Source organism: Sceloporus occidentalis, unplaced genomic scaffold, assembly GCF_023333645.1.
Source record: "Sceloporus occidentalis isolate IW3139 unplaced genomic scaffold, rSceOcc1.0.p SCAF_50, whole genome shotgun sequence".
Classification (NCBI taxonomy): domain Eukaryota; kingdom Metazoa; phylum Chordata; class Lepidosauria; order Squamata; family Phrynosomatidae; genus Sceloporus; species Sceloporus occidentalis.
This window is the reverse complement of record NW_028317030.1, coordinates 4806083-4861451: the sequence shown is the minus strand read 5'-3', so window position 1 is coordinate 4861451 and position 55369 is coordinate 4806083. Positions and strand designations below refer to the sequence as shown.

The window sequence follows — 55369 nt, the reverse complement described above, 5'->3', positions numbered from 1 at the left end:
TATGTAGTAGGGACAACAATTGACATCCCTGCATTCCTGCTCACTTTCGTTTCTTATGTATTTATTGTTTCCTCTATTTTGAAAATACAATCTTCAGAAGGTCGACAAAAAGCATTTTCTACCTGCACCTCCCATCTGACCTGTGTTACTCTCTTCTATGTAACGTTAATTGCTTTGTACATGAGACCCACATCAAGCCTTTCTCTAAAAAATAACAAATTTTTTGCTCTAATATATGTTGTGTTGATCCCAATGCTTAATCCTGTTATATACACACTGAAAAACCACGACGTTAAAGAAGCTTTGAAGAAACTGATGAATAAAAAGGTGTTCTTAAGGGCACATTAGTGTTTAAAATGCTCATGTCAAATAAGTCAACTCCAGTTGACTTAATTATTGATTAATAAAGATACGTACAGTTATTTTTTACTTTATACTTTGGTACAAAGAACAGTTTAAAATTACTCATTCCATGTTACAGAGACTTTTAGATACACAACCATAAATATACATGAACCTATTAAGGGGAAGTAGAGTTTATGAGTAGGATATACTTATGAATAAATACCAAAATAAATACTTTTTAATTGGAAGCAAATCCAGAGTGCCTTTCTTCTTTTTTGTATTACTAAACATGTGAAGCTGGTAATGTGAGATGGAGCAGTACCCGGTGAGTACACTGTAGACCAAACATGGGGCTTTTTTTAAAGTAGAGCTTAGTTGAGTGCATTTCTTTAGAGTCTTTTTGAATAGAATGGTATCTACATTGTAGCTGATATTACATGTTGTATTTTGTAATTGAGTTCCATTATTTCACCAAATTAAGTGATTTAAATTTTTTTTTTCATTTTGTGCCTGGTGTTATCTGTTATAAGAATAATTTACTAATACACATTACCAATAAGTAATACACAGTAGACTTGTGCATTCGGATTCATAAGAATTACATATTTACCTATTTTTGGTAAATTTGGCGATTTGTACTAAGCCACGAACACAAGGCCAGACTCCCCCATGAATCGGACAAAAATGAAGCAAAAAGTTCCCAGTTTTTGTCTGAAATATGTGGACCCACATTCACTCACACACTCTCATTCTCCTTCATGCTCTTTCATATTCTCTGCTGACCATTTCCACTTCTGCCTACCACTTCTGCTTCCGCATATTATTCTTCTTCTATCTTTTATCTTCTCCCTTCTCCTCCTGTTGGGAACTTTGGGGGAGAGGACATCACGGAACTTAGGGCAAAATGACAGAGCTTTTCATTACATCCTCTCCCCATATTGGAGGATCAGGGAGATAACGTCAGTGGAAGCACCACCATTTTGGCAATCACATGCTATTTTAGGGCAAAGATGATACAGACAAGCTGTTTTGGGGCAAAGGTATCACGACTGTTTCTGGGCCCAGGCAAATTGTTGCGCCAGGCCCTGTGGTTTCTAGTTACGGCCCTAGAAAGTGGGCTAATGAGGGAAGATCTTTCTTTCTCCACAGCCAGTGCCTTTGGCAGAGCTGCAGAGAAAGTGCCCTCTGGGATGTTGTGTCCTGTGCAGTTTCACAGGTTGCACACCTCAAAGGCTGGCCTTGTTCCAGACCATGGTTACTTTAACTGGCAGCTGCAGCAGGATTAAGCAGAGAACAAAATGCCACCAAGAACAGCAACAGAGCTGTAAGTAGACATCTTGGCACATGGGGCAAGGCCAGATCTAATGTTACACGTGCTTCTAGAAGCAGAGAGAAGCATATAGAAGTACAAGTGCCACCAAGTAGTCAAGTGATCCTTGAGTACAGCAAGCAGCATTGTTAACTGCCATTGAACTTGTCTTTCTGGGTGTAGTGTTGAGATGCTAACACCTTCCAAGCATGTATGATAGCCAGTTTGAAATTTTTATATAAATTAACAAACAGTGCATCATACACCCTAATTTTTTTTAAAAATCGGACCCTAGGCAATTATTATTATTTCCTTGGCACCCCCTACACGCTGTCTAGAATGGAATTAGTCCCTCTGGTCCCACACCAAAAAAAATATTTGCCACACTGACTGCAGATTAGGGGAAGCCTGTGAGAGTCCATGCATCTTTCGGACCCTACCATGGCTTTGAGAGGTCTTCTCCCCTGTAATTATCCCCAGAGTCCCTGTGTCCTCTCATTCAATAAATCACACCTCCCTTTCCCTTCTTCCCTGTAGTTCAGGTATAGTATCAAATAAACAGCACATGTAAACAGCACTTGCGTGTATAGATCATTGAATATGACATACAAATCCTATATTTGCATGTATACAATAATAATGTATGGAAATATAGCATTGCAGGTATTGTCCAACAGAATAACACACAAACCCAGGTATGCAGGTATAGATCAACTGAAGGTATAGATCAAACAAACAACACACAGAAACAGCACTAGATCAACTAAATAAGATATACAAACCCTGCATTTGCAGCTATACATAAATAATGTATGGAAACATAGCATAGCAGATATAGATCAACCAAATAACACACAACCCTTTCTTTGCAGATATAGATCAACTGAAAATTACATATAAACTTAGCATTAAAGGTATAGATAAAAACAAACCCTAAATTACAGGCATAGATCACAGGTTGCACACCCCAAAGGCCAGCCCTGGTGTCCACATAGAATTTGACCAGCACCGAGATTACACACACAGATTAGCCCACCCTGAGCCATCTTTGTCCCCGAACAGACCAGCATGAGACGTCTTTGTCCCCAAATAGCCCAGTGTAAGACATCTTTGTCCCCAAACACCCTGCCTGTGCCATCTTTGTCCCATAAACACCCTGCTTGAGGAATCTTTGCCTTTCCCCAAATCACTTTTACATCTATGATACACGCAAAATATGTGTACAGTCACTTACCCATTTACACAATTCATTCACACAATTATTCATTCTACACTCATTCACACAAACCATTTACACATGTTCATTAATGCATTCTCACAATGTTTCTCAAGCAATTCATCCACACATTAATTCATTCATTCTCTCACTCATTCACACAATTCATCCACACATTCATTCATTCTTTATCTCACTCATTCACACAATTCATCCACACACCAATTTATTAATTATCTTACTCATTCACACAATGTATCCACACATTAACTCATTCATTCTCTCACCTATACACACAATTCAGCTACACATTACTTCATTGATTATCTTACTCATTCTAACTCTTTATTTTACTATTCTTACTACCTCCCTTCTCATGATCTCTTCCCCTTCTCCCTATCTACCCATTCTCCCCCTTCTTACTATCTACTCCCTCTATCTACCCTTTTCAATGCCGTGGGGCGTGCATCTTCACTGCTTAGTGTCAGGATATGATGTCATATTCCGGTGCTGATCATGAAGCTGACCAAGGCCTCCCGCTGGCACCAACGCAGTCAGGGCAGCGCCAAGGCAGGTGGCGGTAGGGAGCAGAGGAGACAAAGGGAGCCGAGCAGTTGCTGAAAATGTTTTTATGTGTGACCATATAGCGCCCCTCTCTCTCTTCCGTTCTCTGCCACCTGGGTGCTGTGCACCCGCCTCAGCACAGCCCTGGCCTTGGTGATGGGATGGATGCATGGCGCCCCTGCATGGCGGCTACATAGCTCGCACACCCCAAATGCATGCCCTGAGTAGTGGGGCATCACATTCTCTTTACGTCTGTATCTTCGGTATGTTTTTAAAGCTGTATACAGCATTGTGCAGTATTTGAAAATTTATAGAAGTTTCCAGGTTGTAGTATTTCTTGTTCCATCTCCAACTCTCACACCCAGTTTTCATTGTTAAGCTTTCCATTCCCTGGGGTGTTTGGTTTCTCCATCATACAATATAAAAGAGCCTCAGGTTACTGTCACTTCTCACAATTTTACCTGCAACACAGCAGTGAGACAAGGTAGGAGCAAATCATTTGTCTTTCATCAGTCAATCTTGGCTTTTTGGCTTTAAGTTTTTTCTCCGCTGTGAGCAGTTATCATTTGGTTTTGGTATAGACGGATGTCTGTTTTTCATGACAGTATTACATATGGGATGAACAGTTTAAAAGGATTGCAACAAATGTGTAAACCACGGTAAACATGGATATATTTATTCAGATTTAATTTTCTATTATTAACTTGCTACAATTATTGCTGACATTTCTCATATAGATATGGCGTATGTATTAAAGTACAGGGGTGCACCTGGTAGTGGCACACATTTAAAAAATCCCAGTAGAGTTGAGTGAAAGATCTTAGGATCTACCGTATTTGATTAATTTTGTGAAATTATATATTTTTGCCATGCGTTTAACTTTTGAAACTATCGTATTTTTTGTAGGTTTTTTGCAATCAGTTATCGATGCATTCATTTAATTTAGATTTTCTCTGTTTTATTGTCTATTGTTTATCTCTATGTTTCATTATCTGTCCTATCTCAATGTAAACGTTAAAACTAGACTTGTGCATTCGGATTCATACAAACTTGTTTTTAACGAAAATTGCCTATTTCGTTCATTTGCAAACTCTCTGAAAAAGAGAACAGAGAGAAGAGAAGAGAGACAAAACTGACTAAAAGGAATTGCAAAAGGACTGAAATTTCATAAGGATTCATCCAGTCGTTGCCACATGTAGCCACCACCATTACAAGCCGTTTTGACACCATTATAAGCCGTTTTGGGTCTCCTTGATGAGGTAAAGGGAGAAAGACTGCATGTAAGAGGGTACATATCAATGACAATGAGAGTTGGAGTGTGAGAGTTAGCAAAGCCTGAGACTGATGGTCATTGCTCACCTACCATACTGCAAGTTAATTCATAAAGTTTATTTTAGTGCAGAAAGTTTGCTGTTGTGGGGTGGATTGGAGAAGCTGTAGTGACCACTGTAGTGTATGCATACAATTAATAGATAATTTAGTTGTTTTCTAAATAATGTTCTGTTTATTAGTTAAGTTTATTTAATTAAGACAGTTGCGTATTTACACTACTGTACTAGCCAAAGCTCTAATTTGTGAAGAGTTAAATTTTTGTATTATCTTTCTATCATATTATATATTATTCTTCGCATTGATAAATAAATATTGGTGACAAATCTAGGCATTATGCTATATCATATATAATATTGTGAAAAATTAGTCCTGCTGCAAGAGGCTGCATGTGCCTATGATGTGCCAGTGTCTGCGTGTCCAGTGCCCTACTATACTGCTGCTGCTCCTTTCTCATCTTCCTTTATTCTTATTTTTTCTAATATGGGGGGGGAGTCAGTCTTGTGGCTGAATGTGTCTGTCTGTCGTGCCTGGCCTGCCCTGTGCCTCAATGCCCTTCTTTACCTTGGGGGATGTTTTTTTTTAATATGGATGGGGGATCAGTCTTGCGTAGAGATGGGAACGCCTGGAAAATAAATGGAAAAGTTGTAAAAAGAAAAAAGTATGCACCATGGAATTTGTTATTTTACAATGATAAATACTATGTTTATGACATGGTATTAAAACTATATAGCACAAAGACCATAAAGAAAGACTTCTGAGACTTTATGTAAATTCTGAAATCATTGCACGTTCACCTGAAGACAAGCACATCCTGGAATACAATTCAAATAGTGAGAATGCAAATCTCAAATAAGAGCAATACGCATTTCTGTCTCTAGAGGCGCTGCAATGAAAAAGGCTTCCATTTATTTTTAAACATGGCCGAGCCGCATTATGTCGGTATGCAGAAGTTGATTCGGCAAAGATTAAATTAACATTTTGTCCGAATTGGTTTTACTTGCTGTTCACAGGTCTATTTCATTTATCTTCTTTTTACTATAGAGCTGAAGCTTTGCAGATAATACACCTTGTGTTGTGTATATTTATTTTAATACAAATGCTATTCTACCCACAGAAAACATTGTATCCAAATGAAATCACAATATACGCAGAATGTGACAGAATTTTCAATCCAAGGCTTGACCGATATCCCTGAATACCAAATACCAATATTTTTATTATTTCTGCTCAGCTATGTTGTTGTTTTATTGGCGAACATGGCTATTATTGTGGTTATTTTAAATGATTCTCAACTTCACACTCCTATGTACATTTTATTGTTAAACCTTTCACTAACAGACATTGGTAACACTTCGGGTATTCTTCCAAAGGTTTTAAATACCCTCCTAACTCAGATGAAGACAGTTTACTTAGTGGAATGTATAACTCAGATGTATATTTTCCTTTCACAAACACTTACTGAAGTTCTCATTCTTTCAGCCATGGCTTATGACCGATATGTGGCAATTTGTCACCCCCTCCATTACTTTATCTTTATGAGTTTAAGACACACTGTTGCCTTTGCAGTTGCTTCATGGACCATTGGTTTCTTGGATCCAATAGGACATGCTGTCCTTATATCCAAACTGTCCTTCTGTAAATCGCATCTTATTGATCATTTTTTTTGTGACGTTACACCATTGCTGAAGATCTCCTGCAGTGACACCTTCAAGATAGAAATGTTAACTTATGTAGTAGGGACAACAATCGACATCCCTGCATTCCTGCTCACTTTCGTTTCTTATGTATTTATTGTTTCCTCTATTTTGAAAATACAATCTTCAGAAGGTCGACAAAAAGCATTTTCTACCTGCACCTCCCATCTGACCTGTGTTACTCTCTTCTATGTAACGTTAATTGCTTTGTACATGAGACCCACATCAAGCCTTTCTCTAAAAAATAACAAATTTTTTTCTCTAATATATGTTGTCTTGATCCCAATGCTTAATCCTGTTATATACACACTGAAAAACCACGACGTTAAAAAAGCTTTGAAGAAATTTATGAATATAGCGGTGTTCTTAAGGGCACATCAGTGTTTAAAATGCTCATATGTGAAATAAGTCAACCCTCCAATTGTCTTAATTATTGATTAATAAAGATATATACAGTTATTTTTTACTTTATACTTTGGTACAAAGAACAGTTTAAAATTACTCATTCCATGTTATAGAGACTTTTAGATACACAACCATAAATATACATGAACCTATTATGGGGAAGTAGAGTTTATGAGTAGGATATACTTATGAGTAAATGCCAAAATAAATACTTTTTAATTGGAAGCAAATCAAGAGTGCCTTTCTTCTTTTTTTGTATTACTGACCATGTGAAGCTGGTAACATGAGATGGAGCAGTACCCGGTGAGTACACTGTAGACCAAACATGGGGCTTTTTTTGAGGTAGAGCTTAGTTGAGTGCATTTCAGAATGTATTTTTGTAGAATGGTATCTACGTTGTAGTTGATATTACATGCTGTATTTTGTAATTGAGTTCCATTATATCACTGAATTAATGGGTCAGACTCCCCCATGAATTGGACGAAAATGAAGCAAAAAGTTCCCAATTATTGTCTGAAATATGTGGGCCCACATTCACTCACACAAACTCACACTGTCATTCTCCTTCATGCTCTCTCATATTCTCTGCTGACCATTTCTGCTTCTGCCTACCACTTCTGCTTCCGCATGTTCTTCTTCTTCTATCTTTTATCTTCTCCCTTTTCTTCATTCAACTATCTACAATCTTAAATCTTCTATCTTTTTCCGCATCTCCACAGATGTAAACCAGTAGCGTCTCCATATGTGTGTGTGTGTGTGAGATATGTGGTAGACATGCATTTTTAACTACAAAATATGTACTTATCTCTTTGAAGTCAAGACTGATTGAAATATGATTTCAAAATAACAGCTAAACCGGTAGTTGTTTTTCATTCTTTAATATTAGACCCTGCTGTCGATATATATTAATATTGGCCTCTGCTGCCAATATATAGAAATATATATATTAGACACTGTTGCCAATATATTTAATATAAAAAAAATTGCGTAGAGCTCTACACGCAGCCCGGACTAAGCACCGGGGACTCAGAAGCACCGGTAAGTTGGGGGGGGGGCATAACACAGGAGGATCCAGGTGATTAGTCCGGGAAGCGTGTAGAGCTCTACGCGATTGAATCGCGTAGAGCTCTACACGCAGCCCGGAGTAAGCACCGGGGACTCAGAAGCACCGGTAAGTTGGGGGGGGGTTAACACAGGAGGATCCAGGTCCCCTGCATCGCTGCGGGGGATCTGGATCTTAGTCTCATAATCAGACCTATTTGAGGTCTGATTATAAGACGACCCTAATTATAAGACAAGGGGTATTTTTCAGAGCATTTGCTCTGGAAAAAACCTCGTCTTTTAATCGAGCAAATACGGTACATCTCTAATACACACACATACGCTTTTACAGTCACTCACTAATTCACACAATCATTCTCACAATTAATTCAAGCAATTCATTCACACATTAATTCATTAATTCTCTCACTCATTCACACAATTTATCCACACATTAATTCATATTCTCACTCATTCACGCAATTCATCCACACATTAATTTATTCATTATCTCACTTATTGACACAGACAGACATTATCATTCCGGCGCCCATCATGAAGCAGTGGCACCACGACCAAGGTCTCGCGCTTCCACCACCGCATTCAGGGCAGTGCCGAGGCAGGTGGCGGTAGGGAGCAGAGGACACAAAGGGGACCGAGCAGTTGCTGAAAATGTTTTCATGAGTGACCATATGGTGCCCCTCCCTCTCTTCTGCTCCCTGCCGCCTGGGTGCTGTGCACCCACCTCAGCACGGCCCTGGTTTTGGTGATGGGATGGCCGCCCCTGCTGCATTGGCGCCCTGTGAGGCCGCACAGCTCGCATACCCCAAAGGATGGCCCTGATTAGTAGGGCATCACATGTATGTTTTTAAAGCTGTATACAATATTGTGCAGTGTTTAAAAAATTCTAGGAGATTCCAGGTTGTATTATTTCTTGTTTCATCTCCAACTCTCACACCCAGTTTTCATTGTTAAGATATCCATTCCCTGGGGTGTTTGGTTTCTCTGTCACACAATATAAGAGAGCCTCAGGTTACTTTCACTTCTCACACTTTTACCTGCAACACAGCAGTGAGACAAGGTAGGAGCAAATCATTCATCTTTCATCAGTCAATCTTGATATAAAAGTAAGGCTTTTTTGGCTTTAAGTTGTTTTTCTCCACTGTGAGCAGTTATCATTTGGTTTTGGTATAGACGGATGTCAATGACACTATTACATATGGGATGAACAGTTTAAAAGGATCACAACAAATGTGTTAACCATGTAAACATGGATATATTTATTCAGAGGCAGTCCTTGGGCTACTTTACTAGTCATCAATCACACTATTTTGACCAAAATCCCTGTGCCCCTCTTACCTGTCCTAGTGTCCCTTTCAGAGCTCGGAACGCCTGCTGAGTATATCACAACAGTGTTGTACAGCCCTAAAAAGTTCAACATTTTTTAAATAAAACAGCAGGGCAACAAAGCAAGGCAAAACAGAAAATGTGCTCATAAATAAAATTGTGTAAATACATAATAATTGGTATATAAAAATTCTTATGTGAAGTAAAAAAAAATAGGTCTAAGACAAGCCCTAATATATTGTATATATTCTTTAATGTAAAAATCACCACTATATTTGCTAGCTCAATGTACAGTTAAAATAAACAATAATCAAAGACAATATACATTTCAAAAATCCTAGTAGAGCTAAGTGAACGATCTACTGTATTTGATTTAATTTTGTGAAATTATATATTTTTGCCATGCTTTTAATTTTTTAAACTATCTTATTTTTCGTTTAGTAGGTTTTTTGCAATCAGTTATCGATCCATTCATTTGATTTATATTTTCTCTGTTTTATTGTCTATTGTTTTTCTCTATGTTTTATGATCTGTCATATCTCAATGTTAATAAGATATGACTTAATGTTGAAACTAGACTTGTGCATTTGGATTCGTACTAACTTGTTTTTAACTAAAATTGCCTATTTCGTTAATTTGCAAAATCTCTGAATAAGAGAACAGGGAGAAGAGAAAAGAGACAAAACTGACAAAAAGGAATTGCAAAAAGAAATTTCGTTAGGATTCATCCAGTCGTTGCCACATGTAGCCACCACCATTACACGCTGTTTTGACACCATTATAAGCAGTTTTGGGGCTCCTTGATGAGGTAAAGGGAGAAAGACTGCGTGTAGGAGGGTACATATCAATGACAATGAGAGTTGGAGTGTGACAGTTAGCAAAGCCTGAGACTGATGGTCATTGCTCACCTACCATACTGCAAGTTAATTTATAAAGTTTATTTTAGTGCAGAAAGTTTGCTGTTGTGGGGTGGATTGGAGAAGCTGTAGTGACCACTGTAGTGTATGCATACAATTAATAGATAATTTAGTTGTTTTCTAAATAATGTTCTGTTTATTAGTTAAGTTTATTTAATTAAGACAGTTGCCTATTTACACTACTGTACTAGCCAAAGCTCTAATTTGTGAAGAGTTACATTTTTTTATTATCTTTCTATCATATCATATATTATTCTTCTCATTGATAAATAAATATTGGTGACAAATCTAGGCATTATGCTATATCATATATAATATTGTGAAAAGTTAGTCCTGCTGCAATGTGCCTATGATGTGCCAGTGTCTGCGTGCCCGGTGCCCTACTATACTGCTGCTGCTCCTTTCTCACCTTCTTTACTCTTGGAGTCAATTCTTTTTTTTTTCTAATATGGGGGGAGTCAGTCTTGTGGCTGAATGTGACTGTCTGACAGTGCCTGGCCTTCCCTGTGCCTCAATGCCCTTCTTTACTCTGGGGGTTCTTTTTTTTTTTTTTAATATGGATGGAGGATCAGTCTTGCGTAGAGATGGCAACGCCTGGAAAATAAATGGAAAAATTGTAAAAAAAAAAAAAAAAAGTATGCACCATGGAATTTGTTATTTTACAATGATAAATAATATGTTTATGACATGGTAAACTAATGACATGGTTAAAACTATATAGCACAAAGACCTTCAAGAAAGACTTCTGAGACTTTATGTAAATTCTGAAATCATTGCACGTTCACCTGAAGACAAGCACATCCTGGAATACAATTCAAATAGAGAGAATGCAAATCTCAAATAAGAGCAATACGCATTTCTGTCTCTAGGGGCGCTGCAATGAAAAAGGCTTCCATTTAGTTTTAGACGTGGCCGGGCTGCGATATGTCGGTATACAGAAGTTGATTTTGTCAATTGACAGGAAAGAGGTTAAATTCGTCTGAAAAATTTGTTTATCTTTCTAACCTTAATCTAAGTGATTTCTAGTAACATTTACCTATAGAGTCTGGCCAGTAAATTGTTATTTCTTCTCGTCCTCTCAGTAAAATGGTGAGACCAACATCCTGTTCTAATATATATATGAAATGTTCTTAACATATAGAGACCTTGTTCCATTTGTAACAAAAAATAAAGTTTTAAAAAGCAAATTTAGTTTATTATTTACTGAATAAGCTGTACTTTTATTTCAAGCATAATATTTTTATATACACTGCATTCCATATTCCCAGTGTAACAAAATGATTATAAATTTGTAAAACTACTGCACTCTGCATTTTTGAAAAATGTTCCGAAAATTTCCATAAAATGGGCGGGGGATGGGAGGTTCAGTATGTCTGCCAGTACCTGCCCTGCTCTGCCTCTGATGCTGCAGCTCAATATCCTTCCTTGCTCTGAAGGATATATATTTTTCCAATTTTGAGAAAAATCAGTGTCCTGTACGGTGGGGCTGGATATGTGCCAGCATCAGCCTACTCCCAGTACCCTGCTACTACTGCTGTTGCTGCCATATCACCTCCCTTACTTCAAGGGATCAATTAATCAAACAGACCCAATTTTTGGAGAAATTGATTGCTGCTGTTGCTGGTGGTCCTGCAGTGCAAAATCGAGTGTGGATCCCTTCCTTAACCTTGAGAGGGTGCTGCTGTAGGTGAAAGGTGAGTCTAGGAGTTGTCAGCGACATCCCCTTTGGAAATGCCCCAGAATGTCGTTCCTGAATGAAAACAGCCAGGAAACGAAATTCATTCCCTGAAAATGAATGCGGCAAAAATTAAATTAAAATTTTCTCCGAATTGGTTTTTCTTGCCGTCCACAGGTCTAGTTGTAACTATCTTCATTTTACTATAGAGCTTTTCAGATAATACACCTTGTGTTGTGTATATTTATTTTAATACAAATGCTATTCTACCCACAGGAAACATTGTATCAAAATGAAATCAGAATATACGCAGAATGTGACAGAATTTTCAATCCAAGGCTTGAACGATATCCCTGAATACCAAATCCCAATATTTGTATTATTTCTGCTCAGCTATGTTGCTGTTTTATTGGCGAACATGGCTATTATTGTGGTTATTTTAAATGATTCTCAACTTCACACTCCTATGTACATTTTATTGTTAAACCTTTCACTAACAGACATTGGTAACACTTCGGGTATTCTTCCAAAGGTTTTAAATACCCTCCTAACTCAGATTAAGACTGTTTACTTAGTGGAATGTATAACTCAGATGTATATTTTTTTCTCTCTAACACTTACTGAAGTTCTCATTATTTCAGCCATGGCTTATGACCGATATGTGGCAATCTGTTACCCCCTCCATTATTTTATCTTTATGAGTTTAAGACACACTGTTGCCTTTGCAGTTGCTTCATGGACCATTGGTTTCTTGGATCCCATAGGACATGCTGTCCTTATGTCCAAACTTTCCTTCTGTAAATCACATATTATTGATCATTTTTTTTGTGACGTTACACCATTGCTGAAGCTCTCTTGTAGTGACACCTTCAAGATAGACATATTAACCTATGTAGTAGGGACAACAATTGACATCCCTGCATTCCTGCTCACTTTCTTTTCTTATGTATTTATTGTTTCCTCTATTTTGAAAATACAATCTTCAGAAGGTCGAAAAAAAGCATTTTCTACCTGTACCTCCCATCTGACCTGTGTTACTCTCTTCTATGTAACGTTAATTGCTTTGTACATGAGACCCACATCAAGCCTTTCTCTAAAAAATAACAAATTTTTTTCTCTAATATATGTTGTGTTGATCCCAATGCTTAATCCTGTTATATACACACTGAAAAACCACGACGTTAAAGAAGCTTTGAAGAAACTTATGAATATAGCGGTGTTCTTAAGGGCACATTAGTGTTTATAATGAGACTTTTAGATACACACACATAAATATACATGAACTTATTAAGGGGAAGTAGAGTATATGAGTAAGATATATTTATGAGTAAATGCCAAAATAAATACTTTTTAATTGGAAGCAAATCCAGAGTGCCTTTCTTCTTTTTTTTGTATTACTAAACATGTTAAGCTGGTAACGTGAGATGGAGCAGTACCAAAGGTATCACAGCTGTTTGGGGGCCCAGGCCAATTTTTGTGCCAGGCCCTGTGATTTCTAGTTAAGCCCCTAGAAAGAGGGCTAGTGAGGGAAGATCTTTCTATCTTCACGGCCAGTGCCTTCGGCAGAGCTGCAGAGAAAGTGCCCTCTGGGATGTTGTGTCCTGTGCAGTTCCACGGGTCGCACACCTCAAAGGTTGCCCTTGTTCCAGACCATGGCTACTTTAACTGCCAGCTGCAGCAGGATTAAGCAGAGCACAAAATGGCACCAAGAACGGCACCAGAGCTATAAGTAGGCATCTTGGCACATGGGGCAAGACCAGAGGTCACATTCCAGATCTGATGTTACACGTGCATCTAGAAGCAGAGATAAGCATACAGACGTACAGGTGCCCCCAAGTGGTCAAGTGATCCTTGAGTACATCAAGCAACATTTCCTTTAAAAGGAAAGAACACCTGCCAAACATGTAGGACAGCCAGTCTACCATGATCATAAATGTGCTGTCCCTGAAATTTTCATATAAGTTATGAAAGACTTGCTTTCATGTCTGCAAACACTGCATTATACCCCCTAATATTTCGGTGTTGGGAAGGTTTTTGGGAAGAGGTGGGAGTGGGCAGGGCTCAAACATAGGTGAGTGGTGACAGAGGCATGACCACATGCTCACCTTACCTTGTGGCACTCAACTGTAGGACATCGAGTCAGAGAAGACCTCCAATGTACACTTTCATACTTTCATTATTGACTCCCTGATATGCCACTCTACCTTCCTGATATGCCTAATAGCCCCTCATATGCCACTCTTCCCCCCGACCAATGTATCACTTATTCCCTTTTTAACCCCTGCATCAGACTAGAAGAAGATGGAGGACATAGGTTGGGCTATGCCCTCTGTGGTTATTATTTTACAACCCCCACCCCACGGCACACAGAATAAAACACTGAGCATGGAGCGGGAGATGAGATGGGAGGCAAAGGTGGGGTCTACGTTCCCTCAGAGGGTTAATCAGGGCCGGACTGGCAATGATAAGGCAGACCTGACACTTTAAGGCCTTGATTCAAGCAGCCGCATGTTATATTCTTATCGTGCAGCCAGTAATATCCAGCAGGCTGCTGTACAATGTATGGGGCATTTGCCCAGTGTGACAGATGGCCAGTCCTGGCCTGGGGTCAATTGTACTTTTTAAACCCCCATCCCACTTTTTATTATATTTGGTGCATGGAGAATTTCACCAAGTGTAGCTAAGAACATTTGACAAGTTGGAATTGACTACAACTTGCCAACTTTAAAGTTCCAAGCTCTTATATCAACTTCAAAGCATGCTGAACATTAATGAATATAAAATGTATTATTTGTGAGTTATAGCATACAAGTGTATTTTATTTGTGGTATATTCCATACAGGAGAGAAAATTAACCCTGCTTGATTTTTTTTGTAAAAAGATATAATTCCTGGCTATAATTTCCCTTTTTCATATCTAGTGTAACTCATCAAAATTATATTTTTTTCCGGACTAATAAATCCATAAAAAAAAACAAAATATTTTCATACAAATAATCAAATATTTCTTTCAACTAACACCTCATGTGTGAGAAGAATCTGCTGCCAGAGTGCATGTATTGCTTTTTTAAGCATGCGAGTGGCTCCTTTTATTTGGGCCAAGAAGAATGGATGGCTTTGTCACTGGTTCACTGTCCACATTCCTGGCACCCAAAGGTTGCTTAGATGGATCTCACCCCCTACCTTAGGGACCCCTACCTTAGAGGTAGGTGCAGTAGATAGGACTTTATTGTTTTTATTATGCCTTTAGTTGCCCAACTATACTGTGAAACCTCCCTCTGGGTTTAATGGGGGTTCTCTGTTCCCCTGTTTGTTCTCTCTGTGTTTCTAAAAAATACAGTTGTATATACACTGGGAGGAGTGATGCATCTTTAATAAATGTATATTCAACTCTCATGCTCTCATCTGACACTTTGTTACAGGTGTTTTCAAGCAAAATACATATCAGTGAAAATCAGGGACAGGCACCAACATTGCTCATGTAGAAGATTTACTGGGGTCCGTGGTGGACAATTTAATGATGTTCTATGGACCTTCACAAACCTTGCCACAGACGCTGGTGTCCTCATACGGACATTTTCCTGTCACAGAAACATAATGTGCACCTACCTTCCCTCCCAAAATAAATATTTCCTGTCACAGAAACATAATGTACACCTATCTCCCCTCCCCCCCAATATTTCCTGTCACAGAAACATAATGTGCACCTACCCCCAATATTTCCTGCCACAGAAACATAATGTGCACCTACTCCCCCAATATTTCCTGTCGCAGAAACATAATGTGCACCTATCTCCCCAACCCCCCCATATTTCCTGTCACAGAAACATAATGTGCACCTACCCCCCAATATTTCCTGTCACAGAAACATAATGTGCACCTATCTCCCCAACCCCCCCATATTTCCTGTCACAGAAACATAATGTGCACCTACCCCCCAATATTTCCTGTCACGGAAACATAATGTGCACCTACCTTAGAATAGTCAATAGGGATAGGCTTCATAGGGAAAAAAACCATACACCTCTAAATTGTATGCTTACTAATGCCAGAAGTCTGACCAATAAAACTGACGAACTGGAGTTAATAATGTCTGAAGAAAACTATGACATAGTGGGTATAACAGAGACATGGTTGGATGATAGCTATGACTGGGCGGTTAACATACAGGGTTATAGTCTATTCAGGAAGGATCGGAAAAAACGAAAAGGGGGAGGAGTTTGCCTTTATGTAAAGTCCAGCCTAAAGGCCACACTGCGGGAGAATATATGTGAGGGAAATGATAATGTGGAGTCATTATGGGTAGAAATATATGGAAAGAAAAATAATAAAATACTGATCGGGGTTTGCTATAAGCCACCAAATATAATGGAAGCAGCAGAAGATCAATTATTAAAGCAAATAAACAAGGCAGCAAATAACAATGAGGTGGTTATTATGGGGGACTTTAACTATCCCGACATAAACTGGGAAACAGAGACCTGTGAATCTCATAAAGGAAACCGGTTTCTGACTATAAGTAAGGATAATTATCTGTCCCAAATGGTACAGGACCCGACCAGAGGGGGCGCCCTACTGGACTTAATATTAACCAACAGACCTGACAGAGTAACTAATGTGCAGGTCAGGGGGCATCTAGGAAATAGTGATCACAATATGATACATTATAACTTGTCCTTCAATAAGGGAACTCTTAGAGGAGCCACAAGAACCATGAACTTTAGGAAGGCAAAGTTTGATCAACTAAGAGAAGCCCTTAACACTGTAAATTGGGAAAATGTCCTCAAAAACAAGAGTACAGACACTCAATGGGAGATTTTTAAGGATATCTTAAATTCTCACTGTGAAAGGTACATACCGTATGGGAATAAAAGAGTCAGGAACAAGAGAAAACCAATGTGGATAAATAAAAATGTAAATGGGGTAATAAATGGCAAAAAAAGGCATTTAAGCTACTAAAACAGGAAGGCAGTGAGGAAGCACTAAAAAGCTATCGGGAAAAAAATAAAATATGTAAAAATCAGATAAAAGCAGCAAAAGTGGAGACAGAAAGACTCATTGCCAAAGAGAGTAAGAGAAACCCCAAAATGTTCTTTAACTATATAAATAGTAAAAAGGTTAAAAATGAAAGCGTTGGCCCCTTAAAAAGTAATGAGGGAGAAGTTATAGACGGGGATCAGGAAAAAGCTAATCTATTAAATATATTCTTCTCTGCTGTATTCACAGAGGAAAATGAAATCCCAGGTAATATACAGCAGGATGAGATAATTGCCCCAGTACATGTCGCCTGTCTAACCCAGGAAGAAGTGCAGTGCAGCCTAAAAAAAATCAAAATAGACAAATCACCAGGTCCAGATGGCATTCACCCCCGCGTTCTAAGGGAGTTAAGTAATGTAATAGACAGACCCCTATTTCTAATATTCAAGGACTCTATAGTGACAGGGTCTGTTCCCCAGGACTGGCGCATAGCAAATGTTGTGCCAATATTCAAAAAGGGGACAAAAAGTGACCCGGGGAATTATAGGCCTGTTAGTTTAACTTCTGTTGTGTGTAAACTGTTTGAGGGTTTCCTAAGAGATGCTATTTTGGAGTATCTCAATGAAAATAAGTGTATGACTCCATATCAGCATGGGTTTACAAGGGATCGGTCCTGTCAAACTAACCTGATCAGCTTTTATGAGGAGGTGAGCTCAAGACTGGATCGGGGTGAATCGCTGGATGTCGTATATCTTGATTTTTCCAAAGCATTTGATACGGTGCCACATAAAAGGCTGGTACATAAAATGAGAATGCTTGGGCTGGGGGAGAATGTGTGTATGTGGGTAAGTAACTGGCTCAGTGATAGGAAACAGAGGGTGGTTATTAATGGTACATACTCTGAGTGGGTTACTGTTGCTAGTGGGGTACCACAGGGGTCAGTTTTGGGTCCTATTCTTTTTAATATATTTATTAATGACCTTGTAGAGGGATTGTATAGTAAAGTATCAATCTTTGCAGACGATACTAAGCTCTGTAACGTGGTTAACACAATAGGACAGTGCACGATTACAAATGGATCTGCATAGGTTGGAGGCTTGGGCTGGGATGTGGCAGATGAGGTTCAACACAGATAAATGTAAGGTTATGCACATGGGGAAGAAAAATCCAGGCTGGGAATATGTATTAAATGGGAAAACACTGGGGACGACTGACATGGAAAAGGACTTAGGAGTTTTAGTTAACAGTAAATTTACCTGTAGCGACCAGTGTCAGGCAGCTGCTGCTAAGGCAAATAAAATCATGGGGTGCATCAAAAGGGGCATAGATGCCCACGACAAGGAAATAATTCTACCACTGTACAAGTCACTAGTCAGACCACACATGGAATACTGTGTACAGTACTGGGCACCAGTGTACAAGAAAGATATAGTGGAGCTGGAGAGGGTTCAAAGACGGGCAACCAGAGTAATAAGGGGAATGGGAGGACTACAGTACCCAGAAAGATTATCAGAATTAGGGTTATTTAGTTTGGAAAAAAGACGGCTTAGGGGGGATTTAATAACTATGTATAAATATATAAGGGGACAGTACAGAGATCACTCCCAGGACCTATTTATACCCAGGACTGTATCTATAACAAGGGGACATCCTCTACGGTTGGAGGAAAGAAGGTTTCTACACCAGCACAGACGGGGGTTCTTTACAGTAAGAGCGGTGAGATTATGGAACTCTCTGCCAGAGGAAGTGGTTATGGCAAACTCAATAAAAGAGTTCAAAAGGAGCCTGGACGTGTTTCTTGAAAGCAATAATATTACAAGTTATGGATATTAGATTAATAGGGACAGAACGTTGATCCAGGGATTTATTCTGATTGCCATATTTGGAGTCGGGAAGGAATTTTCCCCCTGGTATGGGGCAATTGGCATCTGCTTCATAAGGGTTTTTTTGCCTTCCTCTGGATCAACACAGTAGGGACACAATATGTATATAGGTTGAACTTGATGGACTTTGGTCTTTTTTCAACCTTATGAACTATGTTACTATGTTACCTTCCCCCCAAAAAAATATTTCCTATCACAGAAACATGTGCACCTACCCCCCAATATTTCCTGTCACAGAAACATAATGTGCACCCTTCCCCCCCAATACTTCCTGTCACAGAAACATAATGTGCACCTACCTTCCTTCCCCCCCAATATTTCCTGTCACAGAAACATAATGTGCACCTACCTTAGTTTACTTTTATCAGTGCAGGCAGGAGTAGGGACATAAGGCATCTGCGGATGCTGGCAGACTCCAGAGCGCTGGGGGAAGTGACGTCAGGAAATTAAACATCACGCCCCCCCAGCGCTCAGCCTCTGCCAATCACGTCGTCACGGCACTTAGCGCTGCGCTAAAGACAGAGCGGCAGGAGGGGGAGCGCTCTAATGGGTGCTCCTACCCAGGGCCGGACTGGGAATGAAAAGCAGCCGTGGAAACATTTGGAGACCAGCCCCATATACTTTATCTCGCGGACGAGCTCTTATACCCACACGCACCCCTTATACATACCCGAGTCACACTATTTGCCATATAAATAACTATAAAACATTATTTTTATCACATTATTTGCATTAAAATGCCAGAAAGCAAAAGTGTTAAAAGGCCCTAATAAATTAAATACATTACACATAATGGAATCAAAACATTTGGTACTGCAAACATTTTTAGATGTTCTATTAAAAATAGGCATGTTGCCGTACAAACCATAAAAATGAACTCCTGACACTACATAACCCAGACTTAGTAAATTATTTATGCCTTATTCACAAATTGTGTACAAACAGGTTGATTCTTAGATACTATGTTTGCTGTATGCATTTGCTTGTTGGCAGTCACTATGTTTGTTAAACACTTTCATTGATGTTTTCATGCACAAACCAGTTTCTCCTTAAGTTTCTTTAAAGCATTTTTAACTTCCTGATTTTTCAGAGTATAGATAAGAGGATTTAGTATCGGGACCAAGACAATGTAAAGGAGAGAAAAAAACTTATCCTGCTTTGGTGAATAACTTGAGGTGGGTCTCATATATGAAAACAAAATAGTTCCATAAAAAACAGAAATGCAGATCAGATGAGAGGAGCAGGTAGAGAACGCTTTCTGTCGACCTTCGGCTGATTTTATTTTTAGAATACTGGAAATAATAAATATATAAGAGGTTAATGTGAGAAGGAATGCAGGAACTGGAACCAGTGCCCCCTCAACAAAGGTTAGCATTTCTACAAAGAAGGTTCCACTGCAGGAGAGCTTCATCAGTGGTGGAACATCACAGAAAATGTGGTTTATTACATGGGAAGCACAAAAGGACATCTTTGATATCTGGACGGCATGTCCCACAGCGTCAATAAAACCAAAACTCCATGACGCAATGATTAACAAAGCACAGTGTTTTAAACTCATTAGTATAAAGTAGTGGAGCGGGTGACAGATCGCCACGTACCGGTCATATGCCATAGCTGCAAATAGAACTATTTCACTGAGAGTCAACGCTAAAAAAAGATACATCTGAGTTATACATCCCGCAAACGAAATGGTCATATGTTTTGTAAGGAGAATATTTAACAAATTTGGAAGAATGTTTGAAACATTAGCAATGTCAAAAAGTGAAAGGTTCATTAAAAAAATATACATAGGGGTGTGAAGATGAGGATCACACAGTATAACAACAAAAATGGTTTTATTCCCAACGATAATGATGACATAGCTGAACAAAAAAATGAAGAAAATCGTCAACTGGAGCTCAGGGACATTGGTTAATCCTTGGATTGAAAATTCTGTTACATTCTGCTTACCTCCAGATTTCATTTTCATATAGTATATTCTAAAATACAAATATATCTTTTATATATATATATATATAGAGAGAGAGAGAGAGAGAGAGAGAGAGAGAGAGAAAGAGAAAGAGAGGGAGAGAAAGAAAGAAAGAAAGAAAGAAAGATATTTGTTATATATCTATACACACCATATGGACCAAAGTATTGGGACACCTGACCAACTGAAAGCCTGGTTCCTAATATGAGTTCCAGTTCATCCGGAAGGTATTCGATTGGGTTGAGGTTAGGGCTCTGTGCGGCCAATCAATTTCTTCCACCCCAAACTCATCCAATCATGTCTTTATGGACCTTGCTTTATGTGCTGGAGTAAAAAAACAAACTTTTCCCACCAAGCTGGAAGCCGAGTATTGTCCAAAATGTCTCGGTATGCTGAAGGGGACATACCAAGTAGGCAAAAGTTCCCACAGAAACTCTCCAAAATCTTGTGGAAAGCCTTCACAGAATAGTGGAAGCCGTTATAGCTACAAAGGGGGACCAACTTCATATTAATGTCCATGTACTTAGAATGTGATGTCATCAAAGTCCCTGTTGGTGTAATGGTCACATGTCCCAATACTTTTGTCCACATATCCAGATTTCTATTTGATGCAATATTTAGGCCATTTTCATTAACATTCTAATGTAGATGTTCATACACAGCATGTTAATAGATGTGTTTGCCCTAATTCATAGTGATATCAGTGAGATACAACATTTCACTCTTCTGCATACTCCTCTCATTAGTAAATACACTGTTTTTGTTGTCAATCTGTTTCAATGACTCTTTCCGTATTTAATTTCGATTAAAAAAAAGGTAACAAGCGAAAGTTCAAGAGATTTATAATATAAAACAAGTTTTATCGTATTTGAAATATATTAAGTACTATTGTGATCAAAGAACAAAATCCTTCCTTTTTCTATTGAAAGGGTTTAAACAAATTTTGAATATTTAAAAAGCTATTCAATATTATATATATATTTAATTAGATAAGGAATATGTGAAACTAACACTTAATCATTTAATATTTTTTGCCTGATCTTGCTTAGATCTACCATTTAACCCTTTCAGTGGACATAGGTATAGAGTCCACATCCACTATTCCCGGTTAAATTAAAATTTATTATGACATTTTGCTGTCTAAAAGGAACACAGGTTTGTTGTATATTCTTATATACTTACTATATCTTTTTTATTTTTTCTTAATTAATTTGCCAACCCTGTGGCAAGCCAACACATTCTTATTCCCATTAAGTCCCATTTTTCCTTTAAATGAAGTTATTTTTTTTGGCCATGCTGTGCACACTAATTTCACATTGAACATGTTAAATAATGGATAATACATTTTTTTTTACCAAATTAGAAAACAATTGCCAAAAAACAATGATGTTAACAAAAAACGACTGGATAAATTGTAATAAGGTAATAAATGACTTTAATGATAACAATTATGTACCGTATTTATCGGCGTATAACACGCACTTTTATAACTAAAATACGAAGTGGAAACCCTACCTGCGTGTTATACGTCGATAAATCCTAGAGCTGCACGATTTGCAGCCGCGTCTCCCTCTCTTCCGGTCTGGGCGGGGGTGCTTGTTATACCCCGGTGCGTGGTATGCGCCGATAAATACGGTATTTAATATGAAACAAAAAAGTACAAAAAAAATAAAAAAAATAAATGTGATGCATACAAAAATTTAATGAGTGTTTGAATTAAAGTATTTTCTACTGTTTTTTTCAGCTTCACCAAATCTGTAATTGCTTAATAGAGAAAATAGAAAATATGCATAACAATAACCTAATTTTACAGGAATATATCAGCTTAAAACGAATATAATTTATTAACAAATTACTTTTAAACTGCTATTTTGGGTAGGGCCTATTCAGCATTGTTATGTTTAATTCCTGCCAAATAGCTATTTTCAAATTTTTCATATGATTAACAAAAAAAAGGAAGAAGAAAATGTGTGATCTGTAGGGAACTCCAGTTCCTGCGATAATATAGGTTTTTTTAGCCCCACTAAATTAAGCTAGAAATAATGTAACATAGTAACAATTTAAATATAAGTAGAATAATAATGATAGCATATACATACTAAAGCATATACAGTACGTAACCTTTTGTAAGGCCAATTCCAATGACACCGACAGATAACTTGGTCCTCTTTTATAATGTTTGAAAGGGAATGAAAAATCCCTCGGAGAATGCAAAGTTTAGCAAGTAAAAAACAAAGTGTGAGAGTTGGTGATGGTACAGCAGGTGCTGCCACCTGGGGACACCTAGTTGGATTTTGCACTTTGTACTTTACAGAGCAAGGGACTGTATTTCGATGTTTTGTAATGTGTTCAGTCTAACTTTATTTTAATAATAGTTTTTATACAAGTGCTGTATGAAGTTAAAAAATTTTAAAAAAAAGCTAGCAACCATTTCTGGCCTAGGATGGCAGGTCTAGAGGTCAATCAGGTAGACCTCTGCTCAATGGGTCGGTTGCAAAGGAGATCCCCAACCACCCTTTTAAGCTTACAGTCCATTATGAGGTTGTGAGGCAATGAGACAAAAGATGATTTGATTGTAGCCAAGGTCATGTTGAGAAATCCGCAGCCTGGAAATATCGATGGTGGGGGACATTTCTATCAGAATGTAGGTTGGTAGATGTTAAGCGGATGGGTTGGCTGCTTCTTTGAACAGGTGGATATACACTTATTTACCAAATAATTTACTAACAACAAAAAAATCTAGAACAATTAAATTGTACTTATTACTAATTATAGACTTATGCAAGATGGGGAAAAAACACTTAAAATGAATGGATTTTTTTGAGTATGGAAACACCATGTGTCTTGGATTGTCATCTGCCTATGAAAAGGCCAGATTTTTTCCACAAAGGTACTACTACCACTTTTCTGCATACATTCCCCAGTGGACTCTTACACAGATAGTGAAAAATAAATAAAACTGCTTGTTTCTCCACACTCCATGATGGTTGACAGTACTATCAAGGAAGGGCAATTGCAACCAATTAATAGAATCAAAATAGGTTTTCTAAAATATTGTGCTGTTTTCTTCTTTTAAATTGTGTTTGTATAAGCATAGAATGTGAGAAACATTACTTTAAAAGAACCTGAAAGAATATAATTGGCCTTAACAGGTTGCATGGATGTGTCAGCTATGCTTCGGTATTGTTTTCAGTATATTTTTTTAATGCAGTCTAGTTACTAAGAGGTTGATTGGTCAGTTAAATTAATAAATGTATGTGAGTGCATACCAATTTACACTTTCAAACCTGTAGGCGAGGGCATGCAATTTGAAGGATCACTCACATTTTCTCATCTGCAACTCGCAAAATTTTAAAAACCTCCCATCACAGGTTAATATCTTTCAACAATGTAAATTTAAAAAACAAGTTGAAAAAATGAAAAGTGGTCCCCCTACTGTAGACCCTTCAGCAAACAAAGTGGAATCAATTATAAAACAGTAACATTAGTGAGATATTCTTTCATAGATCAATTTATTTAGACTTATTTGAATTTTTCAACAAACATTGCCTTCTTCATAAGTTTCCTTAAAGCGTCTTTAACATCTTGGTTTTTTAAAGTGTAAATAACAGGGTTTAGCAAAGGAATCAAGACAACGTATAGAAGGGCAAAGTATCTGTCCTGTCTTGGAGAGTAGCTTGATGTAGGTCTCATATACAAAGATATAAGAGTTCCATAAAATATAGTTACGCATGTGAGGTGCGAGGTACATGTAGAAAATGCTTTACGTTGACCTTCTGCCGATTTTATTTTCAGAACAGTGGAGATAATAAACACATATGAGGTTAAGGTAAGAAAAAACGCTGGGAATGCTATAAATGTACCATCAAATACATTTAAAATATCCATTTTTGAGGTGTCACTGCAGGAGAGCTTCAGCAATGGTGTAACATCACAAAAAAAATGGTCAATGATATGTGAGCCGCAATAAAACATTTTCGATACAAGAACGGCATGTCCAATGGGATCCAGAAAGGCGACGGTCCACGAGATTACTGCAAATGCTGTTGTGTGTCTTAAATCCATCATAGTTAAATAATGAAGGGGGTGACAGATGGCCACATACCGATCGTATGCCATAGCTGCAAGCAGGAGAATTTCAGTGGATGTCAGAGATATAAAGAAATACATCTGAATGATACATTCTAGAAATAAAATAGTCTTGTGCCGTGTAAGCAGAATATTTAATAACTTTGGTAGTATGTTCGAAGCATTGGCGATATCAATGACCGAAATGTTCATCAAAAATATATACATGGGGGTGTGAAGGTAAGAATCACACAAAATAACCAAGAAAATTGTTAGATTGGACCCGATAATGATACAGTATACGAAGAGAAATAGTGAAAAGATCGGAAGCTGAAGTTCTGGAATATCAGTAAATCCTTGAATTTTAAAAACTGTCAGATTTTGCTGTTTTTCAGATGTCATTTCCTGCTTATAATAAAATGTTAGATGTTATTTATTTAGTGAACAAGGTAAACTTGGGCAAATAGCATAAGCACCTTTATTGTGAAATCATCACTGCTTTAGTTTGGATTAGCATTTATCTTCCATGCATCCAAATTATTAAATAAAAATGTATTTATAGTGATAATATTTTGCACACTTCTTTTATATGCAGAGTATTTAATAATTCTAATAAAAAGACTGTTTTAGGTTTGTATATGCAGAAATGCAACATAATTATGTGTCAGACTGCAAATAACAAACTCACACAGAATTTCATACAGAAGTAATCTCTAAAATAAGACAGACTTGGGTAACTAACTCAGTAACACTGTAACAGCTTTAATAGCCTTTTCATTTTGAAACTAAGGTGATTTCCTCCCCAATATGTTTAAGTTTTGCAAAGAACATAAACAAAATTCAAATAAGGTTGGAAAATATGTATCGCAACCCGTATATAGCCCGGGACAATTGTATGTAATTTTGTCTAGAGCTACAGCTGAAAAGGCAGTCAAGGTGAAAATTCTTCAAACCCTCACTCAGGGTTACTTGGTACCCTCAAGTAAAACAGTTTATAGCCCAAATTTTGTTTACAAAGAGATTTGTAAAAGCTATCATACTGCCCACTGTCTTCACTGTTCCGTGGTCTATATTATCTAGTACAAATACTAATATTTACTAATACTAATAATAATGGTAACATCATTGTTACCATTAGAAATGTATTTATTACCCCTTTCTAATTTTTACAGTAAGTTTTTGTTAACATCATTGATTTATGGCAATTGCTTTCTAATTTGTAAAAATAAAATAAAATTATGTACTCATTATTTAACACTTTCAGTGTGAAATTGGTGTGGACAGCCTGGCCAAGAATCTGACTTCATTTAAAGGCAGTTAGAATAACGCGGGACTTACTAAACAGAAATGTGTTGGCTTTCCACAGGGCTGGCCAACTAATTAGGAACATTATTAAAAAAATAATAATTATATATATATATATATATATATATATATATAGTGAGTTAGATTTGTTAATTAAAGAATATACAATAAATCTGTATTCCTTTCTGACAGCGATTAGTTTTTTCTTAATCTCTACTTATCTGTAATGTCATCATTTTATATAATTTAACTAGAAACAGTGGCTGTGGACTCTATACCTATGTCCACTAAAAGGGTTAAATGATAGATCTAAGCAAGATCAGGGAAAAATATTAAATGTGCTTCCTGCCTTTTGTTATAATTAGTAAATCAATCCTACCATGATCTTAGTAAGAATCGCTCTGGTTATATGTGAGTTGCTACCGAACCCATCAAAGTATTTTTGTGCTTCTTCTGTAACGTGTATATGGACTACGACTTTCAATCCATGCTAAAAAATCACAGATTGCTTTTCAGTACCGCACAATACAATAGAAAGAAAAATACATTAAATAATAAAAAAGGGTCCTCTGGTTACAAATGTTTAACCGTAGCACCTGTTAAATACTATTTATGTTATATTTTAAATATTCTGGAGAATAGCCATCCGATCTATAATAGAATGTAATGAACGAAGCTGAATTTATTAAATGTAACCAGTTCTGGTTATCTAGTTCATACCTGCTGGCTTTAAAAATGGAACCTGAGGCACAATGGTTTTTTAATCTTTCATGTTCCTTCATTAGCACTTGTGCGGCAGATCCTGTCTACCAGTGTGCTGCTGCAGGCTGTCGGCTGCCGGTAGAGCGCAGCTGCATGTACTCGTTTAACGGCCACTGGCCTTAAAGTGCCAGGGTGAATTCTACTCTTCTGTCCAGTTGTACTCATGATAGTTACTTAAAACAATCTTACTTTCAGAATGCAGAATACATACCCCATGTAATGACAGTTCTAATGATGTTGATAGAGCCACGTTGTTTCTGTGAAACCCAGCAAAATAGCAGGCAGGGGAAATGCTGCAAGAAGGAACAGTGATTTGAGGATCTTTTATACTACGTAGCAAAAGAAATTAACCCCCAGAGACTGAAAAGTTTAAAAAGTTAGACTGTGTGTAGGTGTGACCAAGAAAAGAACTGGGATTGTTCCCAAGGCCCACCTAGTCGCACATAGTGACCATCAATACACATGGTATTAGGCAGGATCAATAACTTTTTTTTATATAATCTACACATCTGATGTACAGTCACGTGACGTGATTTTTTATGCGCTATATACTAACAAACATATTTTTTTACTTTTATTAGTGAAAATTAAGATTTTTTTCTTGAGAAATACTGTATATTTAGTTTTAAAAAAATATATATCTTTTAATAAAATAAATGCATATTCTCGTAGTGGACTCGAACTCTGGGTCCCTATTGCAGAGGTGCACGTAGGCAGGTGCATGTGGTTTAACACACCCAGGCTCTCTGACTTGGCCGCCCCAAGCCCTTTTATTTATTTATTTTTTTTAAAGCGAAAGAGAGAGAAAGGGGCGCCGAGTGGTTTTCGCTTACCAAGCTGTCAGTACCCGCTCGGCGTCCCTCTCTCTCTCTCCTCTGCGGCGAGTCTTCCTGTTCGGTCTCGGTGCCGGCTTGTAATGCTGAGTGCCGGAAGATTTCCGGCGCTCAGCATTACAAGCCGGCACCAAGACCGAACAGGGAGACTCGCCGCAGGACTGCTGAAAGGTAAGTACAAGGGGGGGGGGGGGGCGGCAAGGACGGAGGGAGAGGAAGGGTAGATAAGGGGGGGGCGGCATTTTAAAATTCGCCCCAGGCAGCATTTTGCCTTGGGCCGGCCCTGCATACTGGAGTCCAAGAATGAAGTCAACTACCCATGTGCATACATGGGAACTCTCAAGTCCTGCTTCCTGGGGTCTTCTGTTTAGTTTCTTTCTTCTCCAGGTATGGAAGTAGCCCACCCACTCCCTGCTTTAGTTCTGCCTACTCTCCATCCACTTTCTCTCCCAAAATTGACATTCTAGGGCAAGCCAAGTCCCTCTCTATTTCTTTAGCAAGGATATATCTGCTAGGAAACAGAAAGCAGATGAAAAACACAAAATCCAAGAAAAAATGTTTGGTACGGGTGTCAGTAAGTAAGCTCATGAATCTACATTTTAATGAGTATAATTATAAATGTGTACATTTCGCACTTGAAGAATTAAGATTTGCGTGCATTTTTTCTGAATATAGTTCAATTTTAGATCATCTGGTATCTCCGTTTAAGCTCCTTTGGGCATTTAAATAATAATTAAAAAAAACATTAGATTTTCCATCTGTAATTTGAGAGCATTCTTTTATCTGTTAATATTAATAATTACAATAAATTGATGGTATTTTATCAGGTTAAATTAAATTAAAACTTTAGCACACAGAAGGCAAGAATACAATTCTTAATCCTTTGGGGAAGTTCTGTATCAATTACATCCATATTAAATTAAATGTGAAGAAATTTGATACACTTTTATTATATAATTAACATGGATACACATTGGTGATGCCAAGGGTCACAAGAGAACATTTCAGATATTTCTCTGCAAATAACATTTAACCATTTCAAAAATGACCTTTTTGATGGATTAATAAAACTATTGTAATCATAATAATTCTCCAAGTTTTTTCTGTGAGTTATACAAGCAGGATACAAGTTTTGAAGATGCTCTAGTTTCCTTTCTTAGGAAAAACTAAGGGCTAACAATATATATATATATATATATATATATATATATATATATATATATATATATACGGCCTGGAGGTAGAAGATATACACTGTATCTTGATTGTTTAAAGAAAAATGGCTATTTTTTAGGATAATCTGTTACATACCCCAAAGAAAAGTTTGCTCTTTGCTGCGAATCTGGTTCGTCTATGTCCTAGTGAGCGTCAGCGCGAAGCTTCCAAAACGCTGCAGAGGATTTATCCTCGTATTTATTACTTGCAACTATGTCCCCTAGACAACATAAAGTTCATGCTTCTATTTGGGTCTTGGAAGAACAAGATGTTAATTATAATGACATTTAGCATTAACTAGGTATGTAGGGAACCAATTTTTTGTTACCATGTCCTCTATTTTATAGAAACTTTATATTATCAATATTGTTTGGCTATATGCTAAGAGCCATATGGATTAACCATTTGAAAGCACCCCACATAAAGCACGTCCCTCTCCCCCCAGCCCAAGCTCCTTAGCTCATAGGAGATGCGTTTGGCCAAGTACATCTTCTCTGCCTGCGCGGAAGCGGTTTACTCTCCACCAATTGGATCCAGCGTTGGCGCAGCAAGAGGTAAAGATGGAGGTTTGGGAATATTTTTAAAAAGCACCTATCTGCAGCATAAACATTGGAGATTCCATCACACTATATGACCATAAACTGCTTCACCTGCCCCTATGTCAAAATACCCCAAATTCAGTCCGATCCAATTTTTCACGGCTATATTGCTTACCAAGGAACTCAATCAGTTGGCAAAAACTCGAATTTTCCAAAAATGAAACAGCAAAATCTTTTTTTAAATGTATTTTTAATCTGATATTAGTAATAAAAACGGTGGGAGTTCCCTCTTTAGGATGTTATTTATTTCATTTGTATTTTATTTGTATTTTAAAAAATAAGAAAAACAAACAAAAAAAACCTTGCATTTTTCAATTATCATTGTTTTTATGATAATTGCAGTTTATTGAATTATTCATCTTACATCTGACATACTGGGTTAAATAAGTTTCCATTATCTGTAATACTATTCCATCATAGTATTAGCATTTAGACACTGAAAACCCGCAAGGTATCCTAAGAAAATCACGTATAAAGCCTAGCTGTGGGTGCGTGTCATAGGCTGAACAACCATTAACCCATTGTACAGCGCTGCAGAATATAATGGCACTATATAAATTAATAATTAAAAGAAATAAACTGTTTTGGGGGGGTACCTTTTGAAATGGATAGGACCCTGTAAGATTTTTCTGTATGAAGTTTAGGTGGGAGCATAAAAACTCATAGCCTTCATGATATTACATTTTCAACTATTATAATATTATAATCGAGAAAAAAAACTGATACAAACATTTAATGGAATATGAATTCGAATATATACATTATCATCTGATTTATTCAGTTTTATATGAAAGTACAATTTAAGAGAAATTTAGGTAAAGTTCATAACATTTAAACTCGATCACCACTCTCTTGTCTCCAAGTATCCAAACTTCCATTCATTTTACCATTTAACTTTGATCTCTCACTTTGTTGGCGTAATTTTAATTTGTTGGCTGCGAACTTCTAAAAGCAAATTAGATTCGCACCAAGAGATAAACAGAGTACTGGGAATATTCAAGAGATTCCCCGTCTCAGGTGTGTTGTGTTTCACCTGGACTTAAACAGAAAAGTTTCACTTTATAAAGATGTATTAAGTTTAACTGCTTCCCGAGTGAATACCTGATTTATAGAACTTACTAATTGCTTAACTTCCATTCAACTTTAAAAATGATCTATTCCTTAACTTTATTTATTTTTAAAACATAACTTGCAATATAAATTATTACTAATTAATAGACTTGGGCACCAGGGGGCTCTTCGTGTTCGTCTTCGTGCTCGTCTTCGGGGGGAAAAAAATCTTCGTATTCCGCGAATATTCGCCCGTTCCTGTCTTCTCTTCGGGCGAATATTCGTTTTTTTCTTCGTTTTTTCCGGTTAAGGGGTTAATACGGGGTTAACGCAGCTCTGGCGCCAGTACTTTAAATGTGTGTATCAGCAACTCCATTGGTCGCCAGCAGGGGGCCTCCTGCTGTCGACCAATGATCACAGTACCATATATAGCTAATATATTCTCGGGCAGAATATTCTGCTACTCAGTGTAAAACCAACAGAGGGCAGCATTCTGTCCGATGATATATTAGCCATATGTGGCAGTGTGTTAATTTTCATTTATTAATTATTTAAATAAAATATATTTCCATGATCCGCTGGTCTCCCCACTGCAACAGTTAAATGTCCGCACTCACGGACATTAATTTTGTCGAATTTACAAACTCTTTTTTTCTATTTATTTTGGGGTTTTTTTGTATTAAACTGTTAGACGAAAGGATCATGGGAATAAATGCAAATGAGCACACGGCCCCATATGGCTTATATATCTTTGGACAGAATGCTGCCCTCTGTTGGTTTTACATTAAGTAGCATATGTTTGAAATCCAAAGTTATTCTGCTACTCAACGTAAAACCAACAGAGGGCAGCATTCTGTCCGAAGATATATTAGCCATATGTGGCAATGTGTTCATTTTCATTTATTAATTATTTAAATAAAATATATTTCCATGATCCGCTGGTCTCCCCGCTGCAACAGTTAAATGTCCGCACTCGCGGACATTAATTTTGTCGAACTTCCAAACTCTTTTTTTCTATTTATTTAGGGTTTTTTTTGTATTAAACTGTTAGACTATGGCTAATATATCTTTGGACAGAATGCTGCCCTCTGTTGGTTTTACGTCGAGTAGCAGAATAACTTTGGATTTCAAACATATGCTACTTAATGTAAAACCAACAGAGGGCAGCATTCTGTCCAAAGATATATAAGCCATATGGGGCCGTGTGCTCATTTGCATTTATTCCCATGATCCTTTCGTCTAACAGTTTAATACAAAAAAACCCCAAAATAAATAGAAAAAAAGAGTTTGGAAGTTCGACAAAATTAATGTCCGCCAGTGCGGACATTTAACTGTTGCAGCGGGGAGACCAGCGGATCATGGAAATATATTTTATTTAAATAATTAATAAATGAAAATGAACACACTGCCACATATGGCTAATATATCTTCGGACAGAATGCTGCCCTCTGTTGGTTTTACGTTGAGTAGCAGAATAACTTTGGATTTCAAGCATATGCTACTTAATGTAAAACCAACAGAGGGCAGCATTCTGTCCGAAGTTATAGTAAGCTATTTATACTAAGTTAAATGTCCGTACCGGCGACTTTGTTGGTCGCTGGCACTGACATTTAACTGACACAGTGGGGAGACCACTGGTGTCCCTGCTGTGTCAGTTAAATGTCCGTACCAGTGACTTTGTTGGTCACTGGCACGGACTTTTAAGTTAACTGGTGCAGCAGGGTCCCAGGTTGCTTTTTTTTTCTGCCTAGCAACTAGTGGTAAGGGGCCGTGCGAGTGAGCCTATTGGTCGCTTGCACAGCCCTTTACCCTACAGATTTCTGCTCCCATTATCCAACGCAGCATTGCAGGGGTTAACGGGAGCGGAAATCAGGAATTAAAAAGGCTGTGCAAGTGAGCCTATTGGTCACCTGCAGGGTCTTCCTCTGGCATCAACCAATTGTTTGATGCCAGAGGAAGACCCTGCAGGTGACCAATAGGCTCACTCACACTGCCCTGTAACCCCTGACGACGAACCTTCTGATTTCCACTTCAGTCAACTCCCGCGATGCTGTGAAGATAAGGTAAATTAGATGGGGGAGGGACCGGGTAGATTAGTAGACGAAGGCGAAGATTCTTCGTGTGTGAGTCTTCGTCTTCGCCTACGTTTTACCTGCACTGTCTTCTCTTCTTCATGTCTTCGGAACGAACACGAAAACGCACTCTTCGTGTTCGTTTTCATGTTCGCCCGAAGACGAATGCACAAGTCTACTAATTAATAAGATGTGTATGTAATAGATTGTAAGCTCACAAGAGCAGAGCCTACTTCTCATTCTGTACTAAATTTACTATATTATTGTTAATTTTCACTCCGGCATATTGTAATATTGTTATGAAATCTCTATTTAATCACTTATAAGATGACATGTAATCTTACTATTTTTTTTAACTATTTATTTCACTATTTATACCTCATTAAGATTAAAATCATTTCGGACAAATTTTTAGTTTTTGCCGCATTCAGGCAACAAATTTGATTTCCGCCCCTTTCAGCTCAGGGGAGGTCTCTGACACCTTCTGGACTCACTTTTTATTATAGAAATTTTAAAAAAGGACTTCCCATGACTAGTGAAGCACCCCGGCCTAGGCTGACTAGGCCCAGGCTTAGGGTGGCAGGTCCAGGGGGGCAGCAATCCTCTGGTACAAAACCAGGAGGGCAGATTGTCCTTTAAAGCCCCCCCCCAGTGTCTCGACAAACAATGGGCCGGTTACAAAAGAGATCAACTCAACCTATTTACGCTATGGAGACTGTGCGGGCTCAGCATACCCTCCATGGACGCCATTAAAAGGTAATGAGCACTGATCTCCCCGATCTCGGCCCAGTCAAAAGTTCTAATGGGCCGGTTGGAGAGATCAGTGATTATTTACCAGTGGCCCCCTTGGACCGGCCACCATGGGAATGCACCTCTGATTTTATGAAATTCTTTTATGAAATATTTGTCATTTGCTCTGTCGAACTTGTAAATCAATTCACTCAATTTCAAATAATTTGCCACAGCTAGCGTTAAATACATTACATTTTGATATTTATTTCACAGGAAGGCAGACTGTTCGGCTTTCATGTGGCACAATTCCCTCTATTCCCTGTTTCTATAATGTATAAGGGAAAATTATTGCGGGCACTCAAAAAAAAAATCCTTATAGGAAGTCTCTAACTAAACTGTAATAATTATGTTTCACAAAATTGGTTTTGAGGAATTGTCGATACTGAAAAAAAAAAAGCTGTAGAAATAAGCTGATTTTTTATGAGACAGAAATAACGATGATTTGGATACATTTCATAAATGTAGCAGCATTAAAAAAAACATTTTATGTACACTTTTTAAAAAAAAATTACATTTATATGACAAAGTACTCTAGGAGTTGTTGGAAATGTATGTTACGCTTGTGTCATCTTGTGGTGAAATGCCACCATTAGGCTAGGTTTCCAATTGGGTTTTTTATGCTAAAAACGCCCATAAAAACGCCAATAGCGCCACCTGGCGTTTTTTTAGTGGAAAAATGCAGCAGCCAGATGTTAGCTGTTTTTCAATAGGAAATCGCAAAATGCCATATCCACTTGCCGTTTTTCTGTCTGGCGTTTTTTTAGTCCTCTTTGGCGTTTTTCTGCTTTTTTGGGCTCTGTGGCAGTTTTTCAGAATCGCAGCATGTTGACGCTCTGGCGTTTTTTCAAGGAAATCTTGGCGTTTTTCTCCAATAGAAGTCTATGGGAGAGAAAAAACGCCATGAAAAAGCCATGTGGGTTTATTGCCTTGGCGTTTTTTATGGCGTTTTTTCCACAGTTACAATGCAGAGGATGGACCCAGTATCTGTGTGTCCTACGAGAAATAGGCGGGAAACAAACAGTTTCACACAAAACAAAGTCCTGGACTGGTTCATATTGAATTTTACACCATTTGGAACAAACATGCCATTACAAACAAACATACGCGACGCATCAACTGGATCCTGCGTGCCAAAAGCAACAGCAAACAATTTGCACCATCATTTGGGGCCAATCTTCCTAGAGGAGCAGACATTCGGAATAAAGCATGCCTTACAAACCACAGAAAAGAGACAAAGGGGTCTACCAAGTAAATGACATCGGGGGCAGATACTCGCCATTTATCCGAATCCCTTTTAGCTGGGTGAAACTTCTAACTTGTAAAGGCTGGAAAAACTGCCTAAGGTCAAAAAAAGCAATTTCCACAGAAAGGCTAAAACGCCAGAAAAAACTCCAGAAAAAAACGCCAAAACGCAGGTAAATGCAGTGGCAGTTTTCTTGGCGTTTTTCATCAAGAAAAAAAACGCAGGACAAAAACCCAAGTGGAAACCTAGCCTTACATAAGTTCTATTGAAAAAATCAAATGAGTGGTTACTAAAATGTTTAACCCTTTAAGGTATTATTTGAAGCATATTATTTTTATTTGTTATAAATTATTTTATTATTATTATTTATATCTACTTATATTATTTTGTTAGTGCTGACCCCATGACTTTTTCTATGGTTGTTTTCAAGAGGTTCTTCAGCAGCTTATTTATATTATTTTACTTTCTACACACAAGTAGGGCATTCTTTTATACTATATATACTGTGTATATATATATATATATATATATATATATATATATATATATATATATGCAGTCTGTCATTTGATATGAAATAAATTTTAAAAAAAATGTTTTACTTGTTATAACTTGTATTCAGCTATTGCAAATGAGGGATAAAAACCTAAATATAGGACAATTATTAGACGGTATGCAACTGTGAATATTTTTCCATAGTGTAATATTTTTAAATTCAATATTCTGAAGGTCTACTTGCAATGGCGCTCACAGATCTCAAACCCACTACATAAAACAATATGTTTATATCAATTTACTGGTCAACACCATCCAAATTTAAAATTAAAAGATAAAATTGCTTTTCAAACTCTGTTTTGTATTTCTAACCGGGGATATGTGTTACTGCTGAAAAAAAACACCAATTTATGTTCAGCAATATGGCCGACATCCATGTGGCTGGCCTCTCTGATTCCTGCCTCTCCTCCTGGGGCAATAACGCTAGCAGGATGGGAAGATTCCGTTCAGAATGCAATTCTAGAAAGACAAGGGATATAGTAAAACAATTTAGTAGAGAGGATGAGAGGACAGAAGAGAAAAGGTAGACAAGCATGTTATCGGTGTAGAGGTGGTAGTGGAATCCTAAAGAAGGATTTAGGAGGTGTAGGAAAGTAGAGGTCCCCAGAACTGAGCCCACCAACCGAGAGATAAGTGCCAGAGAAGCAGATACTAAGTCAGAGAGGTAGGATTTGGACCAGGATAGAGCCGCGTTTAGGATGCAAATAGAAGGAAGGGTCTGCGGGAGGACGGGGGAAGCCTACTAAGAAAATTAACAAGGAGAAGTGTCTCAGTAGAGTGTTGTGGACAGACTGCAAATGGTTGAGCAGAGAGTTAGAGGAAGAAAGGAATAAGTAAAGCAATTGTAAGTTAAACATTCCACGAGTTTGTTAATAAATGTAGATAGCACATTCAACACAAGTAGAGCTATAGGTTGTGTTTGGATTTCAATTTTACTTTATTGTATTCCCGTTAGAGAAGATGGCGAGTGGTCACAAACCGACCAGTGACTATTTTTTTTTGTCTCCAGTGGAAGCCTGTACAGAAATGGAACTTTATTGTGGAACATAGAAGTAGGACACGCTAAAACCCCCAAAACTCAATACCTCCTTGACAGGAAAGGCCTTTGTATATCTGACACCCAGTAGAAGCCAGGAAAAAATGTGTTCTAATTTATGGGACCTTCTAAAAGCACCGTTTGTGGTTATCCAAGAAGTCTACCCTTCAGAACTTGCTTGTGTGAATATGACAAAGAAGAGATTACGTCTCAATAAGCATCGATTTATAGAAACAAATAAACTACACAATTAGACACGTACAATAATACACAAAAACTAGTTTGCGCCAAGTTAAGTAGCACCACAATAATTTGTATATATATATATATATGTATGTATATATATATACCATATATATATATATATATATTTGTAAACTGACTTTTAATTTTTAGCTTTTAGCTTTCTAACTAATAAGAAATATGAATCCTTTTGAACAAAATCACAAAAATTCATCCAAGAATTAGTATTTGTCTTACGTATTACAGTACAATGAGGTTGGCTTTACTCCAAATATTTTCCATGGCTTGTTTGAACTCTGTATTCTTCAGCGTGTAAATAAAAGGATTCAGCAAAGGGATTAACGCAACATACAGAAGAGCAAAGAACTTGTCTCGCTTAGGAGAATAGCTCGAAGATGGCCTCATGTACAAGCAAATGATCGTCCCATAAAAAATAACAACGCAAGTCAAGTGGGAAGAGCAGGTGGAGAAAGCTTTCTGACGCCCATTCGTAGAACTGATTTTCAAGATCGAAGATATAATAAAGATGTAAGAGACCAGTGTTAGGATGAACGCGCTAAAGCTTAGGAGTGACCCTTCAATGTAGTTCAACAACTCTATATTTGTGGTTTCACTGCAGGTTAGCTTGAGCAATGGAGCTACATCACAGAAGAAATGGTCAATGTGGTTGGCTAGGCAAAAATTCAGGTTTGCTATAAGGACAGTGTGTAAAATTGGATCAAGTAATCCAATAGTCCATGCCAGAGATGCGAAGATAACACAATGCTTTAGGCTCATGTATGCAAAGTAATGAAGAGGGTGGCATACTGCCACATAACGATCGTAAGCCATCACGGCCAGGAGAAGAAACTCAGTGCAAGCCAAAGCCATGAAGAAATACATCTGAATCATGCATCCCGTAAAGGGTATGGCCTTGTTTTGCGTTGCTATTATCACCAGTAGTTTCGGTAGAATAGTAGAACTGTACAAAATGTCAAGGAATGAGAGGTTACTCAGAAAAACATACATTGGAACATGTAAGTGAGAATCCAGCGTAATAACAGCGAAAATAGTTGTGTTGCCGAAAATAATAGTAAGGTAGATGATCAGGAATGCAACAAAAATTGGAAATTTGAGTCCTGGAGTAAACGAAAAACCTTGAATTATAAATATGGTTACGTTAAACATATTTTTTGTGTTTGTTCTAGATGCCTTTTTATCCTACAAAAAGAAAAGATATTAAAAGGGAATTATTATATTTATTAACTGGACCATATGATATGCTCAGTTTTTTTCTGTGATGCATGTGTAGAGGTTTCTACCAAGGTCGAGTCTATGAAGAAATATTATGTTCTGAAAGAACGTCCAAAATGTGTGGTTACATGATGGTAAAAATAAATATTACAAGAACATTAAATTATGGGGTTATGTATGAAGATTTGGTGTGCTGGATGTAAAATAAAAAAAAAAAACACATTTGGTTATAAACTCAAATATGTGATGTTTTAATAGCAAAGCGATGAAATTACAATGATTACGTAGCTAAAATGATAAGAAAGCCCAAACACTGTCAACAATCAATAAAAAAAATAATAATAATAAAAATCTGAAACTATAGCATCGCGGGGTGGTTCGTAATTAAAAAGTAATGTCTTCTTAATGTCTTAACATTATAATTTATCAAAAGTAAGAACTTTTATCAGACTTCGTGAAGTTTGTTTTATTTTTACTAATAGAGTACTTTTGGAAGAAGGATAAAAAAAAAAATTTAAGTAGGTCAAAGAGAAAACTGGAACTTCATCATATTATAAAGTGGCCTTTTTTGTAAAAAGAAAAATAAATCATATATTATATTAAGTGCAGTAATTGCAATAAAGTGGTTTACATAAACTTACTTGTGAGAAACCATATCCTTCTTATGTAGATATAAAAGAGTTCTGCAGCATTATACGTTGTATGTGTGCTTATATTAGTACGAGAGACTTCTCTCCAAGGGTCAGGAAGCCTCATGTGTAAGAGTTCTTCCAAACTAGAATTTGCACAGATTACATTAACAGTTTCTTCCCCAATATGTGGACGACTAGGAGCAGGCACAGACGAGCTCACACAATAGGGGGTTAATAATAGCTTCATAGCGATGGTTAAAAGGACAGTTTACTGTCCCATAACCCCCTCTTAAGAACCATTCAGCCCACCTGTTTTTCCTTAAACCTTAATCAGTCTTTGGTCTCGTCTTCAGGAGCCATACGTCTGTTTTCTACTTTATCCATTTAAGTATTTAAATGTTTCCATCCCATCCTCTCTATCTCTTATTTCCTCCAAGCCATAAATATTGAGATCCCTTAATCTTTCCTGATAATTAGTGGAACAGACTTTGTTGACATGACCATAAAAGCATTACTGAGACTTTCCTGATAATTTTGTATGATATAAACTATTCAATACTTTAGTCAGGGGCATACCTAGAGTATTTGGCACCCGGGGCAGATCCTGTATGTGGCACCCCCCCCCCCCACACACACACAAAATAATCAATGTTGGCAAGAATATTTATTTCACAACTTTTTTAAGTGTATGTCAACTGGAAAAAAATAGAAATCTAGAAAAATAAATTATTAATGAAATTATTAATTTAAATAAATAAAATTTGCTGAACAGATATGGTACAGCGTAATTCCTACCACTATACACTGAGCCAGACATTGATGGTAGAGCAGCATAACCCCTTGTTTCTGCCCTTGAAACAGCCTGCCTGGGCCAAGTCTGCCCCTGAAACAGTCTGCCTGGGCTAATTCTGCCACTGAAACAGCCTGCCTGGGCCAAGTCTGCCCCTGAAACAGCCTGTCTGTGCCAATGCTGCCCCTTTAGCAGCCTGCCAAGCCACTTCTGCCCCCTAATCAGCCTGCCTGTGCCATCTCTGCCCCCCCCCTAATCAGCCTGCCTGTGCCACCTCTGCCCCCTTCTCAGCCTACCTGTGCCATTTCTGCCTCTAAAAACTAACTTACTCACTACTAACTTAATTCATTCAATCACCCACTAACTACATTCATTCACCCACTCTGACTTTAGTCTGCCTTTTCTAAACTCTCCTCCAAATGTCAACATCCTTCTGGAGAGGAGGTCTTCAGAACTGCACACAAGTGGTTATTAGCAATACAAAATTAGAAAAAGGACTCCCATATTCATAGTTTACATATTGGATGTTATGTATGTGTGTATTCTATCAAGAACAGAGATATAACTTAAATCACAAATAATACCTTTATTTATATTTATAACAGTTTAAAATGCTCTGTTTTTCACTTTTATAAACGCTCTTTTAAATTCTTTATTCTTCAAAGTGTATATAATGGGATTCAGCATTGGAATCAAGACAATATACAAAAGGGAAAAAAACTTGTCCCTTTCTGGAGAATAACTTGATGTGGGTCTGACGTACAAACAGAAAATTGTCCCATAAAAGATTACAACGCAGGTCATGTGGGAGCCGCAGGTAGAAAAAGCTTTCCGACGATCTTCGGAGGACATTTTTAGAATTGTGGAAATTACAAAGATATATGAGGTCACAGTGAGCATGAATGAATTAAAGGTCACTAGGACGCCTTCAATGTAGATCATAAGTTCTGCGCTAAATGTGTCGCAACAGGAAAGTTTAAGTAACGGCGAAACATCACAGAAGAAATGGTCAATAACATGAGATCCACAAACGGACAGCTTGGCAATGAGGACAACATGTCCTGTAGGGTCCAGGAAGCCAACAGTCCATGCAGTAGCTATGAAAAAACCACAATTCTTTAGACTCATGAAAAGAACATAATGAAGAGGGTGACAGATGGCCAGATAGCGATCATAAGCCATGGCTGTCAAAAGAAAGTACTCGGTACAAGCCAATGACACAAAAAAATACATCTGAACCATGCACCCCGAAAATGAGATGTACTTGTGCTGGGTGAAGAGCACATGTAGGAGGTTTGGTAGAATGGTCGAGGTAAAACACATGTCAATGAATGAAAGGTTCAACAGGAAGATATACATGGGAGTGTGCAAGTGAGAATTCAGTAAAATCACAGTGAAGATTGTTAGGTTCCCCAAAAGAATCATGAGATAAATCATCAGGAACAACACAAAAAGTGGGCTCTGAAGCTCGGGAACATTAGAAAACCCTTGGATTATAAACCCTGTTATATTGTCTAATTCCATTTGGTGAGGATTCATCCTGTCGCTGAAAGAAAAAAAAGAAACATTCAATAATAAACCTTACCTTAATAAAACTTCATGCAATTGTAGTCTGAATGGGGCATTCCATGAGATTTTCCTAAATAAATGTTGAAATGTGTAAAAAAAAATCCTCCTTTTAAGTGCTATTTTTCCATACTCATTGTCCATGCACTCTCTTTATAACAATGTCATAAAAAATCTGACCCTGGAATATTGTATTATAATAGTTTTGGTCAATGAGTTTTGTTTACACATGAGAGTGGAAGAGAGTATTAGAGAGCATGAATGAGAGGGAAAAAAAACCATCAAAATTTAATCCAAAAATTCAGAGCTCTTTGCTTCATTTTTGTTTATTTTGTTAGGGGTCCCTCCTAGTTTTAGGACATTCGTATAAATGGCCGAAATTGGCAAATTTTGTTAAAATTGAAATTAGCCTGAATCCGAACGCACAAGTCTAGTAATTAAGGAAACATGTTTGCAGCTGTGGAGAGTGATTAAAACATGTTAATGAAAATGTAAACCCTCGTAATTAAGTTACAGCACGACCATAAAAACTGTTCTGTTATATTGATATTGCAAACTTCTTATTTATTTTAGGCAGGAGCAGATGTTTTCAAATACAGTATATGGTGTTTGTTTTACTAATACTTTTCTGCAAAATATTAGTATTTCAGTTCATTTTTTCATATATTTCTATAATATTTATGGAGAACTGTGGCTTATAAGAACAAAAAAGAATAATCATTAGCATTAGTGTTTATTATGGCTGTTATTACATTGAGACAAGTCTATTAATCTAATTATGGGAATAAAAACGTTCTATCGATGTGCAACAATTAATGTCCACATAAATGTATCAAATTAAGAAAAACAACAACCTTTTAAACAAAAAATATTTTTAACAACATTGCAACTGCCACTTATGTTCCTGAATAGATGGAAAACACATTTCCCAAATGTATTAACAAAGCACCTCCTGTACCATAGTTTTTAAATTAGTGTATTTTTCTACTTGCAAAGTGATATATTCTTTATATGTTACGAAAAATATATAACTTTTTCATAGAGGATCAATTGAGATAAGTAAATTATAATAAGTGTTTAGCAGAGCACTTACTGTGTGTTGAGTGAAAGTAATTTTCTTCATGGAGTTATGGAGATTCATCTGTTTTCTGCCATCAGAACTGAGCATACAAGGTGCTGCATGTGCCTGGTTCACTATATATATATATATAATGTCTTTACTAAAGATAGTGTTCCCTAAAGAGCTCAATACATCAGAACACTTAATGTGTGTATTGCTAACCTGACCACAAGGGGATAACACACAATTATAACATTTCTAAGTTGTTTGTTTTGCAGAAAACTTTATTTAAATGGAAGCCAAAGTATTCATACTAAGTCCAATAAAGAATGTTGCAGGGGGCTGCAATGGCTGGTAGAGGACAGTCCTTTGTAACTGTCTCATATACAATATTGAGCACTGCCTAGCCGAGACCCCCATTAACCAAGGGAGGCTGATGATTGTCCCCCTTCTTCACCCAACATGTGCATGGTGGGGGTAATTAAGGAAACATAATGAACATTGAACTCGCATGCCCTCGTCTGTAACTCTAATAAAGTAGCATGCCCTCCCAAACAACTTGCACATTAGTGAATCTACTAATCTACTTTCTCTCTCCTCTACATTCCCTCTACTAATAACATTTTTAGCTGTCATCTGTAACAACCCTGACCATGCTCCAGACACAGCACCAGATGTAACTTTTCAGTGAATATCCAGGAAATGGCTTGGCAAAAGTGGCAACCAAACACACACACACATACAGAAATGTTTAGGAATAGGTAACAAAGTCACAAAAAACAATCTCTGTGAAGCTCCATCCTCGACCTACGCCTCTAACCATACCCCCTAAAGCAAAATCGCCCCTCTTTTCAGATATTGGACGGTATTTAAGTGCAGCATGATAACTTGTACTATTAAATGCTGTGTATGATCACATGACATCACATTTCTTGCAAATGTAAAAATTGTCTCCTAAAAAGTAGATATCTGTGTGTGTGTTTATAAAATTTCTCCTCAATAAATACATATTTATTATAAATTTTTTTCAAATATTCTATAATAAATAGTAAATAAATAGTTAGATTTTTTTAATGGGAGATGCTTGATATATTATATTTTTTATTTACAGCACTCAAAATGCTCAAAATCAATGCTTGTTGATTTTCCTAGTTTACCCTAATGCAAAGATGAACATTCCCCGAAGAGCACAAAGCTCTAGAACGATTATGTTTTGTTTGGTAAAAATTAGGATTTAATGACTGTGGGTTATACAGACAAACAGCCTTTTGGGGATGCACAGTAGCAAAACACATCAATTTTGTTTGTAAATGTTTGTAAAAATAAAATATTTCCTGAAATAGGTATTGTCCACAATACGGTCCCTAAGAGTCCATCTCCTCAGTGTTGGGTCTAAAACTGCTGTATTTCATAAAGTTATTGCACATGTGTGGTAAATGAGTAATCACTTACGGTGTAAATAAATGCAAATTAAGCTAAACTAATGCTATGTTATATGACATGATCACATTCCACAGTCATTAACAGCCAGGGCCAGACTGGCGATGACGGGGCGACCCCCAACGCCCCCTAACCAGACATGCTTACTGCATGCTTGATGTAATCATCAAATTTGCATCACATTTGCATAACTTTGTTGTGATGACACAAGCAGAACGTATCAGAGAAAAATCTGGCAACGACAGAATTTTTGATAAAGGCAAAGCCATTGATTAAAGTCGCTGTTTGTTCTTCTTCGTGTCTTTCTTTTTTTTTTAACCAGTTGATTCTCACTGAATCTTTTGAGGCTGTGAAATGTAAACTTCCATAAGTTACAGGGAAAGAAAAAAATATGAACAGCGGTGCATCAATGGGCATAGTGCGTGTTAGCGAACACAAACCATACACAATAGTTTATGTAATATTGAACAGTATCATTTAAATATACGTTGGAAGAAATACAAAAGCCAAATCTATTTCATACCACTTTATTAAGCCTTAAATATTAACACAGAATTATAAGAAAATAGAATTTATATAACCAGAAAAATATGTTTCTACCGTATAAATAGCTTCAAAAAAAAATATGCTACAAAAGTGTAAAACCGAGGTTTAACGAAATGTGCTTCTTGTGCGCCTTGAAAAAATATAATGGCTATCTTTTACAAATATCACGTCTTTTTTTTTTTATTGCAAAGTGACCAAATAGCAGCCATAGGTACTGATTTATAAATATTTTTCATTTCTAATATGCACTCGCACAGAGAGAAAAAAAACATGCTAAGGTTATGTCAATAGATGAGTAATATTATTATATATAAGTAATTAAGGGGTTAAAAGGAAAATAGTATTAAAACACAATAAGTTAAAGCAATAAAGGCTATTAAAAATCCAATCTCACAGACACAGATGTCCCAGTATGACAAACAGACACTATGGAATATACCAAAATATGCCCGGCGTAGGGTGTTCTTATCATAATGACATCCATAAATTCTAATATTATCCGTACATTAATCCCTTAATGACAAAGCCCGTACACGTACGGGCTCAAAATGCATTGTTTATAATGGGTTTACGGACCGCCCATTGTCCTTAAGGGGTTAAAAAAAAAATTCAGCTGTAGTGTAATCTATATGTGTGTTTAAAAATGTTATCTTCTAGTGTCCAATGAGAGTTCCCTACAGCCAGGGTCTCACTTGGCCCTGGGTAATGGAAAGTTAACGAGGGAGAATACTTGGCAGGTATCGAAAATACGTTATACATTATGCAGGGCCCCCTCAGTCCTTTTAGCGCATGATATTCATGACACTGGGTTTTCTCGTCATATTAAAACCTCAAAAGTTGAACGAGAAAGAGCATTTTCACCGGTTCTGCTCCAGATGAATGGTTAAAACTAATAAAAGCACCAGGGGCAATTAAAATGAGCTGGAATATAACCTTAGATACAGTTTTAGGGACTAGACTTTGAAGAACCTCTACCATGCCTGACCGTCCCGTCCCTGATTGAGTCACCAAGTTGAGATACTTTTCCATACCGGTGTAGATAACGCAAAATGGCGTCTAGACTGCATGACCCTTAAAAAATGTAAGGTTTTACGAAAAACCTGAGTTTGTCGAGAAACGTTGATATAGACTGTGAGATATTTGCCATCTCTGTCTTATTTGCTGGTGACGAAAAGCGTTTAGGCCAATCGTGGTCCATATACCTTGACATTCGCTAAAAAAAAAATATTTGTAACACGCCCGTGTACATGCGCGCTATTTTTGCTGATTGACATTGTTATAGGTTGGCCAGCAACCTTATTATTATTGCACACAGTAACAAAAATATTTATTTTCCATCGCCAGAATACGTTCATCCAAAAAAAACCCCCAAAAAACGTATGCAACAAACACCAAATTTACGACAATTACGTATTCGGTATCTGATCAAAGACTGACGTCGACCTTAAAATTGCATTTATAAGAACTCGACACACCGATAAAGCAGGTTTTCGAGACTCTTTCTGTATATTTAGGTTCTTTGGGGGGGGGGGGATTTTTTTTAAAAAATTATATACGGAGAAGAAAAGCTGAGACGGCCAAAACATTCTATTTTCCATTATCGATTATTTTTCTATATAATTGATATAATTCAGCCAGGAGAATAAACGTGTGAACAAGGTGGAGCAGGGCTGAAAGGGTTAAGCATAACTGAGTAAAGGCTTCTAATATTTAGGATATTTTTGCCCCGCAAAATGAGCTCCGAAACTCATAAAAAGTGGATTAAAGGAAAAAAAAAAAAACTATTAAGAGATGAAGTTATGTTAATAAATAAGTCTACTACTGAGCCCGAAAGGAACGACAGGCTGACACTCTCTCAGTGCTAGTCATAGGATTTCACTGTCACTTTTATGCCCCGAAAAAAAATTGTGATGTCATTAAAAAGCGCAGTCAAAATGCAATCTGATGGGCCCCATATCAAAACCACTTTAATTAACTTAAATAAATGAATAATTCTATATTATAGGCTCATGAGCTTATACAATTTATACATAGCTGTCCGTGGAGAGTAAAACATATAGGCACCATATCTGTGGGACAGTTGCGATTTTTGGGGCACTGTCTCCCTGGGAATTTGCCCCATTGTCCTCCTTTTGCAGGCAGTGGGGGGTCAGAGGTTGGTCGGGGAGACCCTCTGATGTCCCCAGACCAACCTAGGCAGCTGTAAAACCACCGGAGGTCTGCGCGGTTACAGTATAGACCTTCATGGCAGCTCCAGAATGCCAACGAGATGGCAGTCCGGGTAAGTGCTCTCAACCTCTCAAACGTACAGTACTAAACAAAAGAATATCTTTTAGATATAGATTTAGAGAACAGGTAAAAATTATTTTAACTCATAGTTGCCAACAGTCCTGGGACAGTCTCATTTTGGGGGGGATCCTGTCCCATCAAATTCGGGTCTGTCCTGGCATAAAAATAAGGGGAAACAGAAGTAAATCTCTTCAATGTACATGCTGTCCAGAATTTTACACCACTTCTAGTGGGTATCAAATATATGAAATACCCAAAACATTTTAAAATGTTTTTTTTTATATTACAGTAAATGTTAAGTACGATTTTCTGACCATTCTTGGGCTCAAATACCCATGGAACTCAACAAAAAACCCCATGGATTTGCCCAGTGGTTGATCATGTAAAGGCTGAATGGTCACCATTACTTATCCCTAAATGCAAACACAAGGAAATACTTTTTGCACTCAGTGAGAAACTTTTTTAATGCCCAAAATATTCTTTCAAAAATGTTATATTTAACATAAACATGATTGTTGACCAACTCGCCTCCAATTGGGGCTTAAAAATACTGTAAACTCTATTATACTAAAATAGAAATGTAATGGTTTCCAGTCCCTTCAAAATTCTAAATGCCTGTCCCCAAAAATTGGAAAACATTTTTGATTTTTTTTTTTTTTTTTATATTTCTGGTAGAATGTGCTTCAAATTTTTTGACTCGTATAACAAATAGATATTAAATTATTGGACTAGTTTGAAACTACAGCTCACTCTGTTTTGCTTTCTTTACGCTTTTATACCACTTAATTATTGCTGTGCCGGCGGTGCTTGCGACGACGCACAAAGCCCCGCCAATTGTCCACAGTGTCGGGTTGCGATTGAGAAACAAAGCCTGAAATATGAAGGCGAAGACAACATCCATTGTCCTCATGATAGACACCGGCCCGGCTTTCTCAATCTGTAACGCTTTCACGAGAAAAATCTGTCCTCCCAAGCCCAACATGCCGATGCAAACCAGAAGCCACCTGTCTACTCCGCAAGAAGGCAAACTCCATTCCCCAAGGGCGAAGAGGGCAATCACACACTCAATTAGACCAATGACGGCATAATACCATATGGAGAGCAGGTAATGTACAGACTTCCCCATTTTTCTTAGGACGACTAGAGTTAACGCAGCTCCTACTGCACTCGCCACAGCGGCTATGGTACCCTTCAAGTGGTTTGAGTAATCGTCTTCAAAGCCTCCGATGCGTTCCCCGAATAAAAATGGCGGCCTTGCTATGAGGATGACTCCTGTTATTGTAAAGCACATGAAAATAATATCCCACACGGTGCACTTCTCCTTCAGGAATATGCAGGCAAAAATGCAGGTAAAGGCGGGACTGCTGAAGGTTATCACGGTGGCGTCAGCGAGGGGCATCGACTGTACCGCGTAATACAGTAAGATCATGGCGCTGGAGCCGAGGAATCCTCTGAGAAAGAGGTAAATCCTCTGATCCTTAGGTCCCAGAAAACCGGTCCTGTAGATTATCAGAGAAAAAATATTACAACAATCATTTAAGATAATGCTTATGAGTAGGGGTATCTTGGTTCAAAATGGCTACTTTTAAGTTTTGTTTATTTTAAACAATAACCCCTGAGTTCTTCTACACCAATGCTTCACGCTATGACTACAGGTCCAGCGTATAGCCTCTGGATGAAAAAATATCTATCTCCTTTAAGGACCATGAAATTAAAGGTATAAGTTCCATTAATCACAATTTGATGACAACTCTACGAATATTCCACTTGTTTCTATGGTGACCACTTTTAAAATGTTGCATCTGAACTGTTACGGATAACCAAAAGCTATCTAGAAAAAGTGCAATTAAAGGATTCCATGCTGTCTAAATTTACTGAAACTACCAATAGCTTATGGGTTTTGTTTGGCAAAACTAGCATCATCTAATCAATTTCTTATCATGGCGTTATGTCCATTCATGCACGCCATAGTGTAATTAATCTCCTTAAATTGCCACCTTCTTCCTTTGCTTCATCCTTACCAAGGCTGCCGGAACCAATCAACAACAATCAGCAACTGAACAATAGGTGATATCTAACGGAATGGGGATGAATAATCATGTAGATTGTAACAGACTTTAATAGTCTGAAGACCAGTTCTTCTGAACCTGTTTTTGACTTACTTAAAATAAATTAAACCAGGAAGAACAAAAAGCATTTGGAAAATGCACCGGATTGCACTTATTTCCACTGAGTGCAAATCTTCGATCTTCTTCACCAGGAGCGAGCTGGACGAGAAGAAGAGGGCAGACAGGATGGTGTAGAAGATGCCGAGACCCGGACACTTACATTTCTTCTTCCCTTAAAAAAATAAAATAAAAAGTATTACAATCAGAGTTCATTTCTGTAGTAATCAACTGTAATATACGGATATAATGCCACCAATATATCCTGCAGACACAAAACAAACATAATTGGTGACCATAAAGGTTAGAAACCCTGGAACAAGGTCTGGTGGCTGCAGTCTGGTGGGATATACCATATAGATATACTTGTGATATACCATGAAGAGAGATCCCCTGTCAAAGGTAAAGCAGGTAGTATGTGGTGGGCAGTTATTGCAGATCGATCCCAGCAGTGAAATGGCTGTATTAAAGAAATAGTAGGTGTTAAGGGGTTAATCACATACCCTAAGGGCCATGTGGGTATAAACATCATACCTTACAAGACATTCACCTTTTGGCACCCACATTCCATCTCCCCTGTTTTTCTCTTTTAATGTTACCCTAGTAGCTCACAGTTCAAAATTATGCACATAAAATACGTACATTGAACGATTGGGTTACACAACTATATAAACAGTTATGATAAGGTCACAAAGTCACATAAAAAGTCTCAGTAAAGAAAGTGTATCGGTGACTTTAAGATTCAGTACCACAGCTGGCAACATTCACCAATTGGAAATTCCAACTTTGTCTCATTAAATAAAGCTTCATTAAATTATCATTGGAGTCTTTAGTAGAAGGTGGCACCACTCATTGGGCCAATATGGAAAAAGGGTTTGAGTGACATAGGTTTTTGGGACCTCCTGCAGAAGGAACCTCCCTATGGCCGGAGGTAATAGTATTAGTATCAGAGGGTGACCTTTAGAGGAGGATGTGGTCGTTCGCAGAAGGGTCCCAGGCGTGGTGGGACCCATCCAAGTTCTCCTCATGAGCAACACAACATCTACAGAGAACGGTCACTGTTTGTTATCCCTCGAGTGCACTCAAGCCTTTGTCAATACAGATAGAAACATTTGAATCCATAAAGGGATGCAACAAAGTACAAGAACGAAGAGAACATAAGAACATCCTCGCTTCAGAAGTGGTAGAGGGTAATATAGTGAGGGAATGTAAACATGCATTGGATCGTCATATAGCTTTCCTGAATCTTAGACAAGACGAAGGATCAAATATACTTGAGGTTTCTCGAGAGTAAGAAAATAGGCGGATCGAGTAGACCAACTGGTTCTCCGCCATCATATTGTGTTTTTTTGTAAATGTTTCCCCCCTTAAGCAGACAGCCGAAAATAGGATCTAATCTAAGCTGTCATTCAGCAAGGAGTTAACAAACACCTAGGCTTGTACAGTAGAAAAATTCATGAGGAATGAGATGTAGAGCCTTGGAGCTTCCAGACGTAGAATGACTACTTTTGCCTATCCCCAGTGTATCGGCATTCTGAAAGGTTATTTCCTCAAATTCTCATTAGTCACACGCCTAGTGACCACAGCTTTACATCTTTATTTACATAAAGTATAGGTTTTTTTTATTACATCAATTTCCTTGTGTCATTTTTTAACAGTCATTTCCTTAAATGAGCAGTAAATGTAAAGGTTCTGCGTTACCAGCGCCAGCCTCCTGGTGGCTACAAAGACCATCAGAATGTCTCGAGAGCAGAAGACCTCGAGGTTTCAATGCCAAGGAGGGAGCGTGACGAATTGTCATAGAGAGCTAAGAACAGACGTCATGTAACATACAGTTATAGAAGAAGGGGGTACTTTGAGAAAAGGGTAGTAGATACATGGGATCTTTCCGTTACTGACGTAGGATCATTATGATGTAAGAATGTTTGTACTATTTAGGTATGATGTATGATTAGATAAGTACTGAATGAAGGTTATGCACAAACACTTCCGGTTGAAGGGAATTATGGACTTTTTGGAAGAGGTGTGTAAACAGAGAGAAAGGACTGATTGGTGGAATACGTACATTACGTCTTTCATACCCAATAACACCTTATCTCCGGAGTCAAGCCGCAGCCCTGCCTACGCAGCAACACCTTTAACCTAATTAAACAGACTTCCCAGCCTGGGATAGGTTTACTTATTCCACCCCTTTTCCCTTTCTATGACCTGCGTGCCTCGGGTTTCTAGCCGGTATATATTGTGGCTCTAGGGATAAAGCAAAGTCTGCTTACACAGAACGTATGACGTCTTCTTTATCTTATTATTGATCTCTGCTCCGCTTTCGCTCCCGATGATCTAAGGTGACCTCCCTTTGGTCTATAGCAGCTTGAACCCTTTACTACGAATGTGAGTCCTTATCAGGCAGAAGTCCGAGTAAAGAAAACCCACTTAAAGTGACACTCACTTAGAATAGAATAGAATAGCTGTGAGGTCCAGTGATGTCCAGGGCCGGTCCAGGGGCAGGACCAGTCCCTATGTACAAAACCAGGGGGGGGGGGTTTGCACTGCACAATGGGTAATTTAAAGGAGAGATATTTGATCTCTCCAGCCGGCCCATATATGCTATCGACGCTGTGCTGGGTCAGTAACGGCCTCCATAGACTTCATTAAAAGGCGCTGTGTGCCTTTAAGACACAGCGTGCGAGGATATGATGTCATACCTTGTCACTCCGTTTTTTAAAAGGCATACAGCATCTTTTTTTATTGTATCTGAAACCCCGAACGCGGGTGGTGGCGAGTGGGACCAGCGGCCGAGTATGGGCCCAGAGTGACCCCACTGGTTCATACATCACTGGTGAAATCCCATTAAATTTCCATTGTGTCCCTTTTTGCAAGTGCATGGGGGGGATTCTAAAGCATATGCATTAGCCCCTTCCAGCCCCACCAGCTATTTTCCATGCAGGAGATGTGTTTGGATAGAAAGACATTAGCTTGCACACAATATACCTACGGACCCCAATAAGCATGCGCGGATAACACTCCCATTGGCAAAAATTACCAGACCATGGAGGAAGGCAGCTGCAGCACTGCAGCTTGTACCTCAGGTAAGTACGGTCCGTTTAATATTAAGCTCAGGTTGCGTGCCAGGCAGGGGTGTAATCATCACACAACATGAAGAGGTTAAACAGCTCCTGTTCAGCAAACGGCAATTTTCCTTTTAAAAACATGTTTAGTGCTTCCTTAAACAGCCGCGATGTGACGTTAAACACAGCACCGTTTTAGATGACAGATAAGGTTTTTACAGCTTTACTCATAGGTCTGATGTTTACACTGCAATTCATTGATATTAAAGGTTCTGTTCCACTAAGACAAGATATTGAGCTCTCTAACATGGTAAGCGGTTCAACTTAGCAGATCTGTCTGGAGGTAGTAGGCAAACTGCCCTGCTTGGAGAAATGGGAGGGCGGCCCAGAGACCCCGGAGACTCCGGGTCAAATCCAGAGAGCTTCCAAGTATGTTCTTTTATACCATCAAGGTCTTTAGAGAATAGACCCCACGGTGGACATGACCACCTCTATTGTCCAGCGTTGATGTCCCTGCTTGCATTCAGGTGACACCGTGGAGACTGTACTTACATTCTGCCCACGTACAGTCGCCACAGAAATTGGTTTTTCACATAAAATCTTTGTTATTTGGATGTATGGGTCATGTCATACAACAATTTCCAATCACGACAAGACATTTCCTTTTTCAACGAAAAACATTTCAACAATGTGCAAGTAAAAAGGTCTGCTTCAAAGTAGATACATTTTGACCTATACATTATGCTAGCACATGTAATAATAACAGAAATATTTACTCCACTGCCAGATGTTTTTTGGATGGCCGGGAACAGAACATTGTGCTCCGTAGCCATGGCCTTCATTTTTAATGTATAGACAATAATATACTTTATCTAGCAGGTTGTGTAGCTCAATGTACAGACAAATGTTTTACTCTACAAAGTGTTCTTTGGATGGCAGCATGTCATTGCCAATATTATTTTAAACACACATATCCATGGTGCCTTTTATTTGTAACAATATTTAAAGTTACATAAGCTTTTAGGGCCTCAGGCGTCTCTTCTTCAGATGAAATCAGACGGATACTATTCGAAAGTCACCTTAAATTTCCTCCATCTGGCTCCCATTATTATTGCATAAGCTCCATTTGTGCAAAGTCATCCTGAGATAATTGCATTAACTGCGGGCATCCGTACTACCTCCCCAAGGTGTGTTCTTTTACAAATACAGAGGTGTCAGCAGTGTACACTGCCCTGTACTGTGTGCTGCTGGCTCAGGTCCCTATACCCTGTACTGGGTTCTTAGGCCCCTACACCCTATACTATGGGCTCAGGTCCCTGTACTACTGGCTCAGGTACTGGTTTCTTAGGGCCTTACACCCTGTACTGCTGGCTCGGGTCACTGTACCCTATATTGCCATGTATTGCTTGCTCAGGTCCCTGTACCCTGTATTGCTTGCTCAGGTCCACATACCCTGCACTGCATGCTCATGTCCTGTAAAATGTACTACTTTATCAGACCCATAGGGTATATTGTTGGCTCAGGTCACTGTACCCTATATTGCCATGTATTGCTTGCTCAGGTCCCTGTACCCTGTATTGCTTGCTCAGGTCTATATATCCTGTACTGCTTGCTCAGGTCCATGTACCCTTTATTGTTTGCTCGGGTCCCTGTACCTAGGATATACTTAACCATTTTTTCCCTGACTTCAGAGATTTAACATCTTCTTTTTTTCCCTTTCTTCCCTTGGCTTATATGCGTAAAGAACAGGATGGATCGCACCTAGACTTTCGGTAGCCGAGCTTATCAGCTCCTAGTTAGCCCCTGTTCAATTACACAAGTGGGGCCAAATGATAATTTAAAAACGTCTTTAAATAGTACTTGGTACAGCTTGAATTATGCGTCATTTGTGAAATAAGACATTCAAGAACCAAAGGACAATAACCCCGGATGTATCTTTTGATACTAGAATCATCTGTCCTCAAATGCACATGGAAGACAGCTTGGAATCAAAACTTAATTTTTTTAGGCAGAACATGGCTTTAAATCCATGGTTTTCATGATGATTACATCATACACCATGAAGTTAGGGACATGTTCTGAAGTGGCCAGTAAAGGAAGGCACAGGAAGGTTAGCCTTGGCAGACTGCACTCAGCAATGTCCTTGGCATCATGGTACACAGACAGTATTTTGACTAATGCCTGGCACAAGCACTTAACCCCTTCATCCCCGATACAGCTGCTAGTAGTGCCACTCTGACCAGGCTAACTATTCCATCACTGCCCAATGTCCAGAACCATATATTTAACCCTTTGCAGAAGAATGTGTCCAATGTGCCGAGGTGTATACAAGGAGACCTATGCCCACCTCTGGCACAGAAGGGGTTATCTAAAGTTTTGTGTTATTCTTCCATTTAGTCTTCTTTCTTTTATTTTCAGGACCTAGCTTGGATCAGAGTATAGTGATGAGTTCATTGACCCAGATACTTCAACCCTCTGTGTGCCAGGCAAGCTGGATAACCCCCCCATCTTTGACTTAGCTTTAAGGGTAAGGTATTAATAACAGTGTCAGTGTTTATAAATAGTCATTACCAGGATATGTCTCTTACCTGTTTGGTCATCTGTCACAATCAGGGGGGTACAGTGGAGGTGGGGGCAGCAGATCCTACCCTGGTTGCCACTTGATTGGGGACAGTCAGGGGTGAAGGGGTTATCCAGCTCCTCATGGTCTCCTGGCTGCTCGTTTTCGCCGTCCCACCAGGTTTTTCTAGTAAAGCCCCTCTCTTCTGTCTCGGGGGTCCTGCTCAGCTCCCCCAGATCTCCCAGCTCCGGGTCCTCCTCGCTGTTCTCCCGATCCTCGCAGCCCATGGCGGCCCCCGATCAGCCGGTGTGTCTTGTGAACTGTGCAGTCATCGCGTTGTCCCGAGGACGGACACCAGGGGGCAGCAGAGGGCAGCAGCCGGCAGTGACAGCAGATAGGGCGGGGACACCGACTCAATGGCGTTCGCTATAGAGCTGGCTGGTGACGTCACGCTGCTGGTTACAATGTATCAACATTATTTATAAACATATCAAGGCTGTTCCACCGAATTCGCTTTATTGTATCATTATATGACCTAGAGAGAGTGATAGAGGGCAGGCTGACATATTCGTTCTGTATAAAAATTTTCAAGTCCAGATATTTTAAGTGTCGAAAGGGAGCCGGTCATATAATTCGGTTTAAGAAATACATTCTGTTTAAAAAATTCAATAAAGCAGATTTAAAAATAAAGATCTATTTTTGTTTCTGCTTATATAGACTAGGGAAGTTACTTGCCGCACTAAGATGTGTAATCTAAAACTAGAGGGCCAGAGGCTTAGATGTAATTAAAAGGTGTTTTACTTTACAGAGATAAGGGTGGTAGATAAGTGAAACAGCATCCGAGCAGAGGTGGTAGAGGTTTTTATGGCTCCGAAATCTAAGACGAGACCAACAACTGATTAAGGTCTAAGTCTGAGCTGGAAAAATTGGCGAGTAGATGGGGCGGATCTGCCGCAACATTCTATATTTCTATTTACGTTGGTGTTTCAATGGATTTTATAAATATATAAAAAAAGTTACTTTTATATAAGCATTATTTAAATATTCTATAGTCCTCTTTTCTCCATGCCTGGACCATTTAGCAACAGATATATATTATGTCATAAAACTTGACTGGGCCTTCTAACATTTAGTTTTTGTCATAGAGCCACACATGGGGTATATGGCTAACATGATGCAGCTCTATATCTATCGCGTATATGAGTAATGGGTTCAGGGCCACACTGGGGATGACTAAATGGCCCTGGCACTTTAAAGTCACAGCCTCGCAACCACAAATGCAAGACATGATCTGCTGCTCGAGGGGCCCTGTCGGCCACTGGCCCACTGGGCATTTGCCCAATAGCCAGTCTGGGCCTGAATGGGCTTATAATATGCAACGGGTTTAAAATATGTAATGAATGATAAGTGGGGGGTTTTCCTTAGCAAATAAAGCTTTTTCTGCGCATCTACTTCCTACTTTAATAGTCATGGCTATCACTACATACCCCATTAATAGCAGTACACAGCGGAGGCACTGTATATTCACAAATAATATTTATAAACCATATCATTAATACTTATTAGAGATACAAATC

The 55369-nt window shown here is 38.2% G+C and overlaps 5 protein-coding genes across 5 annotated transcripts; all 5 read right to left on the bottom strand.

The window, feature by feature from the left end:
• Positions 1-19731: 19731 nt before the first annotated feature.
• Positions 19732-20667, bottom strand: LOC149288692 (olfactory receptor 5AR1-like). The gene has a single exon (XM_089491397.1). It carries the CDS (start codon positions 20665-20667, stop codon positions 19732-19734), a length of 936 nt encoding a protein of 311 aa, XP_089347523.1.
• A 3528-nt stretch (positions 20668-24195) lies between these two features.
• Positions 24196-25143, bottom strand: LOC149288691 (olfactory receptor 5AR1-like). The gene has a single exon (XM_089491396.1). It carries the CDS (start codon positions 25141-25143, stop codon positions 24196-24198), a length of 948 nt encoding a protein of 315 aa, XP_089347522.1.
• Positions 25144-36686: 11543 nt separating this feature from the next.
• Positions 36687-39406, bottom strand: LOC149288690 (olfactory receptor 1468-like). Its single transcript, XM_089491395.1, has 2 exons — positions 39398-39406; positions 36687-37646 (listed from the first exon to the last, which is right to left on the bottom strand). Exons 1-2 carry the CDS (start codon positions 39404-39406, stop codon positions 36687-36689), a joined length of 969 nt encoding a protein of 322 aa, XP_089347521.1.
• A 301-nt stretch (positions 39407-39707) lies between these two features.
• LOC149288689 (olfactory receptor 5AR1-like) lies at positions 39708-40640 on the bottom strand. Its single transcript, XM_089491393.1, has one exon. The coding sequence runs from the start codon at positions 40638-40640 to the stop codon at positions 39708-39710; it is 933 nt and encodes a 310-aa protein (XP_089347519.1).
• Positions 40641-46741: 6101 nt separating this feature from the next.
• Positions 46742-54079, bottom strand: LOC149288688 (solute carrier family 35 member G1-like). The gene is made up of 3 exons (XM_089491392.1): positions 53881-54079; positions 48165-48342; positions 46742-47501 (listed from the first exon to the last, which is right to left on the bottom strand). Exons 1-3 carry the CDS (start codon positions 54077-54079, stop codon positions 46742-46744), a joined length of 1137 nt encoding a protein of 378 aa, XP_089347518.1.
• Positions 54080-55369: the final 1290 nt, after the last annotated feature.

Excerpts from the sequence above, each read along its gene's own strand:
- LOC149288692 (XM_089491397.1), bottom strand. The coding sequence starts at position 20,667 with ATGAAATCTGGAGGTAAGCAGAATGTAACAGAATTTTCAATCCAAGGA.
- LOC149288689 (XM_089491393.1), bottom strand. The coding sequence starts at position 40,640 with ATGAATCCTCACCAAATGGAATTAGACAATATAACAGGGTTTATAATC.
- LOC149288691 (XM_089491396.1), bottom strand. The coding sequence starts at position 25,143 with ATGACATCTGAAAAACAGCAAAATCTGACAGTTTTTAAAATTCAAGGA.
- LOC149288688 (XM_089491392.1), bottom strand. The coding sequence starts at position 54,079 with ATGGGCTGCGAGGATCGGGAGAACAGCGAGGAGGACCCGGAGCTGGGA. Across the intron at positions 48,343-53,880 it reads CCAATCAAGTGGCAACCAGG|GGAAGAAGAAATGTAAGTGT; the intron begins GTAGGATCTGCT and ends TATTTTTTTAAG. Across the intron at positions 47,502-48,164 it reads CCTGGTTTAATTTATTTTAA|GACCGGTTTTCTGGGACCTA; the intron begins GTAAGTCAAAAA and ends GATAATCTACAG.